The 72,089-nt window shown below is 44.1% G+C and overlaps 2 protein-coding genes and 1 non-coding gene across 4 annotated transcripts in view; 2 read left to right on the forward strand and 1 right to left on the reverse strand.

Moving 5' to 3' along the window:
* nelfa (negative elongation factor complex member A) overlaps positions 1–10,409 on the reverse strand; it is a 13,240-nt gene extending 2,831 nt beyond the window's left edge. The window contains exons 1-10 of the mRNA XM_015946764.3: positions 10,132–10,409; positions 8,838–9,009; positions 8,454–8,615; positions 8,279–8,368; positions 8,070–8,197; positions 7,924–7,993; positions 7,756–7,844; positions 7,571–7,679; positions 2,317–2,639; positions 2,137–2,236 (exon numbers count right to left, since the gene is read on the reverse strand). Of these exons, the coding sequence (XP_015802250.1) occupies positions 2,137–2,236; positions 2,317–2,639; positions 7,571–7,679; positions 7,756–7,844; positions 7,924–7,993; positions 8,070–8,197; positions 8,279–8,368; positions 8,454–8,615; positions 8,838–9,009; positions 10,132–10,341 (1,453 nt within the window). The 5' untranslated portion in view covers positions 10,342–10,409. The remainder of the gene's footprint in view (positions 1–2,136; positions 2,237–2,316; positions 2,640–7,570; positions 7,680–7,755; positions 7,845–7,923; positions 7,994–8,069; positions 8,198–8,278; positions 8,369–8,453; positions 8,616–8,837; positions 9,010–10,131) is intronic.
* Positions 10,410–25,031: 14,622 nt separating this feature from the next.
* trnam-cau (transfer RNA methionine (anticodon CAU)) lies at positions 25,032–25,104 on the forward strand. Its single transcript has one exon. It is a non-coding gene; the product is annotated as a tRNA-Met (tRNA).
* A 2,795-nt stretch (positions 25,105–27,899) lies between these two features.
* zgc:65895 (TSC22 domain family protein 1) lies at positions 27,900–53,139 on the forward strand. Of its 2 annotated transcripts, none has more exons than XM_015946762.3 (3): positions 27,900–29,927; positions 50,962–51,013; positions 52,194–52,569. In XM_015946762.3, the coding sequence occupies exons 1-3, from the start codon at positions 28,123–28,125 to the stop codon at positions 52,452–52,454; spliced, it is 2,118 nt and encodes a 705-aa protein (XP_015802248.1). In that variant the 5' UTR covers positions 27,900–28,122; the 3' UTR covers positions 52,455–52,569. The 2 variants fall into 2 exon arrangements, with proteins under 2 accessions (XP_015802248.1, XP_015802249.2); XM_015946763.3 differs by lacking the exon at positions 27,900–29,927 and adding an exon at positions 50,215–50,785 and having other exon boundaries at positions 52,194–53,139.
* Positions 53,140–72,089: the final 18,950 nt, after the last annotated feature.

The raw sequence follows: 72,089 nt of genomic DNA on the forward strand, positions 1-72,089 counted from the left end.
AACACGTGGCAGCGACTAGTCTATGACAGGCATAACAAGTCACTACAGAGCAGTGAGGTCGACTAGTTGACTACTAGTTGACACAACCACTAATTCAAAGCGTAAGTTTAGTAGAGCCGCGCAAAGCTACGATTCTGGGGCGTGTCCAAAATGCGATGCCTTGTGCCTGCTGGAAACACACCCATCCACGATAACGATGGCTAATTGCTGCGTACTACTTTCTGTTATGTCCATAAGAAACATCACCATCTCTGCATCAGTCTACAGGTGCTGGCCAGTAAATTAGAATATCATCAAAAGGTTGAAAATATTTCAGTAATTCCATTCAAAACGTGAAACTTGTACATTATATTCATGCAATGCACACAGACCAATGTATTTCCGATGTTTATTACGTTTAATTTTGATATTTATAGGTGACAACCAATGAAAACATCAAATCTGGTATCTCAGAAAATTAGAATATTCTAAAGGCCAATGAAAAAATGTTTGTTTCTCTAATGTTGGCCAACTGAAAAGAATGAACATGAAAAGAATGTGCATGTATAGCACTCAATACTTAGTCGGGGCTCCATTTGCCTCAATAACTGCAGTAATGCGGCGTGGCATGTACTCGATCAGTCTGTGGCACTGCTCAGGTGTTATGAGAGCCCAGGTTTCTCTGATAGTCGTCTTCAGCTCCTCTGCATTGTTGGGTCTAGCGTATTGCATCCTCCGCTTCACAATACCCCATAGATTTTCTATGGGGTTAAGGTCAGGCGAGTTTGCTGGCCAATCAAGGACAGGGATACCATGGTCCTTGAACCAGGTGCTGGTGGTTTTGGCACTGTGTGCAGGTGCCAAGTCCTGTTGAAAGGTGAAGTCTGCATCCCCATAAAGTTGGTCAGCAGCAGGAAGCATGAAGTGCTCTAAAACTTCCTGGTAGACGGCTGCATTGACCCTGGACCTCAGGAAACAGAGTGGGCCAACACCGGCAGATGACATGGCACCCCACACCATCACTGACGGTGGAAACTTTACACTGGACCTCATGCAACGTGGATTCTGTGCTTCTCCGCTCTTCCTCCAGACTCTGGGTCCTTGATTTCCAAAGGAAATGCAGAACTTGCTTTCATCAGAAAACATAACTTTGGACCACTCAGCATCAGTCCAGTCCTTTTTGTCCTTGGCCCAGGCGAGACGCTTCTTGCGCTGTTTCATGTTCAAGAGTGGCTTGACACACGGAATGCGACACCTGAATCCCATGTCTTTCATGAGTCTCCTCGTGGTGGTTCTTGAAGCGCTGACTCCAGCTGCAGTCCACTCTTTGTGGATCTCCCCCACATTTTTGAATGGGTTTGTCGTCACAATTCTCTGCAGGGTGCGGTTATCCCTAGAGCTTGTACACTTTTTTCTACCACATTTTTTCCGTCCCTTCGCCTGTCTGTTAATGTGCTTGGACACAGAGCTCTGCGAACAGCCAGCTTCTTTAGCAATCACCTTTTGTGTCTTGCCCTCCTTGTGCAAGGTGTCAATGATTGTCTTTTGGACAGCTGTTAAGTCAGAAGTCTTCCCCATGATTGTGGTGCCTTCAAAACAAGAGTGAGGGACCTTTTAAAGGCCTTTGCAGGTGTTTTGAGTAAATCAGCTGATTAGAGTGGCAGCAGGTGTCTTCTATATTCAGCCTTTTCAGAATATTCTAATTTTTTGAGATACCAAATTTGGAGTTTTCATTAGTTGTCACTTATGAATATCAAATTTAAATGTAATGAACATTGGAAATACATTGGTCTGTGTGCATTGCATGAATATAATGTACAAGTTTCACGTTTTGAATGGAATTACTGAAATATTTTCAACCTTTTGATGATATTCTAATTTACTGGCCAGCACCTGTAGGTACTTCTGCACACATACACGCCCGCTCATCTGTAGGTAAGTGGGCGTCTGGCACATTGACTAATGCTGAGCGGATCTCCATTCAAATTGCATTAGGCTCTATGGGACGGGGGACGAGGTTAGCAATAAATAAATAAAGATGTATTGGCTACATTATACCACAGTACAAGGTCAGACCATAACTTTTACAGATTTCTAAAAAAAACAAACAATCATACATCATTCCTGAAAGGGGGAAATCTTCAGATCTAACCTCACCTCTGGATCCAGCCATGAACCCCAGAATAAGGGCCTTCTCTGGTCTGGTGACCTTGTTGGCCGTTTTGAACATCTCCTGGGCGGCGTACATCTGGTCTCTCTGCAGAGCAGAAAACAGAAACGTCACTTCCACAAGTTTAAAAACCATCACCAACACGACTCTCTCTCCCTCCACTGTACCGTGAGTGAGAGGTTCTTTTTAGGCTGTGGCTGTGTGGGTGCTGGGGCGGGGGTGGCAGTCTGAGGGGTGCTGGGCGGCTGCGTGGGCGTCTCAGGCTGGCTGGCGGTTGCAGCTGCTGGGGGCCCATTGCTGGCTGGGGTGGAGGTCGGCGTACTGGGAGAAGTGGGGGTTGCAGGGTTTGCTGTGGTGCTGGCGTTGTACATGGGCGCCCTCTGTTTGTACTGGTTCGGTAAGGTGGTTCCAGCTCCAGGCCCCGTCGTGGGAGACTCCTCTGGCTGGCGAGCTGCCTGCAGCGCGTCCCGTCCCGAACCTCCAGCATTTGCTGAGAAGAAGAACAAAATGGTTCAGCGTAAGCAGGAAACAGATCTCTGTTCTCCTTTAAAAGGAACTCCAGCTATGAGGACGTGTGTGTCCTAATAAGCCACAAGTTTTCTGTTGTACCAAACTATGTTAGAAACATACAAAGTATTGCTGTTTATTTATAAATCTATAATATTTAGTACATTTTTTGACACGTAGGACGCCATGTTTTCCGCACACAATGCGCTCTGGGGGCGATGACGTATACTGGTTGCACTTGGAAGAATAGCTGTTGACGCTAGTGTTTGTTTAAACGCTCACCGTATTAATAATGAAGTAAAATGCTGCATTGTGCTGCTTTTGGATGTAATTTCCAGTCAGAGAGCAACAAGGGGAGTGATGGGAGTTTACAGCTTTCCCACTGGCAACAAGAGGAGACAGCAGTGGGAAGATGCCTGTGGACGGACACAACTTCCCAAAGATCTGCAGCTGTGTTCCCAACATTGTTCTCCTGATGAGTTTGAGGCTTATAGTCGACCACAACGACTTGAAGAGCTCACCAGAGCGGCTGGGTATAAGAGAAGGCTGAAACTAAATGCTTTCCCGACCATTTTCCCACACCAGGAGCCTAAACGCCCTCAGAGAGACGAGAGACGCTGGACTCTCCTGAGCCGACAACCCGCTCCTGCAGCTGCCGCTTCAGTCACGTTCAGCCAACCATCGGACACGCCACTCGTCACGGATGAAGCTGAACGTTCACCTCTCCCGTCAGTAAAACAAGCAGTAAGTGTAGCAACACGGTGTTCTCCACATATAGAACATCTGCAGAAATGATTAAAGTGGTTTCGCTGAATATCCTGATCATCTATGAAGCACACGACAGCTCTGGATGCTAAAACTCTCCTAAATCATTCATAACTGAATAAGTTTGATCACACGATAGCTTACCGTTAACTTCTGCTGACACAAGTGTGAGCTCTTAAACACTCTCCCCCTCGGTTACCATGGAGACGCATTTGCCGCACACGCACCACCGGTTTTGTCCTGCTCTCGCTTCACCCCGCCCTTCCTGCTCTTCATGATGACGCTCGTTTAGTGAAACGTGGTCAGTGATGTCATCATTAGTGTTTCACTCTGGTTCAAAGTGAAAGGGCTGAACAGATGACAAGTTGATGTCGCTGAACAGCAGGGGTGGATTTAGGACTGAAGATCCGGGGCTTAGCACATGCACACACACGTGACACACACTAGTCAACATCATATATGTCTTGTACCACATAATTTTTAATCTGAAGCTACATATTAAGCATATTCAGGGCAGAGTATTGTTCCTGTTAGTGTTTAGTGTGAGATGATAGTAAAACTGAAACTGCTCATGTTCGGGTGTTTAATGACATTTTTCTCGCTTTAGATTCAGGTTTCCATGTGGTTCTGCTACTTTTGGATCTATCAGCAGCATTTGACACGATCGATCATAACATCTTGATCACCAGACTTCAGACTTGGGCTGGCATTTCTGGTTCAGCCCTAGATTGGTTCAGGTCATACTTTTATAACAGGTCCGCTAGAGTCATGTTGGATGGCTGTTCATCCGAGTCACAACCACTCCGTTGGGGTGTCCCACAAGGTTCAATACTCGGCCCGTTACTATTTAACCTCTATATACTGCCCTTAGGAGCCATTTTCAGAAGGCACGCTGTCTCATACCATCTTTACGCTGATGACTGTCAGATCTACTTTTCATTCAAGCCAACTCAATCAATGCAAGTTCTGTCTGATTGTATCGATAATGTTAAGCTTTGGCTTGCTGATAACTTCCTCCATCTGAATGACTCCAAAACAGAAGTAATCGTTTTTAATCCTCACAGCATCCCGGCTACTCTTCAACCTGACCTCAACTATCTCTCACCTAATGTCTCCACTGTAATTTCCAACCTTGGAGTTAAAATAGACCAGGCTCTGAAGATGGATGCTCAGGTCAATAACACAGTTAAATCATGTTTTTACCACCTCAGGCGTATCTCTAAACTTAAGCACATCCTGAGTGTCCGTCTTCTCAAATCAGTAGTCCACACTTTCATCACTTCACGGCTGGATTACTCCAACTCCTGCTTATACGGCATCAGTAAAGCAGCTCAATCTAGACTTCAGCTAGTCCAGAATTCAGCAGCTAGGTTCCTGACTGGAGTTGACAGAAGACAGCACATTACACCAATTCTAAAATCTCTCCACTGGTTGCCCGTTCATCTCAGGATCAATTTCAAAATCATGCTGCTCACTTATAAATCCCTGAACAGTCAAGCTCCTCCATATCTGTGTCAACTCGTCCATTACTACAATCCGCCTCGTGCTCTCAGGTCTGAGGATAAGCTCCTCCTAGCTCTTCCAAACGCACGTCTGAAAAGCCGTGGAGAAAGGGCTTTCTCTGTCTGTGCTCCCAAGCTGTGGAATGCATTACCACTACTAGTGAGGCAAGCACCAACAATTAGCATTTTTAAATCTCGCATGAAAACTCACTACTTCAACCTTGCATATAATACATAATCATGGACCACTTTCGACATCTGCATTCTTTCTACAATAGAATGCACAATAATTAACATCTGTATTACTGTGGTTCTTTCATATGTTTTTATCTGTTGTTTCACATTCCTTTGCGTTTTTAGTGTTTTACGACTGTTAGTTCGAGTATTTTCTTGTTTTCATTTTTTCTTATAAACTATGCTTTAAATGTCATTCTGAACGTGTTAATTTAACTGTAATCTTTTAATGTACAGCGCCTTGTCTGGTTGTAATGCCATGTTGAATGCGCTTTATAAATAAAATGGTATGGTATGGTATGGTAAATATTCCCTTTCTTTCTCCAACAACTTTACCTGATAAGCAAACTTTAGGCAAACCAGCAGCATAACAAATATTTTCAAATAAGACTCACAAAACTGAGTCAACACCAGTATCATCAAAGCTGGGGTTCTGTCGTTGTACTTTTTGTCTAAAAAACACCCTTATGTCCATCTTCACACGTGTTTCAGGCAAACTGTAGAAGAAGCCAGGCACTGTAGAACAGCGGTTCCCAAACATATTTAGCCGTGCACCCCCTTCTATGTCCCGACCATGTCAACACCCCCCCCAGCCCCACATCAGGGATATATATATCAGACGTCAAGCTAGCCACTCGACAGACAGGGTTAAAAAATATGATCGACCTTTTTCCCCATCACTTTCATTTTTTAAATAGTAATTAATAAACATTCAGTACCATTACAATTTCCTTTGATTTAATTTTAAATAAATATTTAGAGTGCCCAGGTAGCACATAAACAATGCAATTTAACGGTTTTCTTAAAGCAGGAACGTTTAACCAGAGCTCTCTCCTTCCTTCTGCTCTGCGTAAACCTGAACTGATCACCTACTTGTGCGTAATCAAATGTCTGTAGGGGAAAAGATGGAAAAGCTATAGCCATGAGGTTCACTTTTGCCTCAGACAGACTTATTGCTATTTTATGGTGTGGCTGAATCTGCGATCCGCTGCCACGCGGACTGGAATAACAAATGCTGCAGTAACATGAGTTGTAGTCAGGTTCATGAGGAGTCACTGGCTGGAGCGGACTCGATTTTAATACGTCGTCCCAAAATGGAAGCTAATATGACCTTGAATGAAAAATGTTGTTATAAAACCTCTTAAAAGTTTTTATCACGGAGGCAGCGCTCATTTCTGCCTTCAGTCTGACGGCACAGCGCGTGTGCTTATTGAATCTGTATGTGTGTGTGTGTGTGTGTGCGGCACAGCTCCATGAGCCACTCAAGTCACCGCGTCTCGTTATTGGCGCTATTTAAACCAATGTTGTAAAATGACTTCTGCCAAGCCCAGATGTGCTCACTTGTGCACCCGTGGGCCGTGCTTCCGCTGGAACGCGTCTGACCTCTGACAGACGCACTCTGAACTTCAGCGCGCTGTTAATAGCCTGAATGGGAGTCATTTCTTGATTTATTTAGTTACATCCACAATGTTCTGTGTGTGAGGTTTACAATGTCAGAACACCTGCATGAGACAGGGTGTTAATTACAATCTGCCAGAATGACTCACCACCTTCAGATTTCTCCAACATTGTTAAAAATGATCAAATACGGAACAAATCGGCGTGCGCAGGCCAGAGTGCTGAAGCTCGGAGCGCATTATTATTATGAAGCTAGAGCACATGTGGAGGACATGCGCGCGCACACACACACACACACACACACACACACACACACACACACACACACACACACACACACACACACACACACACACACACACACACACACACACACAAGCAAAATATACTTGTTTTCAATTACATTTATTGGGCCCACTTACTTTTTCTTAGGCCCACCCACAAATGAGTTTCTGGCTACGCTAATGGTGACATATGACAGACTTCTCTGAGCTCAGCAGCCATTACACTTTTCACCTCGCGCACCCCCTAGTGGCAGCTCTCGCAACCCCAGGGGTGTGCGCACCACACTTAGAGAATCCCTGCTGTAGAAGAAGCCGGCTGCTGAAGGGCTTCTTCTTCAGTGGTGGAGGTTCAGGCAGGCTGTATACAAACTACTACCAGCTGCTCCCTCTCTGTTGGACTTTGGTAATGCATGTTACTTCCACATTTTAGATCCGGGGCTTTTCATAAAACATTCGGGGCTTGAGCCCAAGTAGCCGGGCCTAACCCCGGCCCTGCTCAACAGTCACTACAGGGTCCCAAAGCCGGCCGGTGCAACCATATGACGTCACTACCCAGAGTGCATTGCGACGCTAACAACAGCGGCGACCTACGAGTGAAACTATTTTTTACAAATGTTATTAAAATGAAGACGTTAAGGTTTTTTACACCACTTTAATATAACTGACACTAACATTTATCTTTAAGAACCACAAGGTTTTGTAACCTGGGTTCCTTTTAACACCCCACTAACCTGGCTGTGCCTCGGAGCTGGGAATGTAAGACGAGGAGGGAACCATGCTGGGTGTGGCTGGAAGGTAGCTGGTCGAAGGCAGAGGATTCTCGTTCAGAGCTCCCAGTTTCTGAAGCACAAAACCGAAAAGAAAAGGTCATTTTTAAGGCAATAAGAAAATCTAACAGGGTGCAGGTGTAGGGTACCTGTGCAGAGACGAGGCCTGCGGCGTAGTCTGGTGTGGTGTTCTCCACCACCGCCTCTTCCTTGGCTGCTTTCTCCACAGCTTCTGTTTCTACACCCATGAGGTGAAATGTAAGATTGTTTCTATCGTGCTCAACACGTAAAAAATAGAGATTTGTAACTAGATTTACCCAAAGTCTTTCTTCTCCTTTTGGCTTCCCTTCCAGCTCCGACCATGTCCAACTCTGAAATATCTAAAAGCTAAAAAAAAAAAAAAAAGCTTGAATAAAAACCTGCTCAAATTAATTACACAGGCAGAATATTACAGGAAACAAACCTTGACTCCTCTCTCCTTCCGTAGAGGGGTTCGCGGGGGAGCGATGGGTGTGCGGTTACTGGGAGGGCTGAACATACTGGGTGCTGTGGGGCTGCGGAACGGGGCCTTGGGAATCCCTTTGAGAGGAGCTGGGATGCAGATGGAGACGCACAAATGAACAACATCACGACTTTAGGAAAACCACGGAGCTAAATCCTGCTGTAACTCACTTGTCGTGTCGATCTTTTTCACCAGTCCCCTCCCTTTGGCGTGAAAAGGCACCCCGGCTGTCTTTTTGAGTTGCTGGGCCGTCTCCGTCGCTGCGGAGGACGCGACATCAGACCACTCGTTTGATGAATATAATTTCCGTTTTAATTATATCAGCAGAATTTCAAAATCACTCACATTTCTGGAGCAGTTCCGCTCTCAGCGTCGCACTCTTGGGCTTCCTCTTGAGCTGGAAATGCTTGACAGGGGGTGTGAGGGGTCCCACTAGAGTGGTGAGGGCACTCTTGTTCAGGTACTGACACTCCAGAGGAAGCATGGCCGATGCCTCGCACTCACTCACTGAGGAGAAGAGGTCAAAAACAGGACCGTAATTCACTAAAGTCAATTCATTTTAATAACATTTTAATAACTAGAGAACAAATGCCCGGGACATTTAGAGACCCAAATCACACAAAACTCATTTTATTTCTAGATTTTAAATCCACCATTATATAGTTGTATCATATGGGGTTGCTATTCACACTTTTCAAAGAGAGGGTCAACATAAAAAAACAGTCCGACCTTTCTCCCGGAGTTCTCCGAGAATATCCTGCACGTTTGGATTCTGCTCCTCCAAGTCCAGGTTAAGAGAGCCAGTCTCTGGGAAGGACTTGAGGATGTCTGCAACCATCAGCACCCAGGGCTCTGAATCCACCGTAGCCAGCTGGATGATCTCTGACAGGGCCTCCTTCATCTGGGAAAAGACAACATTTGCAGCATTCCAATTAATTTACAACTGGCAGGATTTTATTTAGGAGAGTCCCATTATGCATTTATTGAATTTTCTCTTGGACAACACTGACATTGCAGCAGACTTGATGCATTCATATCTTAAAATGGAAAAACTAATTTTCACAACTTGACCGGAGGGGTGTTTTTTGACTAATAGAAGGGGGAAGCAAGGCCATGGCAAAATTAGGAGGGGGAAAGTGGGGTCCGAGGTTGCGGTCAGGATGGCATTGGCTCACACTGGACCCCTTGTAGAACCACCCCTGCTGCACACCAACACATGGGCAGTTTGTTGATGAATCATGCGAGATGTTCTAATTTCAGACCTTACCACTAGATGCCAGCAACAGGTCCAAAATACCCAAATAAAGTTGTAATTTCCTTGAGTCTAAGCAAATGTAGACATATTGAAATTAAATTAGCATTGATTTGCATACAAGTGCTATAAACAAAATACAGTGAAATAAATACTCAAATATAAAAATATATATGTTTACTACTGTGTTATGTACCGTGCAGTTGTTGGAAACTAAATAAAACATGAGGGCAGAACATTTAATAGTTCAAACTGGGGGATAATAGCTTTCAGTTAAGACACTATTGAGTTTATTACATTTTGCAGTAAGATCATGAGGCGCGCTGTAGTTTGGCAGCTGATATGTCGGATTGAGAATGTTGGCACCGCCCTCCAGCCCTGCTAACTGCTGCGTCCTTTCCCTCATCGACCACAATGTCCGTGAGGAAGCCGTCAGGCTAACGTTACTCGCGCTAGCTGGTTAACCTCTGGTGGAAAATGGACTAACAAGTTAGCCATAAATCGGTTCTTTGTTTATGTGAATTCCCCACAGAATCCAGGCTGAGGTACAAACTTGGGAGAAAATACTGCAGAAAGTATATCAGGTTAGCTCGAGGTGTTAGCCGTCGTCGGTCACAGTTTCACACAGGACTTTTACTGTTGGACGCTCCAAGTGCTTTAATGCAGCGCAACTTAAACTATGGGGTATGTGCATTTCTTTGTCGCGAAGGAAATTTGCGAGCGCCTCTAACCTGTCGGTGTACAGAAAAAAAATAGGTATAACGAACCCACCTCGTCCACCGTCCGCCTGGGAAGATGCAGCATCCCGAGCAGCAGTTTCAGCTTCACCGGCGGCGACAAGCTGGAAAAACACAACCGTATGTTGTCGATTACCGACACGGTGAGGAGAGAGGCTATGCTCGGAGGCGTCCACAGCTCGTCCGTGGATCCCAGTTTGTTGTGAAGCCACAGGCCGGTGTCGCTGTCCTTCATCGACGCCATCTTGGAAAAAGAAGTGTTTTGAGTTCGGGCATTTTAACAGGCTACCTAAGAAAACATCAGTTAGGACCCCGCCCACACGGGGGGGGGGGGGGGGGGGGAGCGTAGCTATAAACCAAACACAAGATTAACGTAAGACACGTTTAAACTGTTTGTACAAAAATAAGCAATTTTAACACCGCATCTATTTATAACACTGCAGAAGTAATAGCTTTTTTTTTTTTGCTGCGGTCTGGTTTCAAAATACTTTTGATCTTAAATTGTTTATTATAAGTTATCAGAAAGTCCAACGTTTTTTTTAAGTTTATTTTCATTTATTCACAAATAAAAACAAAACACAAAACAGGTTTGCAAAAATGAAAAAGGAACAGAAAGAAGCAAAACTTATGTTATCTGTTCCTTTAACCAAAATAAATGCAAATGACAACAAAGTTATTATAGCTAAAAAAAAATGTCTGGACATGTTACTGTTTTAACTTTGGCAAAAAATGGAGCGGAAACAAATACACACACACAAAAAATGTCTTAATGAAAGGAGAAAACAATGCAAATCAAAACACACAATAAAATAGCTATAAAAAATACAAAGTAGAACATACAATGTGTGTTTTCCTTTTCATTCTCTCCGCCTCATAAATACGTTTATCTCATAGCATCATATAAGCTAAGCAATTCATTTTTGATGAGTTTATTAAGGGTATATATTGTTTTGGTATTCTTGATTTTGTTACTTTTGAAATTGGTTATATGTAGTTTCCAAGATAAATCCTCATCAGGGATAAATCATGGCCTTAACTTTGGCTGTAGTAAATCTAAAATTGTAACATCTGAGAATAGATGTATTGCCTCTCTAGAAAAAAAATCAATTAAATGCAACATGATTTAACTAATTATGACATAAATGTGAGTAAGCAGTGTGTGGTTGTTTTGCTATATGTGCTCCAAAAAAGGTATCTTGCCTCTGGTGCAATGGGTTAGTGCATTCAACTGTTAACTGAAAGGTAGGTGGTTTGAGCCCACCCAGGGATGTGTCTTTTTCCTCGTGAAGAAGCAATAATCTTATGAATTTTTATACAAACACAACTTAAAGGGGCCATATCAAGGAAAGTCCACATTTTGGAGCTTTTTACCAAGAAATATTGTTATTTCCTCATAAGAAATATACCCAAACCTGTTTTGGGATGCATTCATGCATTTTCCTGTCTCAGCTGCTAATTTAGAGTTTTACTTTGAAAATCTTGAAACGCATCGATTGAAGCTACTTGCATAATCAGGCATTTCTCATCTCCCTGAATCTATTCTGATCTGAAACCTGCCTCCCCCCAAAGGTACCGAAGTCCGTAGGCGAAACCGCAGTACGACCAGACCGGTCTCGAGATGTCTCCAGGTCACCACAGTTGTTTGCGTCTTAGGAATAACTCTTAAGGAGTTGAAGTTGGTTCAGCTTTATTCTGAAGAAACCGTTTATGGTCAGCTGTAGCATGCAACAGTTTTGACAGCTTGCCAAAAGATGCAATGGGAGCAGAGTTTCCCTCCGATGGCCAGTCAGAGTCACTGCACTACTCAGGAAGTGATGCAGTTTAAAAAATGGCCATATTTCGGTTTACTGATAAATCTGTAAAAGGGTTTTGCCAACAATCTCAGATACACACCTCCCTCATATATGAAGATGCTGATTTTGTGGATAAGAAAATATCTATGTGCAGTGACGTTAATTCTAACTTCCGTCATGGAGATATGGTGAGTGTGTCTTGTCCAGTCAGTGCGCTGATTAAATATATGGGTCATATATTTGATTTCATCCTTATTAATCTTTCAATGTAATAATAATATTCATTTCAACATCAGTAATTTAAGCACAGATTAATCAACATTTAATTTAACCATATGATTAGTTACTCAAATTGTTCATCCATCTTGTTCTGTGAATAAAAACCAGTCTTAGATAAGAGTGAGCTTGTGAAGGACCTTGGCCAAGCAACAGTATCTTTCTTGCAGATTAATAGCACCAGTTAAGACTTGTGTCTCCAAATGGCCAGATACTGAAGAGGTCAGAATGTAGATGGAAAACTGACCATTCCAGGAGGCTACAGTCTTCACAGTCAACCTTGATTGCACTTTATTTTGAAATGCCACATCACAGCTTTATGAACTTTGGGGAGGATGTAGTACTCGATGTGTACTTTAAGACTGAGGTGGAATGATGTTGCAGAATCAGACAGTTTTTGAAAAATTGACCATTGAATATAGTCAAAATTGTTTTTATAGCCAAATTTGATTGCACTTTATTTTGAAATGCCACATCAGATCTTTTTGAAAATTGGGGAGGCTTTAGTACTCAATGTGTACTTTAAGATTAAGTGGAATGATGTTGCAGAGTCAGGCAGTTTTTGAAAAAGAAACCATTCAATATGATAAAAATTGTCTTCATAGTCAACACACACACACACACACACATTATACAAAAAGGAAATAGGGGTTGAACCAATAACGGGGTAAACATTCTGATTGTAAACAACTACCTCTGCACTGAAATTGCACACACCTGCTGCTATATGTTTTGTATATTATTAGCGATATTTACCTGTTTAATATTATCTTATTGTTAGGGATGTTTTTTGTTTTGTTATTGTTGTGCATCTGCACTTTATGTAAATGTCTACGCATGGGACAGTGTGAAACGTAATTTCAATTCCTTGTATGGCAAGCACATTCGAAGAATTGACAAATAAAGTATTCTATTCTATTCTAAACTCCTGCCTCGTATCATCCTGGGTTCTGCATTTTGGGTTCCAACATCCCTCCAAAACGTGACAGAATGGAACGACCAACCCAGGACCCAGCAGCAACCCCAGGTAAACGGGATCTGAGCCATGGGATATACAATTTTTATGGTGACCCGGACACCTGTCGGACTTTTGCCTTGGACTTTGCAAGATTTTATGGCCTGGACGCTTTGGACAAGGACTTGATTATTAATATGGTGCTCCACCTAAGGGGACGAGCCCTGCAATGGGCTAGCAGTTACCTTGAGCGACATCCTATAGATGAGCTGGACTTTTGGGATTTCACAGGCGATCTGCGAGACGCTTGCTGCAGCCCACAAGCTCCCCCTTCAGCTCCTACACTCCTGTCCCATCCTGAGTCGTTTCAGACTATCCGAACCAGTTTCATCTCCTTCTCCCCTGTTCCTGCCGACGTCCTCCTCGCACCTCCGAGGAGACGCACTCGCCACAGACGTTGCAATCACCAGCAGTCTCCAGAGGCCAGAGCTGAGTCACCAATATTAGAGGTCCCGAAGGTCGCTTCGCATCCTGCTCCGGCGGTGGTCCCGAAGGACGCATCGCGTCCTGCTCCGGCGGTGGTCCCGGAGGACGCATCGCATCCTGTCTCAGCGGTGGTCCTGGAGGACGCATCGCATCCTGTCTCGGCGGTGGTCCCGGAGGACGCATCGCATCCTGTCTCGGTGGTGGTCCCGGAGTACGCATCGCATCCAGACCAGCTCTTCCACGAGGCTCCGGCCCAGCCTGTCCAAGAGGCTCCGCCCAGTCCGGCCCAGCCTGTCCAAGGGGCTCCGCCCAGTCTGGCCCAGCCTGTCCAAAAGGCTCCGCCCAGTCCTGTGCCTCGACGCCCCCAGGCCAGAAGTCGACGCCTCCTGTCTCAAGTCTCGACGTCCCCATCTCAGGTCTTGACGTCTCAAGTGTTCCAGTCCCCTCAAGTGTTCCGGTCTCCAGAGACTCGTCCGCTGAAGACCCTTCCTCGCCCTCCTCCTCCAAAGCCCCCGATCCCGAGACTTGCCCGGCCCCACCTCCTGGTTCCCCGTCGCCGGCCCCCCTGGTCCCTGGTCCCTCCTCGCCCGCCCTTGTGGGTTATTTTTTGTTTGGTCCCTCCTCTCCCGCCCTGTGGTCTCTCATGTCCTGTTTTGTCTTTGTCTTTTGTTTGTGATTTTGTCTTGTTCTGGTTTTGTGTGTCTGGTATCCGCCCTTGTGGGGGGTAGTGTCATGTTCTGTGTCCCTTTGTTCCCCAGATCCTCCAGTATTTTTATTTTATTTTATTTTTTACCGTGTCCTGTCTGGCTTTGAAGCAAACAGAATTGATGTCTGAATGCTGGTAACAAGCCTTACAGATTTACTCTCAGGTGGAGCATCAAAGCATCTGCTTTTAATGTCACTCCTGATACTTAAAACTTTACTGTTATTGTTTTTGAATGCTTTGTAATTCCGACCACACATGGAGACAGAGGTGAAAGAGAAAGGAAAAGACAAAAGGTGGGGAGGGGGGTGGGGGGGTGGGGGGTCCACAAAAATAAACAATAATGAACAAGAGTCTGCTTCTAGACCTGCAGAAAAAGACAAAAAAAAAAAAGCAAAAGTCCCAGAGATCCAGGCGCTGCCCCAGCACACAGGAACCCCAAGGAGACTGCAACCAGAAAGGCCCCCGCCCCCCTCGAGAGGCACAGAGGATCGCCCCGGGGGGCTACAACCAGCAGCCGGCAGAGTCCCGGGAGATATTAGAGGGGAGCCCACAGGCCCGCCCGCAGCCTCCCAACCCCTAGCCGGCCGAGCCCAGGACCCAGGGGTGACCACCCCCGCCGGGGACCCAGCAAAGCCCAGGGACCCAGACCCCACCAGGCAGCCAACGGGATTGATCAGGCAGATGCCAAAAATCTTAAACCCTCAGACCCGGTTGCCACAAACACTCAGGCAGACCAAGGCATAACCCCCCACACCAGGTGTGGCAGGGGGAGGGGGGACAAAGATCTATATAATCAAAAGAAGTTCCAGGAGAGGGGAGGAGTCAAAGCCCCCACCTGACATATACAGTCATACACAAACACAGTCACACACTCCCTCCCTCATGCGTCGGACACCCACTCATGCTCCCCATACACACCCTATTCATTCTGGTCCCGGTACTGCTGCACATTGGGTACAACCATCACCGGTAACCAGAGTTTGACCCTTTCTGCTGGGGTGCTGATGAGCAGGCTCACCCGCCCAACGCTGAGCACAGCAACCCACCACCCCGACCCCAACCAGATGGCCAGATCTCCCTCCTAGCCTCCAGCCCCAGGAAGCCAAGCGACAACAGAGGTGTGCTAAGACCCCTAGTCTCCCTCCGCCTGCTCCAATATAGAGTTGTGTGATCATGAGGTGTATTCCATGGCTGTGGTGAGTGGGCAGTGCGGGCATCATCCGGCCTATGCCAGCTGATGCCACCGCACCACCCCACTTACACCCTCAGCCCTCAGTGTCTAAGTGCGGTTTAAAATTGGAAGTGGGCACCGGCACCCGGGAGGAGGCTGAGATATCCCCCTGCCAAATGCCGTTGAATGTGCTCACTCCCAAGGCCCTAAGTGTGTGTTTGTGTGGAATGTTGTCAGTGGAAGTGTATAAGGTGCAAATAAAATTGGGGGGCAGGTTGCCACAGGAATGCGGAAATGGGGTCCATACCCGCACTCCCTGACTTGCCCACCCCCCAAGGTCCTATGTGTATGTTTGTGTGATGATTTGAGGGAGCAGGAGGAGAGAAATATGCGGGGATGGGGAGGAATGGCAGGTTGGGCTTAGCCCTCCAGGGAGCCAGCTCCCCTACTGGCCCCAATAGGCACCTCTGCTGTCAAACTGCCACCCAGGGCATGGAGACCCCAGCCCATCTTGCCAGGGCCCAAAGCAGCAGCATTACAGAGCCTCACGGAGTCCGAGGGCACCAACCCAGCCCCACCCCAGCAGAATATCTATGCCCATCCCTGTATTTGCACAACTTCCAGAATATATAAGACATGGGACATCCAGGTAAGGTTGGGTCCTCCCCCTCCTGGACCTCCCCCTCCCCTGTGATGGAACGGCAGAGGAGCCAAGGTCTACCTGAGGCCCCCGAACCCGGGTCAGGCACTGCTGCATGTTCCTGCCTTCTTCCCGGCAGCATACATGTCATGACATGTTCCAACATTCCTCCAAAACGTGACACAAACGAACCTTTGGCATTGTTTATTAGCAGAGTGAACAGTTATTCTACTTCACACTTGTATGTGTGAGGTATTAGACAAACCAAAATATTATTTTAAAAAAACATAAACAACACAAACACGTTTCAAATGTGATTACAGGAACGCCGTACGATAATTAAATAAAACGAGTAACTGAGTGAAGTGTTTGAGCAGGCCACCTTATTAAGCATCAATTAACCTTAAAACAAGCCTAATGCAACGGTTATACTGATGTAATAGCATTAAACCAGAACTTATTTTGATTTTACGCACACAATTCCAAGTGGGATACAGGAAAAACGAACTGCTACTTAAACTTGCAACCTAAACTTCATCTGTCTCTCGGCAGCTTCTCTCTTTTTTTATTTCTCCTTTTCTCCAGCACAGGCCGCTGCTAGCCATGCCCTCTTCTTAAAGGCCCAGCACCACAGTCCGAAACAACTTTTCTGACATCACCCCCGAATTCACCTGTGAAAATCTCGTGAACATAGGTGAGGTTTGGAAGGTAGATGAACTGGTAAATTGAGATCTTCACCTTCTCAAGAACAAGACCCCGAGATACTTAAATTCCTCCACTTGGGGCAGGACCTCATCCCTGACCTGGAGAACATATATTCTACCCTTTTCCAATTCATGACCATGGTCCCACATTTAGAGGAGCTGATTCCCATCCTAGCTGCTTCACACTTGCTGCAACTGCTCCAGTGAGAGCTGGAGATTGCATTCTGATGAAGCCAACAGGACCAAATCATCTGCACAAAAGAGACCTGAAGCTTAGGAACATACCCTGTGGTCAAACATTTTAAATAAGGGAACCACCACCCCAGTCAACCAATCCAGCAAAAAAGCCCCCAATGTCCATGAGATATTGCAGAGCTTCATCAAGCCAACACAGCCTTAAGGAACTTCGAGTGGATCTCATTCTCCCCTGGGTCCTTGACACCAAGGACCTTTTGACCACCTGTCATGTTAGGGTGGAGGTGGTTGACACAGGACATGAAGAATCAGTCTCGACTCTGCAAATGAAAACAAACAGGGGTCTATTTGAAGGACAACTAAGCCTGATTCATGCTTCTCCGTCTGCGTCAGTGCGGAGACACGCAACGTCCTTGCGGGCCTGCTGGAGAGCTCCGCAAGGACGGACGGAGTCAAGCTCTCTTTTCTAAACATCCGTCAGTCGAGACGGACGACGCAAGCTTGTGATTGGTCAGGACGCCGCTGTTGTCTACACCGCCGCCATTGCGCCCTCAAAAACATAAAGAGAGCTGAGGATAACAAGCGGCAGACACGGAGAAGCTTGAAGAATACCTCGCGAAAAAACTCTAAAAACATGGTCAGAGGTGGTGAGCGCATGGAGAGGTGGAGGAGAATGAGAGACAAATTTGTCTGTGTTAAAAAGTCTCTTATATACAAAAAACACACAATCTAAACACACTATCTTGGACCGGATACATGACAGGATACCACAGAACAGCGCTACGCCCTCTGTTGCCCTGCCGGGCAATTGCTTTACAACACTCTCCAGGAGACGGAGAAGTATGAGAGCAAAATGTCTCTGTCAATCCGTGCGTGTCTGTCCCTTGCGGAGCTGACGGAGAAGCATGAACCAGGCTGGTGCACCACAACGTGTGGTGATCGGTCTTAGGCTCGAGAGGTTCAGGAAAACCAAGAGGAGTCAACAGGCTGCCAGACGGGTTGAAGATGGGAGGCAGGAGCTGAGGCTTACTGTTTGTGGGTAACTGGGAGATCGAGGGGGAGACGAAAGCAAATCTGAGGAAGTGGTGAACTCAAAGGCAAGAAATGGGCTTGATGACTCGAAAGGGGTGCTGCCAGGGGTGGACTGGGACCAAAATTCACCCCTGGCATTTTTACGAATCGTCGGCCCTCCCCAATGGGACAGCGGTGGGGGTGGGGGGTGTTGCCGCCCGCTGACTCGTCTCTAGTCCGAATGTGAGATCTAATATGGACTGGGACTGTTAAATTACAAGCAGGGCCAGACCGCTGTGACCAGGAGGCCTGGCCTTCCAGATCAGCTCATTCTTCACGGGTGGAGATCAGCGGGACATTAGCTACATGCTAACGCGGTAAAACAACTCCTACATCATCGCTCTACCGTGTTTTTCTTGCTAAAAATGCCTGGAAAAACTGTTAGCTTCAGGTTACCATGTAGCTAATGTTCTGCAGATCACCAACTGTGGAGTAGTGTCGGCCCAAGCTGGGCAAGCAGCCCACTTGGCTAAGCGGCCCACCAGGACAGTGCCAGAATGCCAGATAGGCCAGTCCACCCCTGGGTGCTGTCAACAGTTCCAGGAGGGGTGACCGGTGAGTAATATAATCAGGGGTGACAGTCAGTAACCAGTACACCTGCTCCCTTCCTCTTCACTCACCTCCTCAGCAGTATTTAAATCCAGTCGTATTCATAGCTCCTGGTCGACAGGAGGTGTAGGGTGGTCGAAATGTAGAGCCGAGGTCGACGTTGTGTCTGGCAATGACTGTTCGGTAGACTTTCAGTTGGCTTTCGGTGGTTGGCCAACAGCCTGTACAGACCCGGTAAGACAGCGGTCCGGCTTCGCTTCGGCTCAGCCTCGCTTGTTGTGGAGAATGGGGATGAAGGGGGCGAGTAGGGCTGGAGTGACTGTTCAGTCGGTGGGGGCTGCAAAGAGGGATTGTAGGAGCGGCAGTGATGCGTTGGATTGTGACTAGAATGCTCAGCTAAAGCAACAGAGGCTGGAGGAGGGTGGCTTTGTGGTTCATGTCAGGGCGGTAGGTGGTGGGTGTTTTGCTACCTCTAACCCAGTGGCGGTGTCCAGGGAATTGATTGCTGTGTTAGGGGATGTGTCAAACTCTACCGTGGTGTTCAGTGGGCTGTTCGTGGTGGTGTGCTGGACTTAGACCCAATGCCTCAAAGCACTGCGGCTTGAGAAGTTTCTGGGGTGGATGTGGCGGTTTCCAAGTCGAGGTCTGGTTGTAAGGTTGAGGGTGTTGTTACGTCCCCGACAGGTGTTGTAAAAATGTGAAGGATGGGGGTAACATAAGAACTGGCGGAGGAGTTTAAAATGGCTTTATTTGTAACAAAAAGGTATTAAAAACACAAGCATACAGATCTCTCTAAAAGGTTAACATTACACAGCAAATTAACTATAAAACTCCTGGTTAAAACTTATATTAAAAGCTTAACCGAACAGAAGGTGTTTTAAAATCCCCAACGTTGATAATTGTTCCCAAAACAATACACTGACTAAAACACCTAGTAAAACTTATTTTAAAAAGCTTTACCACATGAAGGTGTTTAAAAACCAAGGTCAGTAAAATTGCACAAACAACTTTTTCTAAAAAAAAAAAAAAAAAAAAACTCTGGGGGATGAGGGAACACAGGACTCTCAAAGGGCTGGAGGGGGACGAAGACTCTCGAAGGGCGAAGGGGACGAAGACTCTCGAAGGGCGAAGGGGATGAAGACTGTCGAAGGGCGAAGGGGACGAAGACTCTCGAAGGACGAAGGGGATGAAGACTCTCGAAGGGCGAAGACACTGGAGGATTAAAACAAGAGAGCCCCAGATGACAACAAAACAGGCCAGTTAAAATCTCTAATCTTCATGCACGTCGCGGGTGGGCAGATTAAGCACGTGCTGATGCACATACAAACCAGCGAAGGGAGGGGGGTTAGCCACTGCCCTTCCTGGGGTGCTCCCGAGATGGTGAACTGAATCACCAACACTAACCCACAAGGTGCAACATCTGAGCCTGCCTGTGGGGTCATCTCTGGGTCCACTTCTTTCATACTTGGCTGGATCCTCCTGCGGGGGCGGGGCCTCCAGATACACCCGCCAGTGATCCACAAATCCCGGACGAGCCCCCATTTGTTACGTCCCCGACAGGTGTTGTAAAAATGTGAAGGATGGGGGTAACATAAGAACTGGCGGAGGAGTTTAAAATGGCTTTATTTGTAAGAAAAAGGTATTAAAAACACAAGCAAACAGATCTCTCTAAAAGGGTAACATTACACAGCAAATTATCAACTATAGAACACCTGGTTCAAACTTATATTAAAAGCTTAACCGAACAGAAGGTGTTTTAAAATCCCCAAAGTTGGTAACTGTTCCCAAAACAATACACTGACTAAAACACCTAGTAAAACTTATTTTAAAAAGCTTTACCACACGAAGGTGTTTCAAAACCAAGGTCAGTAAAATTGCACAAACAAAGTTAACCTTAAAACCGAACACAAACATCAAAGGATCCCACTGGATCATCCCAAACTTATCACTTAGAGTTAAAAACTACTACAGTTTAAAACTCAAACAAATCCAAACAAATCTAAACGAAAGGGGTTGAAAACAAACAAAAACCGGGAGGACAGCTGAACCCCTGCACTGCTGCCTCCCAGACTAGTGATGTGTCGGTCGCGAACGAACCGGCTCTAAGAGTGAACGACGGGAGCCGGCTCATCATTGGGAGCCGTCCCCTCTTCTCCCCCCTACCCCCCTGCCTTGGTGAAAGCTACAGGCGATTGGTCAACATGTGTAACTGTGTGTCCAGACTGTCCACACACACAGAGCAGTAGGGGCAGGGAAGAGGGAGGATCAGACTCAGACAGACACACAGCAGAGCACATATGGGTGGAGGGAGACAAGAGGGAATGAAGAGGAGGAAAAAGGCGAGCGAGAGGGAGGAGAGTGTGACGAAGACGGTGAGAAAATGAGCGCCAGCAGTCAGAAAGTGGAGATTTGTTAAATTGTTCAGTTATTAAATCCATAGAAATGATAAACATTTGATATATAACATTTTTTTTACATTAGTAAATTATTTAACATATAGTTTAGCATTATTTTGGTTATAAATGCACTCTACGCAACAGAAAATGTGAGGAGCCACTTGGGAGCCGAAAGAGCCGGCTCTTTTTGGTGAGCTGAGCCAAAAGAATCTGCTCTCTAAAAAGAGCCGGAATTCCCATCACTATCCCAGACTGCTGAAGGCACAGCCCTTTTATACAGGTGTTGGCAATCAAGGAAGATTCAGCTCAGCTATGCTCCTCAGCAGCCCGGGAGAGAGGAGGAGGAGGGGCGGTGTCAGGCTGTTTCACCAGAGCTGGGTGATCCTGGCTCCTGCTCTTCCCTGGCCAGACTGGCAACCGTAACAGGTGTGGTGTACGGCATTTCAAACAAGGTTTCTGAGTCGGAGGTGTTTGAATCCCTGAGTGGGGCGGCAGTGGTGGCTATTCCGTGTCTGGGGTTTAACGCATATGGGTCCACTCCACTGCTGATTACTTTCAATGCGGTGGAGCTCCCTGCTCGTGTCCAGTTTGGTTTCCTTAGTTACACGGTCAGGGCGTACGAGGAACGTTCTTTGCGGTGTTTTAACTCTCCCACTGTCCTAATGGGTGAGGAATGAGCACCACCTCACCTCTGCCACGTGGACCTCAAGGGATAAACCATCAATCCTGCTCAGTGGTCAACTTTCCTTGCGGGGTCACCCATAAAGACAGTGGAAGGGTTAAGTGTCAGTCCTATGGTCATGTGGCCGGTGCCTATGTGGTGGGGGTGCGTTGTCGGAGGTCCAGGGGTGACCATGAGGGCAGGAGTTGTGATCTACCGCTCTGCTGTTGTAACTGTGGTGGGAACCATCAAGTGGCTTATAGGGGTTGTTTGGAATATAGGGTGGCGGTGGTGGTGGGAAAGGTTCAGGCTGAGCATAAGGTGTCTTATTCTGAGGCGGTGTGTTGTGTGGGGGTTCAGAATGGTGGTGCATCCGGGTCTTATTCTGTGCCTCTATCAACTGGTGGTGAGGATGAGGGGACGGGTGTGGTGGTTGTGAGGGATAAGAGGACGCCTTTGGTGTTTATGGTTGAGGCCTTGTGGAGGATGAAGAATGGAGCGTCCAACAAGTCAGATGTGTCTTGTGAGGTGACAGCAGTGGCGGGGGCTTTTTTGGGGTTTTTCTGACGTGTCCTCTGAGGAGGTTTGGGGGGCAGCGTGTTTGCTGGGGGTTGGGGGTTCTGGGTCTGCTGCAGATTGTGGGACACCCTTGGTAGAGGGTGTTGATGGTGGGGGTGGGAGTGTGAGCGTGGGGTGAGCCTCCTTGTGGGGTTCGTGTATTCACTGGGGTGTGTACTGGTGGAGGATTTTGTTGACGGTGGTTCTGTGGTTACATGGGGTGGGATGGGTTGTGAGCCTGTTGTGTGCGGTGGGTTGTGCTGGCTCAGTGTGTTGGCAGATGTGGCAGCAACGCACCTTTTGGGCGTTCAGCCTGCCTAAATTATTGAAGAAGAAGAAGCTCCTGGTCGGTTCCTTGTATGTGTTTAGTATCCTTGTATTTTTGTATGCTCCTGCTCCTGCTCCACAGATGTAAAACTTCTCCTGGATTTGCCTGCATTTTGGGTCCTTCTACCATAAAACTTCACGACATCAATCATCTGACGTCTGCAGATGACTAAAGTGGTTTCTAAGTCTGAGCACCAATGGCGCCCCCAAGGGGTGGTCAGTCAAACCATAAATCCATCTTTTTTTATCCAAGACATAATTGTAAAACAAAATAAAAATAATACAATTAAGGAGTAAAGAAATAATCAGAATTAAAAAACGCATATGTTTCTGCCGCACACCATTTAAAAAAAGTTTTTATCTCCATAGTTTTTGTGAACACAGCAACAGGTGAATGAAACAAATAATAATAAGAAGAAGAATGCATTGAACTTATATAGCGCTTTTCTAGACACCCAAAGGTGCTTTCACACACTCTCACATTCACACACTGCTAGTGATGGTAAGCTACTTGTAGCCACAGCCGCCCTGGGGAGGTCTGACAGAGGTGAGGCTGCCATGTGGCGTCGTCGGCCCCTCTGACCACCACTAACACAGGCAAGTTGGGTGAAGTGTCTTGCCCAAAGACACATCAGCAGGATACCCCTGGTGGGAGCTGGAATCAAACCCATGACCCTCCGATCATGAGGCAACCCGCTCTACCTCCTGAGCTACTGCTGCCCCAACTTGGTAGCAGATTAATAAAATAAATACATTTTAAATAACAGAAATGTGTTTTTCTAAAATGTTTGTGTTTTTTAAATGTAACTTAAATGTTTTGGATATACTGTTTTTTTGTTTTGTTTTTTGTTTAAATAATAAATAAAAAAATAAAGGAGCAATGCAATACATTGTCACAGGCTAAACCCTCCAGATTTACCACAAGGACCTATATGGTGTGCCACCCAAAATTTTCTTTGACCTCGTCTCGCCACCCCTATCAAAACTCTCTGGAGGTGCCACTGCTGAGCACAGCTGGTCTACGGCAGTTAGATATCTGCTCTGACTATGCTGTAGAACACAACATCGTGTATATTGAAGCTAAAAATGTGGTTATGCTTTGCAGGGCTAAGGAGCACAAGCAAATGAAGTTTCCAGAATTTTATCTGTCAGACTGTGATTAGTGTAACTAAGAAAGTCAAATATCTTGGTCATACTTTCACAGAGAACATGAGAGATGATGATGTCATGTGTAGGCACAGTCGTATGTTGTATGCTCAGGGAAATACACTCACTCGTAAGTTTGGGCCTTGTTCTGATAAAGAAAAGAGAACTTTGTTTAAGGCGTCTTGTACACCGCTGTACACAGCCCACCTGCAGACTAACTATAAGAAATGTAATATGTAGGCGGCAGGTTACCTATAATGATGCCTTGCTAAACCAAGATGGACGAGTGCAAGTTAGACTTTTGTAAATGTGAGGGTGAGCACCCTACAAGCTGTCTGAAGACCAGAACCTCCTGCCATAAGAACAGCTTCTTTCCATCTGCCATTAGACTTGTGAATAGCTTATAAACACACAACCATGCTGGTCTTCTGTACTCGACACAGCGTCACGTCATCGCCCATGTTACCATTACTTGCCAGCTGAAAGTTTTATTCTATTTTATTCTATTTTTAATCTTATTATTATTCATGTTATATGTAGCACATTAGTACCAAAGCAAGTTCCTAGTTTGTGAATTGTTTGTTCACTGACAATGGCAATAAACCTTTTCTGATTCTGATTTATACATTTGTTTGTAGGCAGAACAATTCTAAAAATGTGATTGTTTTTAATCTAACCACCTGTGTCAGTGCAATGTTACCAGTCAAAGATGTGGAAACACTTGTATATTTATTTTCATTTTTTTAGATTATGGAGTTACTATAATTTATACTTTCTTTTCACACTACAGTTATTATTGTCTCTTGTTTTTGTTTTTCATGATTTATCTCTTGTGCCTTAGTGTGTCATGTGCTCACTTCATTTCATGTTTTCTGTGCAACGTTTTTCTACTACTGAACACTAGGTGACAGAAGAGCACCACTAATACAGTGGTGCAGTTCAGGAGCCTGCAAGCACCAGTAAGAGAAACCTCCGTGCTCGTCGTGATTGGCCGTTGCTTCAAATTCTTAGAAAGAATCTTGGTAGTAGGAGGCCTCGTGATTGGTTCACGCTACCAAGATTGAGGTCGTATTGTTACTAAAAACCGCTGATGGATATCAAACATGTACTTAAAGACAAATGAAACCCTGACTTATGGCAGTGGCCGTACTGCTTCAAATTCTTGTTAGAAAGAATCTTGGTAGCAGGAGGTCTCGTGATAGGTTCACGCTACCAAGATTAAGTTCATAATGTCACAAAAAAAACGCGGATGGATATTGATCATGCACTTAACGACCAATGAAACCACGACTGTCAGGCGGCCTCGTTGGCGCAGTAGGCAGCGCGTCAGTCTCATAATCTGAAGGTCGTGAGTTCGAGCCTCACACGGGGCACATATTTTGTTTGTTGTTTCTAAGCTAAATCTGAAGGTCGTGAGTTCGAGCCTCACACGCGGCATGTGTTTTTATTTATTGTTTTTAAGCTAAAAAGCCATGCAATATGACAAATAGGCCATATTTGATATAGCGTTCTCTATAGTCCTAGAACCCCCCCAAGATGCTTTACAACAGTCATTCACCCATGCACACATACGTTCACTACCTAGTGGTGGTGATGAGCTTCAAACCGGTTTCCAAAAAAGTTGGGACACTATACAAATCGTGATTACAAACTTAATGCAATGATGTGGAGGTGCCATCTTCTAATATTTTATTCAGAATAGAACATAAATCACGGAACAAACGCTTAAACTGAGAAAATGTATCATTTTAAGGGGAAAATATGTTAATTCAAAATTTCATGGTGTGATCAAATTCCAAAAAAGTTGGGACAAGTAGCAATAAGAGGCTGGAAAAAGAACATTTGAGCATAAGGAGGAGCTGGAAGACCAATTAACACTAATTAGGTCAATTGATAACATGATTGGGTATAAAAAGAGATTTTCAGAGTGGCAGTGTCTCTCAGAAGCCAAGATGGGTAGAGGATCACCAATTCCCACAGTGTTGCACAGAAAGATAGTGGAGCAATATCAGAAAGGTGTTACCCGGCAAAAAAAACAAAGACTTTGCAGTTCTCATCACCAACTGTTTATAACATCATCCGAAGATTCAGAGAATCTGGAACAATCTCTGCATAAGGGTCAAGGGCAAGAATGGGAGAGCATTCCTATTTCTAAACTTGAAAAACTGGTCTCCTCAGTCCCCAGATGTCTGTTGAGTGTTGTAAGAAGGGGAGACGCCACACAGTGGTGAAAATGGCCTTGTCCCAACTTTTTTGGGATTTGTTGACACCATGAAATTTTGAATCAACATATTTTTCCCTTAAAATGATACATTTTCTCAGTTTAAAATTTTGTTCCGTGATTTATGTTCTATTCTGAATAAAATATTAGAAGTTGGCACCTCTACATCATTGCATTCAGTTTTCATTCACGATTTGTATAGTGTCCCAACTTTTTGGAATCTGGTTTGTACAATGTAAGTTACATTATGTAACCGCAGCTGCTCTGGGACATAGAGGCCCACTGAGCAGCTTTGGCTCCGGTCCCTACGACCCAAGGGCACAACAACAGCATGGGGAGCTGGAATTGACCCTTCTGACTACTGGACAACCCGTTCTCCCTTCTGCCTATCATCTTAAAATTTAAGTGTAAAATTATGTGTCTTGATTTTAAGTGTGTACATTTCAGCAGGCTTCATAAGTTTATTTACAGCTTTTATTTGTCCAAACCAGTGACTGTAGAAAGAGGCCAGCGATTTAAACCAGTCTTTCCCGTTTGGATTCAACCAATGATGCTTGGAATGATGGGATTTTCTACTTTCACCCCACCAGGGGGAATGATCACTTTTGAAAGTGTCTTCCTGCTTTTCATTGCAAAAGGAAAGGGACATTTTGTGGCTCATGCCACAAGCACAGCTTACATGTGGAATATTATTTAATGTGCTTTTAGACAGGCTCCACACTCCAAGTTTCTTTTAATAGAAAATGAAGCTGCTAAACTTTGATTAAAACCATGAAATGTATTTCTTTGTACATTTTTTGTATTTCCAACCTCATGCAACCTTTGTATACACACTTGTCAGTGGGAGTTTCCCAGAATCCACCTTCTTCTGCAGGTGTATCTGACGTTTTTAATGAATAGTGTCAAACCCTTTGACAGGCATGTCTCAACTTAAAATAATAATAATAATAATAATAATAAATAAATAAATAAATAAATAAATACACCTTTCTTTCACTGGCTCCAATTAGAGCAGCATCAGTTACAACCACTGCTCAACTTTTAGATGCATAATATGAGAAAAGAAATTGCCAGAAGGCATACAAAAAAGGGTATTTGGAGGCAAGTATAGGATATTTAATTTTAATTAAATTGTTTTGCAAAAACTGTATTTTCTATAAATAAAGAATAAAAGGTCAGGGAGATCTTAGAACTGTTTCCTTAATAAAGAAAGTCAGGCTTGGTCGCAGTTAAGGTAAAAACATCAATCATTGCTGTTTGTAAAGACCGTTTATAATAGCACTCCAGCCCAGTAGGTTCCCGAAGAAAAAAATAAACACAACCCAGAGTTTCAAGCTGCATTCGCGTGCCTAATGAAAAATCTACTTTTTTACACAATTAGTACAGTTATTTTGTACTTTAAACATACAATTTGAAGTAAATAATTAAGAAATGTGTGTGTTTTTCAAATATTTACTTCAGTCCAATTTAAAATCTACGTAAGATGCACGCTTTGGAATGATGAATCTGTAAAATCCGCTTCCACTTGGGTACCTGAACGCTGCCTGTTTCTTGCGAAGGGGGCCTGAACAGAAAAGGCGCAGGTTTGCGCATGCGCCGGGTAAGTGTTTGCGTTGCTCCCTGTGAGACTGACAGACGTTACGGTTTCACCGGTAATGATACAGCAAACACGGTAAGACACACCGGAGACGGACTTGCCGAGCAATTTTTATCACTACTAAGACGGACATTATTCAGCCGACATCGCTTGTCAGCGGTCGAGACCGTTTGTGTGTCGGTTGGTGTATCGGTGAGCAAGGAAGACTCCCGGAGAGGAATAATAATGGATGCGACGGCTGATTTCCTGCGACACACTCCTGCCAGCTAAAAGAGAAAGACTTCCTAACACTCAGTTTGGATTTATTTTCAGATTAATTAACATTTGGGTGCTTCATAGTCCGAAACATGTCAGCTGGTGTATATAATTATGAGTAAACGGGACGTATGTGTCCTAACAAGCATGGCTAACCGCAGCTGTGCAGCATTGGCTAGCTGAGTCTCAGTCAATTTTTTTTTATCTGCTGCTTTTATCACGTTGTTAACGTCTGACATGTTGGACCGAAACAAGCATTAGGACGAGTATTTTTCTAAAAGGACACAAATCACGTGACTTGTCGGCCTTAAGGTAAACATGCACCACCAGGACGTCTCCGGAGACCCTCCAGGCACGGGAAGCCGCAAACCGGCTTTCCACTTCAGGAGAGGCAGCAGCGGCACCTCCTCCTCCTCCTCCGCAACCGGTGGCAGCGGAGGGAACCCGGCTGAGGAGAACCTAAACCAGGCTGGCTCTTCGTCACCTGCCCTGCATCATCAGGCTCAAAGCGTCGGAGCCCAGGTGAAGAAGAAGAGCGGCTTCCAGATCACCAGCGTCACTTCCGCTCAGATCAGCGGCAACAACAGTTTAGCGGATGACACGGAGAGCTATGACGACATGGATGAGTCACACACCGAGGACCTGTCGTCCTCGGACATGCTGGACGTCTCCACCTCCAAGGCCACCGACACAAGTGTGCCGGAGAGGAGCTCCTCCGATGAGACATTGAACAGTCTCCATGGGGTGGACACACCTGGAATTGTGTCCCCAAATGAGCCTCTACAGCCTCATGGCGTCCTTCAGGCCTCCCATCACCACCCTTCTTTAGTGAATGGGTCCATGCATCACCAGTATTACCCTCAAAACCATAGCCAGCCTCATCATCACCACTCCGACAGCCTTGGTGGAGGTGAACCAGCAACTCTTCCAGTTGCATCCGTTGCCACGTCAAGCCCAGCTATGTCGACCAAAGCTGGCTCCAGTCATAGGACAGCAGTGTTGGACAACCCCAAACCTGTAGTAGCAGCAGGTCCACAAGTAGCTCCTAGTGATGGACACAGTAGTGCAAAGATGGCCACTGTCCCTTCAGGGTGTGATGGTGCATCTGCTGGAGGAGGGAGCACCCAAACACAGCACACACACTCTCAGACCGCCACTGGCTCTCGCTTCAGGGTGGTTAAACTGGACACCAGCTCTGAGCCGTTCCGTAAAGGAAGATGGACGTGCACAGAGTATTATGAAAAGGAGGTTCCTCATCCGGCCCCCTCCGAGGCACCCAGAGCTCCAGATGTAATTGCAGAGGCTGAGGTGGGAAATGCTGGTTTTAGTCCGGGTGTTCCTGCTGTGCAGCCACCTCACTCTCTGCAGCCGTACCAGCCTCCAAGCCAGGACCTCACCAGCCCACAGACCATGCCAAGCCCCCCGCAGGCGCTCACTGCTCCTCTCAGCTATGTCTCGCCCCAGGAGGTGGCTGGGATGGCTCACATACAGAAACCAGTGGCTGTAGGTCAGCCTCCTCCTGTTGTACCCCAGGGAGGTTACCCCGCTCCGAAGCTTCACACAGGAGGCATCCTAGCTCCAGGAAGTGTGAGACAGCCAGACTTTATCCAACCTACGGCTCCCTTTCAGACCCAAGTCCCACCCCCACTTCCTCTTGTTGCTACAGGAATCTCATCAGCAGTACCCGGGGTCCCAGCATCTCAGTCCATCAGCATCACACAGCAGGTACCGTCTCATCAGGGTCCGCTAATCCCGCCTCCGACCCTCCCAGTTCAACCCCAGCTTCACACCCAGCATCCCACAGCTCCGGTCCCAGTAGCCACCATTCCTGGAATTCCCTACAAGCCTCTCACTACCCTGCAAGCTGACCTCCAGCCTCTCCTCACATTGGGAACTAACTTCACCCACGCTCCTGGAGGGGGGAGTTCCATCAAAAGTTCCCAGCTGGAGGATGCTCAGAAGCTTCTGATCCAGCACCAAGGCCTGCTGGGACTTCCTCGTCTGGGGGCGTCTGCAGCAGTGGGTGGAGAGGGCGCTATCGGCCACATGGGGATGTCAGCCGAGGCCAGCGCCTTCATGGTCGCCGCGGGCCTCAGGAGTCAGCACGCTGAAGGAGAAGACAGGTGAACTTCTTTAACCTCATTTTAATATCTTTGATTCTTTCTGGACACATTTTAAAGATGGTTAAATCACCTCAGATGTCTGAGTCACCATCTACCTCTCAGTGACTCAGCAGACCCTCCGCTCTAGTTGAGCCCCAAACATCACACACTTTGTTTCTTTTTCTGCCTCATGATGCTGTTTCTGTCTCCCTCCAGGGTTTTAGTCATTAGTTTATCTCTGGGGAAAAGGTGCAACTGTGAGCTTATTTACATGTAGACAAATGAAACACTGTAGCTGTGTTGGTTTCCCCGCTCCAAACTGGTTATGTGAGGTGCGAGTAATCTGTTTTTAGGAAGAGAGGGTTGTTCTAACTGGGTCGGCGCCCTGGATAAAGTTTCTGCTTTCTATGTGGTTGTGTCTCGTTGAGCTGGAGATTCGTGTTGTCACAACCATCTGAGCAAGGTGTAGAGGGAAGTGTCCATAACTGCTGGCCTCACCCTAGAAACCGCAACGTGCACACAACACACGTTTTAGAAAATGTGGGCTTTTATTTCGCCGCTTCAAGCTAGCACAGGAGTGTGCATTTGTTTAAATGCACATAGAGATTCCCATCAGCTTTTTATTTATACGATCTTTGCTGCAAATAATGTGTGACAGGTTCGACTTTTCCTCTAAAAAGTCTGGTTGAGTTTACCCTAATGTAGCTCCGACTCAGGTTTGGTTATCTCAGAAGATGCTGATCATGCTCTATATCCACCAGTTTCAATCACCAGCTGATGTTTTTGTGCATCTCGTGAATAATGACATCCAATCATTTATCAGCATTTATTAAAGAGAAATCTTCATTATTTCCCCGTCTACAGTTAGTTAGCAGGCATTAGCATTTCATGCTACATAATGTTTACCTTAAATTTCATACTTAGTTTTTCTTCCAGAATTTTATATCTTGATACTTTATAATCTTAAAGTGTTTATTCTCATGAGATGAAACAATAAGCAAAACGTTTAAGGGAAAACCGACTTTGAAAACCAATAAAAATGATCTTTTGGGCTCAAAGTCAAACGTAACTCTGGGGGAAATGAGACGACTCACTGATGGACGCCTTTTAAGAACACTTATTGGCTCAAGGAAGATGTGTCTGATGTGAGACCTCTATTCTGGACAACTAGCCTGCTCAGGACTATGTAACGCTTCCTGCATCCGTTGCCATAGTAACAGAATCAGAAAACAGAGATACATCTAACGTAATTTGGTGATCAGAGTAGACCTTTATTCAGCCAGTCTGAAGTTAAAAATTTTGATTTAAAATCAGGGAGGAGGGTTGAACGCACTAATTAAATAAAACCCAGCAGTCTCCCTGGTCAGTGAAGGCACCATATCAGGAGGTAGAGCAGGTTGCCCAGTAATCTGAAGGTTGCAGGTTCGATCCTGGCTCCCACTAGAGAATTCTGCTGGTTCCAGATTTCTGAAAACTACGCTATGCTAGCAACAACACACCTGTCATGGGGAAGTTTTTACTTCTGCGATCATAAGTTCAAGTTGAACAGAACTATAAAAATTGTGATGTTCCTTGTAGTCATATGAAATCAACAGAAATTAGAGCTATGCAAGAATGTGTGTGTGTTAGTTAGCCTGCTTTAGCCAAACACACCCACATCACCCCGCTTCTCCTCCAGCTTCAATGGCTGCCAGTCAACTTCAGGGTTCATTTCAAGATCCTGGTTCTGGTCTATAGGGCCTTACATGGACAAGCACCATCTTACATTGGTGATCTTCTTAGTCCCTACACCCCCAGCAGGTCCCTGAGGTCCAGTGATCAAAGCCTACTGGTTGTTCAGCACCAGGCTAAAGGTCAATGGTGACAGATCATCTGCTGCTGTAGCCCCCAGACTCTGGACCTCTCTCCCTTAGCCTGAGATCAGTGGACTAAAGCTTGGTTTATTCTTGACGCATTTACTTTCCGCTTGGTGATGCGGCTCGCGGATGGAACGCGGTTCACAACTTGCAGAGTTTATGGTTCATGCAGCTTGTCTTTGCGGTGAGCCAATATTCTCCCAAACTGTAGGGGGCAGCATGGAGCTCTACAGCATGCATCCAACACTACACCATAGTAGAAGTAAAAATTACTGTTGTCTACAACATGGCATTCCAGCATTTTTTAACAGCGTCCTCGTCTTTTCCGACAGTGCGAACTATTTCTCTCCAAGAATTATTAACTTTGAGAGCTGAATCATACAAATGTCTGCATTTACAAATGCTGCCATAACTAGTTCTTGCCAGTCCGCCATGTTTTTCTGCGTCCGTCCTTTCGCGTGGTTAGAAAATTTCCTAGGTGAGCGGTGCGGAAATTTAGGGCCGTGCGGAGGAGAGGTGGAGGGGCGTGGTTGTTAAAAATGACACAATTTTGCCGCACGGAGCCGTGCGGACCTCGCGGACGCGTCAAGCGTAAACCAACCTTCAGTGGTCTCTTTTAAAAAGCAGCTAAGACTCACCTGTTCAGGCTGGTTTTTGTATGACCTTCTTCACCACTCGCTTTATTCTGCTCTCCCCACCTATTCCACCTTCCTCAGGATCCACAGATTTTCCTCTTTCCTATTCACTTTCTCTTTCTTTACATTTTTAATCACAATTGTATATTTTTTAAATATATTTTTAATCATTTTCTAAATTCTTTTTTATATTTTTACATTTTTTTGTTTTTGTGAAGCGCCTTGTGATTTTTATCTTGAGAGGCGCTATAGAAATATTTTCTTCTTCTTCGTTAACATGAATCAGTGTCCTGTGAGCGTTTATTCACTTTTCTACCACCTGTGTTCACCTTCCAGCCTCTTTTCTGTCCCTGTTTTTCTAGAACCAAACATGTCAGCTGTTCAGATTGTCCTTCACATTTAAGCCTTTGCCTAGTTTTTTATGTGAAACGACAGGTAGAGTCTGTGCTTGGATGAGTGATTTTCTAACATAGAGATCAGATCCAGACGGGTTTTTAAAGCTTCATGTTTAAACCACCTGGCCAAGCACCGCCCTATGTCAGGGGTTGGAGGGTGTGTCGGATTTACAGGATCTTGCTCGTTTTGTTTCACCTGAACTGCCTCTAGTTGATTTATGAAGGTGTTTATGAGGACAGTGAAATTAATCAACTATTTCAATCTCGTGCTTACTGAAGCAGAATTGCAGCCTGCAGGGTGAGGCTGGCGCTAACGCACACCTCCAGTAAACATCCGCACCTGCAATTCTCTCACCTTTGATCCTTTTTGAAAATAACTGCTAAAAACGTGTTCACACGCTTCCTGTAGCGCTGAATAAAAAAACTCTAGAGCACTGTAGAAAATAATCCAAAACCCTGCTTGTTTAATAGGATCATTTAAGTAATCCTGATTTTGGCAGCTGCGGCCACGTTTGCTTCTTTTGTAACAAAGACAAAACCTTTTCAAAGATTTCCTGATTATTTTCCTGCGCTAAGTAAGGAGAAAACACCCACATTTCTCAGGGTTTTATCCTTAATAACCTCGCAAATACCCGGACCTTTATGCTGCCTCTGTGGTCATGTACATGGATTATTTATGCCTATGATTTCAACCTCTGGCGCTGGTAATGTTTGCTTGTTCTTTTCCTAGAATTTACAGCCCGTTTAACAAATCACAAATGTTTGGCAGCACTTGAGAGAGTTTACAGCTCAGAAAATAAAATAAAATTGATTTGTTATTTGGAAAAAAGCCTTAATCTGGTAAATGATGCACTTGGATGTGAGTTTGTAACATCTGACTAAAGTTAAGTGTGCTGTTTCTGAGTTGGCCCACCTTTTTTTTCTTCCCAAGCCTCGCTGATGTCAGACTCTTTTAATGTGACGTCGACGTCTCCTGTGATTTATTGATGAAACAGCACTTTTGGTGATTTATCTTTTAGAGCTGTGTGATTAATAAGCCTTGCTTTGATTTAGGCTCCAAACGATAATAAAATGATAAGAAAAAAAACTTTAAAATAGTTTGATCATATTCTGTTTTGCAAACATGTTCCTAACCTGATGCACGTCAGCTCCTGTCCATTGCTAAACTCCCTTGCGTCATACGGGGGTTGTAAAAGGTCAGCTCTATATGGAAAAACGGGTAGAATGAAGGCAAAACACACTGGAGATGAATAACATCTCAAACATAAGGCTGCAATATTGCCAGCTAGGACTCTCACAGACTCTGTAATGCGAGTTCCTGCAATGTTTTTCTGTTTGGTTCCTTTTCCAGCGTTGATCTTCTGTTTACCTGCAGTGATTATCCATTTGAACCTCCAGAGTTCCATAGAAGCTATTTTCTTTGATAGCGGCGCTACTTGCACATGCCTTCTTTATATGACCGATTCTAGTGTGAGGAAGTTAGTCTCTTAAATTTTAAACATTCACGTTTTCAAGGTGTGGTTCACCGAAATTTTTTTTTTATTGATTATTTCTGATTATAATCAGTCACACTAAGTTTTTCATACAGGCTGAAATGAAAATAGTCTCCTACACCTATCTCCTGCATCAGCTTCTGATAGGAAACAGATGGTGAAACTCTAGGATTTGAAAATCCTGAAAGATCTACATCACGCTGTCACTTAACATTCATGGATTCACCCATCTTGACCCATGACGGGGAAGTCTATTGTTGGTTTAGCGTCCAGGAAACCGCAGAGAACACCTCTACTTGTAGAAACTGTTAGCGTTAGCGACGCCACCACACGGTAGAACTCCTCCAGGCTTGTGTTCTTTGTAGAGATGTAACATCAACATTGTAGAGCAAATGGAGTCTGTTACTGTTTAACCTCGCAGTGGCGCAGGCTGAAGGCTGCACCTTGGTTCACATACTTGCTGCTGCACAGCACTGTACTGCACGTGGTACTGGGGTGTTCCACTAGGGGGCGCACTAGACTACTCTGGCCGGACAGAGAGCAAACAAACATGGCGTCAATAGAAGAGATCAGTAACTGGTTAATTTTGAGTTCACAACAGAAAAAGAGAAAGCAGCAGTATAAAAGATGGAATGAAACCAGAGACGTGTCACCATGGTGAGTGTGTCTTGCTCGTTTTGTCGACTCCACCTACTGGCGTTTGGACGCGTCGCATTAATTTCAGGGGGGTGCGCACAAACGACTGTTCAAATCAAAACAATAATGCGTGGCAGCCATTTTAAACACGTGTTTGTGTTGTCAAACAGCAAGTATATCAAGACCCTTAGGGTTCTACAACCCTGCGCTTCACAACACAATCAGTCATTCACCCTTTCACACATGGGTGATGATGAGTCACATTGTAGCCACAGCTGCCCTGGGGTGCACTGACGGAGGTGAGGCCTGCCATACACTGACACCACCCTCCGACCACCACCACCAAGGCGGGTAAGTGTCTTGCCCAAGGACACAGCAGCATTCTCTGGTGAGAGCCGGGATCGAACCTGTAACCTTCTGATTACTGCACAACCCGCTCTTCCTCCTGAGCGACTGCTGTTCATTCCTACCAGAGAGAGACCACTGCAAATGTATTGACTGTGAGTTAACCATACCTTTAATCATCACTAAACAGGCCAACTCTGCAACCTCCAGATGTAAGTTGGTGCCTGCAGTCGCCTTCAAATGGGAACCCAATATTTTAAATTTTTTAGACTTTAATCGTGGTTTTAAAATAGTTGTAATGATTTATTTTCCATAACTGAGCTGGCCCTGTTGTTTTAGAAAAATAAAAGTTTCTCAAGATTTTGATGAAAATAAATTTCCCTACAAAAACTCTAGAAGTATGACACCTTTGTGGCCTACTGAGTTGATGGTATGAACCTGGACGTTTAAGTTGTTCATTTAAACCAAAGCTAACACTCAGTAGAATACTGGGTGTATTTGCTTCTCATGACTCAGCCGCATGACAAAGGCCTAACAAACCTTCAGAATATCAGCGAGTTCAGTGACTCAGCAGCTTTTGTGAAACTAATTAGTTTTCATTCCCTTTCATGTGTCGGGCCTGTCAACAATGATAAATCCCTCCTAAAGGCTGTTCAGTAATCAAATAATTACATTGGACATCCAGTTTAATACTAGCTCAAACTGTGAGCTAGTAGTGTATTCGTCCACTAGGTGGCAGTGTAGGCTCATAAGTCCTCCTAGTTTGGAAAGCTGCTTTTTTATGTGGCTGAAATGTGCTTTTAGAGTCACTGACCTGAAACACATCCTCTATCTGACACAGTAAAGGAAAATATTTGAGTGAAGGGAAGAAATAATTATGCATTAGTGTTGGATACTTTCAAAGAGTTTTTTTCATAGATGCAAGGTGGTCGGAGTTTCATCATTTATTGCTGTGACATCCTTGTAAACCATCTGATTAAGACTAGGAGATCCCAGGCTGTGATTCCTGAATGCTTACAGCCACGGCCACTCTAACTTGATCAGGTCTTGGCAGCACAGGAAGGAGTTTTGGGGCCTTGCGCCACGTTTGCTCGCCTTGTGCTGCTGAGCTGCGTGCTCTTGGCCAGGAGGGGATAAAATGCATCCGTGCATTCTGTAAATTCAGCGGTCGGGGTGTTTTATGGCATGTGTGCACAGGTTTTTGACTCTGAAGAGCTGCAACCCATCTCAAATACCGGTGTATATATCTAAATAGTATATAGATATACAGTACAGGCCAAAAGTTTGGACACACCTTCATTCTATGTCAATATTCTAGGTCAATAGCACAGTCAGGTCCTGCTTTTACCACCTCAGGCACATTTCTAAATTAAAGCCCATCCTGAGTGTCCGTCTTCTACAATCTGTGATTCACGCCTTCATCACTTCTCGGCTTGATTATTCCAACTCCTGCTTGTACGGCATCAGTAAAGCTGCTCTGTCCAGAATTCAGCAGCAAGGTTCCTGACTGGAGCGGACAGAAGACAGCACATTACACCCACTCTTAAATCACTCCACTGGTTGCCCGTTCAGTTCAGGATCAATTAAAAAATTCTGATTCTTGCATTCAAATCTTTGAACAGTCAGGCACCTCGCTATCTGTGCGAACTCCTCCATCACTACCACCCTCCTCGTGCTCTTAGGTCTCAAGATCAGCTCCTCCCAACTGTCCCTAAGGCACGTTTGAAGACCTGCGGGGAAAGGGCTTTTTCTGTCTGTGCCCCAAAATTGTGGAACTCATTACCTCTTCAGGATAGGCAAGCACCCTCTATTGCCATCACGCCTGAAAACCCAATACTTCTCCCTGGCTTTCAACTCCCAAACCATAAAGCATGAACTCATCCTTAGTTTTTCCACCTTGTTTGTTCGATTTTAAATTTGCGTTTTTATATTCTGGTTTTACTTGTTCAATTGGTTTTAGTCTGTTGTTCTATTTCGTCTAGTCTTAGCCCTTAAGCTAGCTGCTATTGGAAGGGTTATCTCAGCATCAGCTAATCATGAAGAGCTGAAATGTACGCCCACCAAATGTGGGCACCCCTGTGGGTATATAAGTGGAGCGACTCCACTGTTCGCCTCCGCTATCTCTTCAAGCAAACCTTAAGAGCTATCTTTAAAGAGCAATTATCCAAGAGTATTATCCTACTCACCGGCCATGTCCAGCGACGTCAGGACCTGCCCAGCCTGCCAGACGCGCCGCATCTCCAGCAGCGACCTGCACGCCAAATATGGGGTCTGTCTCGGGGCTCATCACGCTAGCCTGGGCTTGACCCCCCAGGCCTCACGCCCGTTTTGTGCCGCTCTGCCCATGGCTGAAAAGATCCGCCGGGTTGAGTATTTTACCCCGCCGCCGACGAATTTCCGGTGGCTGACACATACTCGCTGGACAAGGCCTTACAGTTCTTCAACATTGGCCAGGAGCCGGCCTGGCTCCAACTGACTGGACGAAGACATCGACCGTGAGGAATACGACGAGGCTGGCTGCCATAGCACTTCTTCCCTCCTGGACAACTTGGAGGTCAACGAGCCTCCCTCAGCCGGTTCCTCTGCTCCAGTGCCTTCTCACTCCTCCCTGCCAGCAGTGCACTGCTCCAGGAGCTACCTACCATCATCTCCACGGCTGCGGTCCGCAAGGGGCTAGACGTGCCAGAACCAGCTCCGCCTGAAGCAGATGGTTTGGCGGGAAATTTCGGGGCTACACATACCCCAGACCCCATCTGGCCGTGCTTTCCCACGTTTGTTTTTATGTGCAGCGCTTTGGTCAGTTGTAATGCTGTGTTAAAAGCACTCTACAAATAAAGTGTGTGTGTTTTCTTTATTTTCATAACCGTTTACAAAGGGGCCAACAAGTGCTTAACACCTCTGGGAACTTTTTAAAGTAGTGTAGTGTGTTTTCCCGCTTAAATGTTGAGTGTGACTCCAAATGCAGACCTCCATGGGTTGAAACATTGGTCATTTTTGTGTGAATTTGTTGTCAGCACATTCAATCAAGTATTAAATAAGAATATTTGATTCATTCGTGTTCCCTTTATTTTTTTAGCAGTATATTTTCATAAAGCCTTGTCTGACTCAGCTTTACTGTCCATCTGCAGGGAAATTCCCATACTTTTTTTCCTACCCTGGGGAACAACACCTGATGTTAGCTAACACTCTACTTTGGTTAAACCTCTGTGTCTGAAGTTTTCTTTTATAAATAAACTCTGATTTTCTCCAGTGTGCAGCAGCTGAACATTTGGCCTCACTCCAATAAAAAACAAAAATGAGCCTCTTCCAGCTGCAGGATATTCGTTAAGCAGCCAGGATCTCAAACATGTGCGTTTAGCGCTCCTTTTCCCGGTAAATCACAAAGTTTACTTAATTTTTTTTTCAAAGTAATTGTTTTCTATGAAAACATTGGCCTTTCCCAGCGTTGAAACACAATCAGATCACCACATGAGGCGGCACGCCGCTGAGAACCTAGAGCAAAGTTTCTGGACCGCTGCTGTGATGATGTTTGGACGGTGGACGTTCTGGCTGTGTTTATATTGACAGAGAGCCTTCAAAGGTTCATGTGACTAAGGGAGAACCTTGTGTAATATTTGATTGTATAACTTTTATTTAGAGGCATGATTTTATGCCTCATCTTGAAGAAGCACACTTAATCTGAAGCTGAAAACTCTGATTTGTATGATATCAGGTTGTTCCTTTTGCTCTGTTGTCTCCATGTCGTGGCACATATGATCCAGAATCAGGTTATGTAAGGCCTTGCGTGCACCACAGACCGCCTCGCTTACGCTCCAAAGCGCTTCAGCCCTGGAGGTTCTGTGATAATACAAGACCCGTTTGAGGCGTTCTCCCTCTCTGTTTTGTCTTCGTCTGGACAAAGATTAGCAGAGATTATCCTCAGATGTGAACAAGATGATTTTTGAACTCCGCGAGAATTATTCCATGAAGATTGCTAAATGATTGCACCTTCCACATTCTGATTATCCAAATTTGGAAAGTAAAAGCACTCATCTGTGTGCAGTCTGCATTATTTCTCTGCTGTCTAGAGGCCAAAGTCAAATGCCTCCAAAACTGGATTTTACCGGCTTGAAGACGCACATACAGACACACGCAAACGGGATGCAGACACGCGCTGGCATGCCAACTGCTAAATGAGAAGTGATGTGGAAGGAAACTAGTGAATCACCACTATGCATGCGATCTGATGGAGGAATAAACCATTTAGGGAAGGGAAAGCTAATAGAAACACGACAGGTTTCACTTCAAACTGGGCTTTTAGTTGAGCCTTGATTTGGGATGATTAGGGTTTTGTGTCTCAAACCATTGCATAAGCTAATACTGATGCTTATTCCTGAACCACACACCTCCATGTTGTTTTTTTAAAAGAAATGATATTCACCTATTTTATGTAACAATCTGCAATTTTCTGATTACTGGGTGAGCACTAAACTCCTCGTTTAAAAATACTAAATAATGGGAAGTGAGCGGGCTTCCCTAAAAAGTCTGGGTTTTGGAATCACAAGACTTATTTCGTACCTCAAGGAAAGCTCAGAGGAAGATGTGCTCGACTCAAGTTATCTTTAGTTGCTAAGCTAACGATGGTCATTGTTTGTGTATGTTGGGGTTGTACAAACTCCTGTTTGCCTGGAGATCGTGTTCATCAATTTCCACCCAAAAAAATGAATATAAGAAGTACAAAGATCAGATCATGTAAACGCAGAGGCGACATGGGCTGGGGTTTTCTATCAGCGCTCCTGTAACTGCGGGCCGACATGTTGGATGGGTCACTAGTCATAAAAATAGTACATTTGTACTGATTTCAAAAGTAAACTTTCTTCGTCTAAAGGAGACCCGCTTTTTATTCTGATCCTTGTTTGAAAACAATGAGAAAGTAGTAAAGCGGCTCTCACGTGATCGTTTTAGACCAATGCCGTGCTCGCATTATGTAACTAGGAAGCCAACATAGCGGTGCATTCGGAGTCAGGAAATGGCAGACATTATGGTTTAACTACCTTAGAAATTTGTAAATTAGAGAACAAAAATAATTTTTGTGGAAACATGTTTAATGTAATAAGTCAGGGGACAAGTTTCTGTCGAAATATATTTAAATGAAACAAATGCTTTTACCAGTTAGCATTTCCAAGCCTGTGTGCATTTTGAAGTTCCCTCGCTTCAGCAGCTCTTCTTTCACCATTTACATTAATTACCTCTGTTTTGTCTGTTCCCATCAACTCTCGCTGCTGGCTCAAAGCTGTGCACCTTCAGTATTTAACATAAATGTATGTTCGTATTCAGAATCTGGAGCTCTGTGCTGCTGCTGCAAATCCTTATTTGTTCTGAGCAGAGTCTAGAACGTTTTCCTTGAGCGACATCACTTCCAGTTTCCAGCAAGAGGCGCTGTTTTTAGACGGATGAGCTAGGAGAGCCTAGTTGGAACAGTAATAACATCTTTTATTTTCAAGTATCTTCCTTTTTTCAAATGAAAATATTAAGTTTAGACCTGTTACAATATGAGGGCTTCAACATGTGTTTAACGTGGAAGAAGCACTTTGAGGAGACAATGTGTAGTTTTTACTGTTAATCTAGAAATATCCATTGAAATGTTGTAGAAAATGAATTTAATGATGCCCAGTTGTTGAAAAATATTCGTAATATATAACCATAAAAGTTGGGTCCAAAATACATGGTCCAATACTCGCACTGCGCCCTATGGTCTTCTTTTAGGTGTACTTGGAGGAAGTGCACAGCTTTGAGTGCTTCGTACGCAAGTGTGCAATTATTTGCCGAATTGGGACAGGAAGCATTGCATCATCAACCACAATGCATGCTAGGATGCTGGTTGCTGTGCTACATTTAAAACAAACTTTATTAACTTTCAAATGAACAACCAAACAATTATTTGAAATTAACGCATTAATTTCGGCTTTGTCTAAAACATTCCCTAAAATGAACTACTTCATTTGAAAATACAAGTGCCTTTTCTCCCGCAGCAGTGGATTGTGGGTAATACACTTTGCCCAAGTCGGCAATGATGCAGGCTTGGGCTTTTTAACATGGACAAATTTGTCCCTCATTCTCCTCCACCTCTTCATGCACTCGCCACCTCTAAACCCACGTTTTCCATCATTTCCATCCACCAATAAAGCACTTGCCTTGTATCTTTTTATTCCTTCAGTTTTTCCGCAAGGTATTCTTCAAGCCGCTTCATATCTGCCGGTAGATATCTTCGGCTTTCTTTATGTTTTTGAGGGTGCAATGGCGGTGCTGTTGACAAAAGCAGTGTCCTGACCATAATAATGGTGTTGCGTGTCTCTGTACTGACGCAGAAGCATAATCTAAGCTTAAAGCTTCTTTCTGGAGTATGTCTCTTATTTGATGGCACCATCTAGTCGCTGACAAACATATCACACAAAAACTCTGTTGCTCTTGTTTTAAGATGGCGACTTCATGTTTCTGTTTATTTATGTGATTCTGTAGCTGACAAACAGAGCTAAAACACGTTTTATGAGTAGTATTCTCATGTCATGTTGTGTTTTCATATATTTATATTTTAGAGACTTGTCCGTGAAAAGTTCATCAACTCTGCATCAGCCGAGGTATTCCTTAAATTTGAAGCAAGAAGCGGTAGTCTAACGCTATTGGTTAGTTCAGGTCGGCGCTCAGTTTCCTATTGCACGGAGCTCTGTGGGGTGTGCTTAGCATAAAAATAAAGACTTATTGCTTACAATAGATCACAGTACATGATGATCACTTTAACGGAGTTCAGATCAATCATACATAATTTCTGAACGGGGAAAACTCCAGAAAGCAGCTTCAAGTCTCTGGATGATGCCATGTTTCCTTCTATGGGAGCCCATGAGGACAAAATGCATTTATTGATTTGTAAGAAATGGTTAAAAAACTTTCGCCATTCATAAACATTTTCCTTTCACACATTTACCTCTTCACTTATTGCCAGTGATGAAAGGGAGTCTGATGTGCTTGGCATAAACAGTGGTTAGTCTGACCTGCAGTTTGGTGCATACGCACAAACAACAGTCAGGTCACCGTCCCCTCATACGTAAAATATCAGCAGGGTAAACTCTACGTGCAGACACCAAGATAGAAAGCAATGACTATGACCACCTCTGCTAGGTGCCTCTCAGTGGAGGAAACACAAGAATGGTAGCGTGTCCAACCCCTCTCAAGGAAACTTATTCCAGAGCCAGAGCCATGCCTCAAGGTGAGTCTGACTATATCTAGCTGGAAACTCTCAACCTCACACACACCAACTCTGGCTCTTTTCCCACCAGATAGGTGACATTCCACGTACCAGGAGCCAGCTTCTGTAGCCAAGGCTCAGACCGCCAAGCTCCTCACCTTTGGCTACCACCCGTCTCACGCTGCACCAGACCCCTTTAGACGGGCTCACCACTTGTGGGGGGGGGCAAGTCTCGCAGTCGAGCTGTGCCCGGCTGGGCTTCATGAATGAAAGCCCGGCCACCAAGCACTTGCCAATGTGCCCCACTTCCAGGCCTGGCTCCAGAGGGGGCCCCTGGTGACCCTTGTCCAGGCAAGGGAACACTGCTTCTATTTATATTAATTATCATAAAGGGCCTTTTGGGCAGCATTTTGTCTGATCCCTCACCTAGGACCTGCTTACCATGGGTGACCCTACTAGAGGCATAAAGCCTCAGACAACTTGGCTCTCAGGATCATTTGGACACTCAAACCCCTCCACCACATTAATTCAATTCAATTCAAGTTTATTTATATAGCGCCAAATCACGACAAGAGTCGTCTCAAGGCACTTCACATAATAAACATTCCAATTCAAGTCAGTTCATTAAGCCAATCAGAAATAATGTTTCCTATATAAGGAACCCAGCAAATTGCATCAAGTCACTGACTAGTGTTAGTGACTTTACAGCAATCCCATACTAAGCAAGCATATATCGACAGTGGAGAGGAAAACTCCCTTTTAACAGGAAGAAACCTCCAGAGGATCCTGGCTCAGTATAAGCAGCCATCCTCCACGACTCACTGGGGATCGAGAAGACAGAGCAGACACACACACACACACACACACACACGACAAAGTAATGTGTCTATAGTTATATTGTGATTTCTTAGTAAATATTCTATTTGGTGAGAGATAAACTTTAATTATAGATCCACTAGGATAAATACAATAAACGGATAAACTAGTAGTAGCACATCCAACGTCAAGGAAAGCAAAAAGTTATTATCAGGAGAGGGAGAATGTTTAAGTGGTTAGCAGCAGTGTGCTAGACGATGGCCCCCTCCATGAGGCCACCACAGCTCAGCAGAACATCGTTGTATCATCTTTTGGGGAGAAAAACACTTAGAGAAAAAATAAAGTTAACAGCTGAAATTTCAGAAAATAATACAGTTAAAGAGCAGATTGTAGAAGAAAGTAGTAGAGTGTGAAAAGTGGTCAGTGTATCCTCCAGCAATCTAAGCCTATAGCAGCATAACTACAGAAATAACTCTGGCTAATCTATCCCATTTAGATGGAGGCATGTTGGAGGCAGGGCAAGGGAGAGCAGTCTCTACCGACTGTACACTCCACCTCCCTCTACTCCCCCACTTGTCCAGATTTAGGCTAACATCAGATTTTAACCATAGGCCCTATCAAATAAAAATGTTTTAAGCCTAGTCTTAAAAGTAGTCAAGGTGTCTGCCTCACGCACTAAAGCTGGGAGCTGGTTCCACAAGAGAGGAGCCTGATAACTAAAAGATCTGCCTCCCATCCTAATTTTAGATATTCTGGGAACCACCAGTAAACCTGCAGTCTGAGAGCGAAGTGCTCGGTTAGGAACGTATGGAACAATCAGATCACTGATGTATGATGGAGCTTGATTATTAAGAGCTTTATATGTGAGAAGAAGGATCTTAAAATCTATTCTGAATTTAACAGGTAGCCAATGTAGGGAAGCTAAGACAGGAGAGATATGATCTCTCTTTTTAATTCTCATCAGAACTCTAGCTGCAGCATTTTGGACAAGCTGAAGACTTTTAACTACATTCTGTGGACTTCCTGAGAGTAATGAATTACAGTAATCCAGTCTTGATGTAATAAATGCATGGACTATTTTTTCAGCATCACTCCTGGAACGGATGCTTCTAATCTTAGCAATATTCCGAAGGTGGAAAAAGGAAATCCTACAAACCTGTTTAACCTGGGATTTGAATGACATGTCCTGGTCAAAGATAACACCAAGGTTCCTTACTTTGTTCTCAGAGATTAATGTAATGCCATTCAGGTCAGGTGATTGACTAAGCATTTTCCTTTTCTGGATTTCTGGTCCAAAGATGAGAACTTCCATCTTGCCTTGATTTAAAAGCAAAAAGTTTAGTCATCCAATTTTTTATGTCCTCAAGACAAGCCTGTAATCTACCCAACCGATTAGGTTCATCAGGGTTAATGGATAAATATAACTGAGTATCGTCAGCATAACAGTGGAAGTTTATCCCATGCTGTCTAATGATTTTACCAATTGGGAGCATATACATAGTAAAATGAATTGGTCCAAGCACTGAACCCTGTGGTACTCCACAAGTAACCCTGGAGTATGAAGAAGATTTGTCATGTACATTTACAAATTGAAATCTATCAGACAGGTAGGATTTAAACCAGCCTAGCGCTGTTCCTTTGATCCCTACAACATGTTCAAGTCTTTCTAAAAGAACATTGTGATCAACTGTGTCAAAGGCAGCACTGAGATCTAACAAGACTAGAACAGACACAAGATTCTTATCTGAGGCCATGAGAATATCATTTGTAACTCTCACTAACGCAGTTTCAGTGCTGTGATACTCTAAAACCAGACTGAAATTCCTCAAAAGGATCATTAGTGTTTAAATGCTCACATACTTGGATGGCCACTGTTTTCTCCAGGACTTTGGATTAAAATGGAATGTTAGATATTGGTCTATAATTCATTGTGTCATCTGGATCCAGAGAAGGCTTCTTAAGTGAAGGTTTGATTACAGCAACCTTAAAATCCTGTGGTACATACCCATTTACTAAGGATAGATTGATTATATCTAGAATGGGGGCAGTAACCAAAGGAAAAGCTTCTTTAAATAATTTGGTTGGGATTGGATCCAAAATGCAAGTTGAAGGTTTAGATGAAGCTAATATTTTTGATAACTCTGAAAGCTCAACTGGATCAAAATAGTTCAAGCACAGATGAGGCTCTACAGTCACCTCTGATGCTGCCTCACTTACTGAGGAAGAAGAAATCGCATTAGGGAGGATGCTAAAGATTTTGTTTCTAATGGAATTAATTTTACTTGTAAAAAATCCCATGAAGTCATTGCTGCTGAGGGCTAATGGAATAGATCGTTCAGAGCTATGATTCTGTGTAAGTTTAGCAACTGTACTGAAAAGAAATTTAGGATTATGCTTATTCTCCTCAATTAATGCTGAGAAATAAGCAGTTCTAGTTTGTCGAAGCTTATTTTTATAAAGCACAAGACTATTTTTCCAGGGTAGGTAGGCCTCCTCATGGTGCGTAGAGCGCCACGTTCTCTCCAATTTCCTAGAGTTTTGTTTTAAAGCTCGTAAATGAGAATTATACCAGGGAGCCAACTTCCTGTCCCTAATTATCTTCTTTTTTAAAGGGGCAACATCATCTAATGCCACACGTAAAGAGGAATTAACATGATGAACTAAGGCATCAATTTGTGATGGGCTAGAACTGAAAATATTGCCCTCTGCTACGTTCCTCTGAGATGCTGAGGACAGTAAAGATGGAACAGTTGATTTAAAAGATGCAACTGCGTTGTCAGATAGAGACCAACTATAGTGAAATTTACTTTCATGTCTCGAGAACTCAGTTATAAAAAACTCAAAGGTTATCAGAAAGTGGTCTGAGAGGACTGGATTATGTGGAAAGATCGTTATTTCCTCACACTCTATGCCATAAGTCAGCACAAGGTCCAATGTATGATGGCAGGAGTGGGTGGAGCTATGTATTCTTTGAGTAAAACCAATTGAGTCTAAGATATTACTAAAGGCTACATTGAGGCTATCATTTTCAGTGTCCACATGAATATTAAAATCCTCCACTGCAATGACCTTATCAGTATTTAGTACCAAATCAGATAAAAAAAATCAGAGATCTGATCCAAAAACTCAGAGTAAGGGCCTGGTGGACGATATAAAACTACAAACAAGAGTGGTTTTACAGTTTTGCAATCTGGATTAGGAAAACTAAGAGTAAGATGTTCGAACAAACTGTAAGGGATTGATTAATAAGTCCGAATGAAAAATGGTTGCTGCTCCTCCTCCTCGCCCTGTACTTCGAGCAATATGATGATTTGAATAATTTGAAGGAGTCGACTCGTTTAAACTAACATAGTCCTCTTGTGGCAGGCCAGAGAGGGAAATCTGTCTTTATTTAGAAAATGTTTCAACGTTTTCTTGACACTTTGACTATTTTCTTGAAACAATATTTTGACTATAGCTGAAAACATTTTCTCAACATTTTGACTTTGAAAGTAATTCTAAGTTTTTCTAGACATTTGGATTTTGTTTTGGAATTATTTCCAGTTTTGGCTCTACATTTTTGACATAATTCTCTAAATGATGCTTAATTTTCTCAACTTTTTGAATTTATTCAGATTAATCTTTTTCTCAACATTTCAACTTCAGTCAAGGGGTTGGATTGGGGGTTAAACCACCAAATAGTTCCCGAGCGCGGCCGTGTCTTGCAGCTCACCGCTCACCCAGGGGTTGGGTCAAATGCGGAGAACAAATGTCGCAAACACATCACTGTGTGTGACAACTAATGGGACTTTAACTTAAATAACTCTTTGATCTCACATTTTCCTCTCTTCCTGTACAACAATAATCTGTGGTTTTAAGTGTATTTTTGAAAAAGATATAATAAAACCCAACAGAAAAGCAAAATGTGCAACAAGATGGTGAGTTTTTAAATGTGGCCCGATTAAGTAGTTCCCCCTCTAAGCAGCATTTATTTTTTATGTTTTATATTCTTTGGTCCTTTTAAGTCCAGTCTGAAGCTTTGTTGTTTAATGTGGGCCAGTCTTAAACGTCCCATATGTGATGTCACGAGGTGGATGCATGTCATCATTGGTTAAACCAGGTCTATACAGCCATTACCTTTTGTTCTCTCAGAGCATGTGCAGACTGACCCCAGACCTGCTGGTACACAATGTGCAGACACGTGGGATTAATCATTGTTTACAAATATGCTGAACAGAAAGTTCACATTGACTGCATTTGCTTTAAGTTAGATTAAGTGTTGAATATTTTCCAGAATGTGGCACCTCTGGGCTCTTGTTTCTGATCCAGTGAAGAAAAGAATATGGGACCTTCATGTAACGAGGTTAACCATCATGCTGCATGTGAGGATTTTACTGGGCCCCCTTTAGCTGCCATTTTGTTCATTGGGTCAGCTGCTCGCCATGTTCCAGCATGTTTCCTTTGTTCTCTGGTAGTCAGGGTTTTTTCCACTTTGTGTGGTCTTTGATTTATAATTGCCTCCTTGTTTCGATGTTTTTTTCCTGGTATTTCTGCTCAGATCTCAAAGGCAGCGAAGATGCAGGAGGCTGTAGACTGTAGGGAGTGGCGTTTAAGGCGATCGTGAGTGAGCATGCGGGGTGTGTGGTCAAAAGTAGCTCATCCTATTGGAAGAATCCTTTCTGATCTCTGCTGACGGTTTACGTAACGGCAGAAAGGAAGCTGGCGTGACATCACCTCCCACTCTCCTATGTCTCCTCTCCACACACCCAATCATCTCAGTCTGTATATGATCCAGGCTTAGTAAGAAGGGAAGACTTGAAACACAAACACACACACACACATTCAGTCTCCCATCCTGGCCTCTATTGTTGCTCCCCACCATGTGAAGCTCCCTCAGATTAGAGGGGCCAAAGGGCGTAGCGGTGGTCGTAGTGGGGTTTGTTTGGAGTGGTTTTAGCCTGAGAACATCAATGAGAGAGAGAGGGCTGAACGAGGCAGGAGAAGTGGCGCGGGGCCGGGACGCCATGGCCCTGGAGCTGCTCTTCTGGGAGCTGGAGGAGCATCTGAAGAGGTAACGATGGCTGGCCTGTTGTCTGGTTGGTGGGGCTTGTTTTTGTGGTGTTCCAGTCTTCTCTGTGCAGTGAGGTGTGATGATCCATCACCTCAGCTGCTGCCTTCAGGGACACCTTGTTCTTGTTTTTGTAAGTTATGATTACATTCAACAAGTTTTACTTTTAAACTGATGTCCCCAAAACCCAATAAATCAAGACCTGTCCAACGGCAAGCATGTTTGTCCTGCTTCATCTAAGTTGTGTTGTTCCAACATTTAATTCTAGTTCATCAAAAGCTCTCAGAGCTCCCTCAACATGGAGGGAATTTCAGTCGGTTATTAAACAGTGTCTGTATGTCATGAGCGTTAGAATAAGATGGAAAGAGACACAAATTTGAGTTTCAGAGCAATTTGAATAAAACCTAATGTTGTGGAAAACAAGCTAACTGCTGCACCTATTAGGCTAAAAACAACAAATATGGAGTGTGGCTTGTCAAAGGAAAAGCATCATGTGAGCCCCAAATGAACATTAGGCATAACTCTGATCTTTTTGTTACATTTAGACATTAAAACAAGTGCTAGATCTTTTTTCACTTGGTCACATGAGGGGAAACATGGACAGACAGCTGCTATAAAAGCAGAGAAGAGCTGCCAAGCAAGTTCAAATGTATGTCATTTGTTCTTTTTTTCATGCTGAATTCTATTTCATAGTGTGTGTGAGGAGGTGTTTATTGAAAGTAACTGGCTTTTTTGGACAGGTGTCACTCTGCTAGTGTGTTTTGCCCTCATTCTACCGCAGTGACACCTGTATGTGGGTGTAGCCTTCAGTAAGGGGAGGACGTTCATATTGTTGGAAAGCATTTCAGTAATTGTAAGAATTTTAATCTTACACGGTTTTTATGATCCTTTTGGGGCTAAAATGTAAATAAACTTTGTTTTCATAGCTCTGGTTTCATCTCAGATTAACTGGAATAGATTAGAAGAGTCTCTAGCATTAGATTGATCCTCAGACTGCTCAATCTAAACATTGTACCGCCAGTGTTTGTCGTGAGCGAGTAAGAGGCTAGATCTAACGCTAAACAATGTCCAGTAAGAAATCGCAGAGATGCTAAATGTGGTGTTCTCTCAGCAGCTGCTTGTTTTTGACTTATTTGGATTTCAAGACAAGAAAACATGTTTGCTAACACACCTAGCAGGTGTTTGTCCGCTACTGGAGTCTGCTTTACAAACGAACACACAGGCTGCTCTCTGAACAGCAGAGCGGGACAGGGACAAATATAACTCTGCTAAGGTGCTTAAAGCAGGGCCAGGTGGCAGGAGTTGGCTCATTTTGCTCGTGTGTAATCTTAGTGTTTTTCAACGTGGATGAATGAGTGTCGGAGCCTTCATCTCAAACCCAACCATGTACACAGATTGTGCTTCCTTTTCATTGTTTGTTGTTTATCCCGTTGCTAACAACAACACACACCTTTTTGTGGTCAAACCGAACCTTTGTTTTTTAACTCATGGTAAATATTTTTCTGAGGCTGATTGTGGAGCCTTTGGGGTTTTAGCTTTTTTGTGAGTTAATGAGGTTTAACATAGAAATGGTAATAAAAAGCGATTATTATAGTTTTTGTATTTAAAAGAGAAGGCTGTATTTGTTGGTTGCTGATATCAGATTTTCTTACATGATTTGACCGCAAATTATATTAGTTCTCAATCTGTTTGTTTCATCCTTGCGTTGAGGGTGTTACCACTCATTGCCTATAGGTGGCGACCTTGCTTTGCCTCACATCTTGTGTTTTCCAAAACAAGTTTTCTATTATCCTTTGGCCACATTTACTGACAAAAACTAAACATTTTGATGAGATTGACATTGAAATGTGCCAAGATAACCGTTCGGGGAAAATATATGTAGTGTAATTAAAGTTTCAGGCGTTTTAAAGTCGATTTAGTCCCTCGTTTGGTTGTGAAGCAACAAACAGCAGGTAGAAAGATGCTACTGTACATAGATTTTATAATGAGCTAGCTCCCGTCCAATCAGAGGCGTCCTTGTGTCAGCGCTCTGCATGTTTTATGCTAATGAGCGCCTCTCTCCGCCAATCAGACGGCGGCAGGTGCTGTTTTTCCTGCATGAATTACCCGCAGAGGGAACCGAGGTGCGCGGAGCAGCAGCCCGCCGCTTCAGTCTTTTGTGTGCTCTGTCCCGGCCGCGAGCTGCTCCGACGCCCCGGGGGGAAGCCGAGCCGCCGCGCGGGGCTCCAGAATGCGCTGTTTTTCTACTTTTCTACCGCTGGACCTGCCAGTTCTCCAGCCGACCAGAGAGGCTTTTTAATGGGCTGGATAGCATGAGTTCCCAGTGTTACACGGTGGCGATGGACCTTGGTGTTTGCCAGCTGAGGAATTTCTCCATATCGTTTCTGTCCTCTGTGCTCGGGAAGGAGAGCGCGTCAGTCACGGTTAATAACAGGTACAGGCTGCGGGTTTAGCTTCTCTGCGCCAGATGTCCATGGTCTTATACGTGTTTTTGCTGTTTTTCCTCCCATGAAATAATGTTGATTATTATTGTGATTAGGACCCAGTCTCGGCTGCGGCGGAAGTCATCCGCAGTGTTGCATCATCCTGAGTTTTCTTTTTGTTTTGCAGCTCATCGGGCGCGAGTGTTGTGGCCATTGACAACAAGATAGAACAAGCGATGGTGAGTGGCTGTTTCTGGTTTCAACCTGCTGTGTGTTACGTAACGCCCTAGCAAGGATGCGCTCTGCTGTGGCGCACACCTCCCAGTGTTCAGGAGCAGTTAATGATTAATAAACCGCTGAAAGCAGAAACGGTGTTCCTGCCCGTCAGAGCCAGAGGGCTTCCGGTTCGTTTTGAAGCTCGATCTGGACCCAAACGAGGTTCACACGCTACCCCCCACCCTACCCGTGTCACGCACCGACCCTGCTCTTTCTCCCCTGAGTCTAGTGTTGCTAGGCAAGCTGCAGCCTCTCCTCCACTCAGTATAAATAACTCGTCCGCTGATTGGCTCCTCCCACTTCTGCGCAGGAACATTTTGTTCCAAAGACTTAAGAGGGGCGGGGCCACGGAGGAGGAGATGCAGAATTGAACATCCTCCAGCAGCCTGGCTCTGCCCAGGAGTCATCAGGAGGAAAATACAGAAAAATGAAGCTGATCTATGAATGCATATGCATAACATATGATTTCTATTTTTGTTCACTCCTTTGTTTGACATCTTTTATCTTGCCTAACCTAACAAATACCATTATTAACATTCCCATTGGAGGATGGCTCCACTTTAAAACAATGAGTCACATTTAGACGAGCATTCTTACTTAACCAACCAAACAAGGACTGCAGCTTGTTTACGGCCTATCCCATACACAGTTATGTGAAAAGAGGCAAATATCAGCTGATTTGTTGTTGGGGCCAAAATGTTGGTCGACAGCTATTATATGTTTACTCACAAATGTTTAAAAGCCTTTAAAATAACAAATCTGACATCTAAACTTCCAAGACGTCATTACCTTGTTTTGAGCTTTTAAATATTTAGATTCAGCCATTTAAAATCAGTGGTGTAGATGTTGTGTCATTCCTTCATCAACTACACACGGATTTAAAATGTCCACGTTATTAATCATGTGTTTTATGCTAATATTACAAATTAAAACATGATTCCAGGTGTTTCTGGTTTTGGGAATCCTCTAAGATCTTTTCCTGTCATCTGTAATTAATTACTAGTAATAATATAATAGTAATCATGTGCTAGAATATGAGGGGATATGATTTATTTTAGTGTTAGTTTGGTCTGATTGTATGGTGTATTGACCTGCCGTAGACTGGAGTTTGCTGCATCGTTAAACTGTGTCCTCCGTTTTCAGGATCTTGTGAAAAGCCATCTGATGTACGCCGTGCGTGAGGAGGTGGAGGTTCTGAAGGAGCAGATCAAAGAGCTGATGGAGCGCAACACCCAGCTGGAGCAGGAGAACAACCTGCTGAAAACCTTAGCCAGCCCTGAGCAGATGGCTCAGTTCCAGGCCCAGGTCCAGACCGGCTCTCCCACCAGCACTGCTCTGCCACCGCTCTCATCCGGAACCACGCAAGTCCTCGCCTCCACACAGAACTCGAGCACATCAGCGTAACGCAGTGTGGACACCGGAGAGAGTCCACCAGGATGAGAGACAGGGGGGATGGAAGGCAGAAGATGAGGAGGAGGAAGGACACACCGTGAATGGACATCACTAATACGGATCGTGCCATCATTTTTAGGAGCTCACACTTCAAACCAACCGGAACCAACTTTTTATTTTTGTTGCAGAGGCAGGCCGGAGTTCATCTCGCGTCCCCGCTACATCTTTTAACCACGTGCTTCAGACAATCGTCATCCTGGTTTAGGAAAAAAAAAAAAACGAGAACCCCTCGCTATGTGACTCGTTAACCTCCTCTACCACTCCACCTGCACACATCGCCACTCTTCTTGTTCCAGTTTTGTCCATTTGCACGTTTTCCAGACTTTAAATGGAAAACGGTTCATAAAACCCGTCTGGAAACAAAAAGCTGGTGCAGCATCAGGAGTCTGAAAGAGGGAGCTTCTTTGTTTGTGTTGAGGACTTGGTGTTCTTTCTGAGATCCCCTTCTCCGTACACTAACACACACACACACACACACACACTCCCCCCCCTTTCTCTGATGGAGCATTAAAAATTAATGTAGAGAATCAGTGTTTGTATTTTAATTTCAACAGGGTAGGAGATGTCTTTGTTTCTATTTTTGCTCTCGATGATGTAAAATAAAAAGTGACATGAGAATAAATAGGACAAGACTGTTTATAGGTAGTGATCTTTGTACAAATTCAAAGTTTCCAGTTAAACTCTGCCAAGTGCCTGGTTTCTAACCATAGATACATATATAAATCTTTTTTAGGTTCTTATCTCTGTAAATGTGTATATCTATGGTTTCACCAGGTTTTGAACTACCTGTGATGTCAGAACTCAGGGTGGGAACAGAAGATGATGTTTTACCTCGACACTAAAGATGCTGTCTCTCCTGCAGTGACACACGGCTTTGAACTGGGCGTGGACTCTACTCTGCTGTCTCTTCTACCATTCAGGCTGCACCATTTGGGAACATGTGTAATTGTTTTGTTTATAAATGTAAATGGCAGTCATGGTTTTTATTTTTGTCATTTTGTACAGCCAAGTGTGTAAGTTGCTCATAGTGCGACTGGAGCGCTGAACACAAATGCGACACATGTCACGAGGAAAGGAAAAGGCCGAGCGGAAGTGTGTTGATGTTTTTGTGCATGCTCCTCCAGCCCATCACAAATGTGACGTATCAATTGCACTAGACAGTTGCACCTCAAATAAAAAAACATAAAAACGAAAAGTTTTTTTTTTGAACTTTTATTGTTGAAAAATTATCTTTAAAAGTTAAAAACAGTTTTTTAATGAATAAATATTCATTTACTTGTGTAGCTTTAAGAAAAACCATTGGCTAAACAAAAGTTGGTTTAAATCTATAAAAAACGCTCAACGAGAGCTGCAGTTCAATGTGAGAGGCCCCAGACCTTGTAGGGCATGCGCAGAAGCCCGTGTAACATGTAAACATGTCTGTTTGAGCGCTTTTCATTGGTTGAGCCACGTCGAGCCTTTTTATGCTAGCTCCGCCTACGCCTCTAGTCACGCGGACCTGCACGCGGAGCGAAAATCCGGAAGTAAGGGGGGAGAGGGATACCGTCATTCACGGAGCTGCAGATTTTACACAAAACGTTCGAATTAACTATTTAAAAACGTTTTATTGATGGTTAAGTGGTGCGTTTAGCATTTTATTTTAACCAGGCTCAGTACGATTTTATTTAAGGAGACTGATGCCCTCTTCAAAACAAATTCCTAAAATGTTACAGATTCAAAACAGTATGTACTCTTACATTGCTCTTTATATGGAGGTTTGACACAAAATAGACTATTTAAGAGACTTTCTCATGCACCGTCAAAACAATAACATTTTTTGTTAACATCTATAAACATCTGATCCATTCCTGTTGCTCACAGTCAGGTGCCAGTGTGGTATGAGCATGCAGAAATTGTAATATTTTTAAGTCAGTACCAATTTGGAAGCAATTTTTTCCAACTAATTCAAACATAATTTAGAAAGCAGTTTTCATACAGTTTGGTGTAACATCCACATGCTTTAGAGCAAACAAAATAAAAACAAAAGAAACAAGGATAGCCCTCTCCAAAATACATTGACAAAAATATAAGAACAGAAATAAATGATAAATTCATTAGAAATAATAATAAAAAGTAGGATAGTAGAAACACAAAAGCTGTTCAAAACTCTTTTAAAAGGCTTAAAACGTGTAATGATTGAATGTCTATTTTTGTTTACAAAACTTTGAACTTTTAAAATGAATTTTATTATGAAAACAAACACTTCTTGTGATGTTTTTCCATTTTGGTTTGAGCAGAAATGATATCTGAGGATGTGTGGACCTGGAGCTGGCCTGGCCCCTCAGGTCAGACCAGATCCTGGGTCCTGACCTGGAGTGTCTGACTGGGTGTCTCCAGTCCAGATGGCACTTTCGCAAAGTGTAGACGGGATGTGTCGAGAGGCGGACCGATCACACCTGGATTATCCATCCGGCGTTTGGGATCACGAAGATCTCCGATAGTTGCAGTGAACTCTTTTATACTTGAAAACAAATAACTGTTTGTGTATTGTTTTTGGTTCTTTGTTTCCAGACACCTAAAGACCACCCTGCCCTAAAATCGACCCCCAAAATCCTCTTGAGTGGACTTCCTGCTGAGTTGTTGATGTGTCTTTTATTGCTGAGAAAGCAGACAACCTGCTGGTTAAACCCCGAATGTCCAGACTGTCAGTAAGTAGGCCTCCACCTCCCGTCGGCCTCCCAAGACTCCTCACTGGGATTAGATCGTCCAGTTTCCCAAATGTTTGGAAACAAGAGCGGTGACAAAATCCCAAATAATCAACCAGCAACGTTACTTTAATAAAAGCCTGCAAACAAGTTTCTACCCACACATAGTGAGTCATCCGATGCTGCATGTGGGCCCAGTAGGAGTGTGTGTGAGTGTGTGTACATTCCTGTGTAATGAGCAGGTCCAGTGTCATGGTTACGGTAGTTGTTGCTGTATGTGGGTCATGTTGTGTGTGTTTGTTTTGGGAAACAGCTGAGGGGAGGTGTGAACATGAGGTCGGGCGCCAGAGGAGTGTCGCATACAAGAAGCTAACATACTGAATTCAGTCATTTTATTTTGAAGGCAGGATTTGTTTTGACATTAGCAGTCTCCGAGAGAGATGGGTGAGGTAGATTAGCTACGTCACCCTTCCTGTGAGGTATAACCTATAAGGATCATCCGTTTCTTGGTTGTTTTTCTTGTGCTCATAGAAGCTTCTGTTTCTCGTGCACCAAAATAAACTCCCTGACATGACTTCCTGGGGATGGATCAGGATAAAATGTTGTTTTTGTTTAGTTCAGACAGTCAAACGTGGCAGCCTTTTCCGAGTTGCCTGCTATCAGTCAACTGAAGTTCCTGTTTCCACTGAAGAGGTTTTCCTTTCTCTGGAAACAGGCCGGCCGAACAGGGATCGTCTATCCAGGACAGGTATTTTAGGTCATGAGACAGGAAATTGACACATTGTGCTAATTTAGGAACACTTAAGCCCCGACCTACTGAAACGCAGCTCTCTTTGAGTCCGTGTTTACACACTCCGATGTCTTCCTTTAAGTCCTGGCTCAAGAAGACCAGCTATGATGTCATAAATGCATATCTCTGTCCTACTTTGTCAAAGTCACATTACTCGGAGACACGTGTACCAGCACTGGGTGACGGCATTCTGAAATATCAAAACAAAAGGGGCATGTAGCTTGCTCTCCACCATGCAGAGAGAGAAGAGGGGGGATTATGAGAATGTAATCCCTCCGTTATCCTCTACTTTTCCTCCCCTCATCACCCTCTCTTTGCTCCCTGAAAGCTGTCAAAATGGTGTCACAATGCTCACTCTCCCCTCCTGAATCTGTTCATCTCTCCTCTCCATCCATTTTCACTTACAAAGGTCCGGTCTGCTGTCTGTAAAATAAAGCCTTTGCCATCCTGTTGGTGTTTTAAGTACAAGAGGGTGTGAAACAGATCAAAAGACAGGTGTGTTTCTGAAAATAAAGCATCAAACTGCAGAGATTTACTGTCGTTTTGGGCCTTTGAGTTGGATGAAAGCTTCCCACTGGTGACAAATTAAATGCTCTTTCTGGAACTCCAACTGAATCTCAGATTTTTTCTTAATCAAAACATCCCTTTAATTATTTATTTGTTTTGACTGAAACTCTGAATGTCTTGTCTGACATTTCAAGTTCACCAGGTTTCCTCTAAAGACACTCTCCCCTTCTTAGATGTCAGCTTAATGAGAACAGCAAACCTGTGATGGGTTAGTGCAAGTGAAAAAGAAAAAAGTAGCCAAACCCAAATGTTGAAAATAATCAAATATATTGAGTAGGTGACACTCATAAATAAATACAAAGTTTTTAGAACTCAAATGTGTTGAGTTAGTTCAATCTTCTCCTTGTTTTAAGTACGTAGAACTCAAACGTTTTAATTAATCTGAAAAAATATGTATTTTTAGTGAGCATAACTGACATAAATCAATAAGATCAACTTAACTTGAATGAGTAATGAACTAAAATAATAAATTATAATTTTATGTTTCTATATTGAAATGGAATGAAATGACTGTTTTCCACCTAAAAGCCATTTCCTTCCTCTCCTCAGCAAGAACTAATCTGCTTGAGATATTGCTCAAGGTCTCATGCTCTGCTTCTAAACTGTTTGTCCTTTCCAGCCCAAGAGAAGAATGAAGAAGACGAACTCTTTCTATTTTTGATAAAGCTAATCAAACAAAGTCGTCGTCGTCTTCCTCCGCTTATCCGGGTCCGGGTCGCGGGGGCAGCATCCCAATTAGGGAGCTCCAGGCCGTCCTCTCCCCGGCCTTGTCCACCAGCTCCTCCGGCAGGACCCCAAGGCGTTCCCGGACCAGATTGGAGATGTAACCTCTCCAACGTGTCCTGGGTCGACCCGGGGGCCTTCTGCCGGCAGGACATGCCCGAAACACCTCCCCGGGGAGGCGTCCAGGAGGCATCCTGACCAGATGCCCAAACCACCTCAACTGGCTCCTTTCGATCCGGAGGAGCAGCGGTTCTACTCCGAGTCCCTCCCGAATGTCCGAGCTCCTCACCCTATCTCTAAGGCTGAGCCCGGCCACCCTACGGAGGAAACTCATTTCGGCCGCTTGTATCCGCGATCTCGTTCTTTCGGTCATTACCCAAAGCTCATGCCCATAGGTGAGGATTGGGACGTAGATCGACCGGTAAATCGAGAGCCTGGCTTTCTGGCTCAGCTCCCTCTTCCCCACGACAGATCGGCTCAGCGTCCGCATCACTGCAGACGCCGAACCAATCCGCCTGTCGATCTCCCGATCCCTCCTACCCTCACTCGTGAACAAGACCCCGAGATACTTAAACTCCTCCACTTGAGGTAGGACCTCTCCCCCGACCCGGAGGTGGCAAGCCACCCTTTTCCGGTCGAGAACCATGGTCTCAGATTTGGAGGTGCTGATCCTCATCCCAGCCGCTTCACATTCGGCCGCGAACCTACCCAGCAAGAGCTGAAGGTCAGAGCTGGATGAAGCTAGGAGAACCACATCATCCGCAAAAAGCAGAGACGAGATTCTCCTGCCACCAAACTCGACACACTCCACACCACGGCTGCGTCTAGAAATTCTGTCCATAAAAGTGATGAACAGAACCGGTGACAAAGGGCAGCCCTGGCGGAGTCCAACCCTCACTGGGAATAGGTCCGACTTACTACCGGCTATGCGGACCAAACTCACGCTCCTCTGGTAAAGGGACTGAATGGCCCTTAACAGAAAGCCACCCACCCCATACTCCTGGAGCGTCCCCCACAGGGTGCCCCTGGGGACACGGTCATAAGCCTTCTCCAAATCCACAAAGCACATGTGGATTGGTTGGGCAAACTCCCATGCCCCCTCCATCACCCTTGCAAGGGTATAGAGCTGGTCCACAGTTCCACGGCCAGGACGAAAACCACATTGCTCCTCCTCTATCTGAGATTCAACTATCGATCGGACCCTCCTCTCCAGTACCTTGGAGTAGACCTTTCCAGGGAGGCTGAGGAGTGTGATCCCCCTATAGTTGGAACACACCCTCAGGTCACCCTTCTTAAAGATGGGGACCACCACCCCGGTCTGCCACTCCCTAGGAACTGCCCCCGATGACCACGCAATGTTGTAGAGACGTGTCAACCATGACAGCCCTACAACATCCATAGCCTTGAGATACCCAGGACGAACCTCATCCGCCCCCGGGGCTCCGCCGCTGTGTAGTTGTTTGACTACCTCAGCAACTTCTGCCCCCGAGATCGGACAGTCCATCCCCAGGCCTCCCAGCTCTGGTTCCTCCTCGGAATGCGCATTGGTGGGATTGAGGAGCTCCTCAAAGTATTCCTTCCACCGTCCGACTATAGCCTCAGTTGACGTCAGCAGCTCCCCATCCCCACTGTAAACAGTGTGAGCGAGTTGCTGCCTTCCTCTCCTGAGGCGCTGGACAGTTTGCCAGAACCTCTTTGGAGCCGATCGATAGTCTTTCTCCATGGCCTCACCAAACTCCTCCCACGCCCGAGATTTTGCCTCGGCAACTGCCACTGCTGCACCCCGCTTGGCTATCCGGTACCTGTCTGCTGCCTCCGGAGACCCACAGACCAGCCACGCCCTGTAGGCCTCCTTCTTCAGCCTGACGGCTCCCCGAACCTCTGGTGTCCACCAGCGGGTACGGGGGTTGCCACCACGACTGGCACCGGCCACCTTACGACCACAGCTAACAACAGCCGCCTCGACAATCGCAGAGTGGAACAAGGCCCACTCGGACTCAATGTCCCCCACTGCTCTCGGGACGTGGTCAAAGCTCTGCCGGAGGTGGGAGTTGAAGACCGTCTTGACAGGTTCTTCTGCCAGGCGTTCCCAGCAGACCCTCACTATGCGTTTGGTTCTGCCAGGTCTACGCGGCATGCTCCCTTGCCATCTGATCCAACTCACCACCAGGTGGTGATCAGTTGACAGCTCCGCCCCTCTCTTCACTCGGGTGTCCAAAACATACGGCCGCAGGTCAGATGATACGACTACAAAATCTATCATCGACCTGTGACCTAGGCTGCCCTGGTACCAAGTGTACCGGTGGGCATCCTTATGTTCGAACATGGTGTTCGTTATGGCCAAACTGCGACTTGCACAGAAGTCCAATAACAAAACACCGCTCGAGTTCTGATCAGGTGGGCCGTTCCTCCCAATCACACCCCTCCAGGTCAAGCTGTCATTGCCCACGTGAGCATTGAAGTCCCCCAGCAGGACAATGGAGTCCCCTGATGGAGCACTATCTAGCACTCGTCCCAGGGACTCCAAAAAGGGTGGGTACTCTGAACTGATATTTGGCCCATAAGCACAAACAACAGTCAGGACCCGTTCCCCGACCCGAAGGCGCAAGGAAGCTACCCTTTTGTCCCCCGGGGTAAACCCCAACACACAGGCAGAGAGTCTCGGGGCTAACAAAAAGCCAACCCCAGCCCTCCGCCTCTCACCCGGAGCAACTCCAGCAAAGTAGAGTGTCCAACCCCTCTCCAGGTCTCGGGTTCCAGAGCCAATGCTATGTGTCGAGGTGAGTCCGACTATATCTAGCCGGTACCGCTCAACCTCTGCCACAAGCTCCGGCTCCTTCCCCGCCAGCGAGGTGACGTTCCATGTCCCAAAAACTAGTTTTCTTGTCCGGGGATTGGACCGCCAAGGCTCCCGCCTTGGTCTGCCACCCGATTCACATTGCACCGGACCCTTCATGTTCCTCCTGCGGGTGGTGGGTCCACAGTTGGACGAGCCCATGTATCCGGTTCGGGCTGGGCCCGGCCGGGCCCCATGGGCGAAAGCCCGGCCACCAGGCGCTCGCTCACGGGCCCCAACCCCAGGCCTGGCTCCAGGGTGGGACCCCGGTAACCCTCCGGGCCGGGTACTCCGACTCTTCGTTTTAACCGCCATGAAAGATCCTTCGAACCGTTCTTTGTCTCACCCTTCACCTAAGACCAATTTGTCATGGGAGACCCTACCAGGGGCACTAAGTGCCCCAGACAACATAGCTCCTAGGATCATTAGGGCACTCAAACTCCTCCACCACGATAAGGTGACGGTTCAAGGAGGAGTCAAACAAAGTGTTAGTCCAATAATAAGATGTGAACCAATCTGTGAAATGACAATGTTATGATTAGTAAGTTTTAATAAGTAATATGACTTTAATCTAGCTGCACTAAACATACTGATGCACATAATGTGAAGTCACATGACACATTTTATATTTCTCATCCAATCGTAACCTTCCTTTCTGAAGCATGGCATAGTCTCTGTGGTGTTTATAAATCTGTCAAACTTTAATTCGACTGTAAATCAAAACATTAATAAAAGATTAAGATTAATAAAACCAGTCCCCACGCCATCTTAGTTCAGTTCACCGCATTCTAAGAGAAGTAATGGACCGGCCACCCGGACTTCCTTTTTAAGCAAAGAACCAAAAAGCTGGAAAAATCTGTTGCACTTTACCAACCAAGCAACGGTTCCTTTCAGAATAAAAGCTGAACTCACTGACCCTCAGGGCCCATCTGACGCTGTCAACCAACTGTTGCTTTTTACCTGGAGACAAGCCAAAGACTAGTCTGTCGTACTGCTGACGCTGTTTCATCGGTTCCGGTACCGAAAGGGGGGTTCGAGGACCTGGCAGTCTGGATCTGTACGGAGGTCTCATCCTAAAGGGTATGTGTAGAGCGACAATATGGCGTCTCATGTGTTTATGAAACTCTGATCATAACTTAAAAGCAAAACATCACAACTTCATTCAGACTTGCTTCTCCAGATATGAGAGTTCTGATGACAAACATCACTCACAAGGCCGGATTAACCATATGGGCAACTGGGCAATTGCCCAGGGCCCACAAACTCTAAAGGAACCAGGGCAGCAAGGGCACGAGCAAATTACTGTATCTGTAATCTCCCACTTTATATTAAACTATTGTGACCGTACGTCCTGTTTTCCCCGGACCTGTCCGCTTTTCACTCTGTCCGGGATGTCCGGGTTCTTGTATTGATGAAAATGTCCGGCTTTTCATCCAGGAGCAGGGATGGGGGAACTGTATATCCTACACATCCAGGGGAGCCGGAAAAAAGTTTTCTACCTATATTACTATATTATCATTCATGGACTCTTTTCAGCAGAGAGCGGCAGAGCGATGATCGGTGTGCAGCGCTCCAGGCTGCTGCTTCCAGCGCACGGTCCATTCTCAAAGTGGCGCAACCAAAAAACTATAATTAGCACACGATCGTTCATGTCCGCACATGTTCTCTATTTTCTGTCTTATTTGTGCCTGAAACGCTCTGCTACTGCGGAGCTCCTCACCTGTGCTGCGGTGACTCCACCTCACTGACGCAGCATCGAAACGCGCTCTCCGCTTTGTGGTCAGGAGATCCTTTGATCTGCTCAGAAGTAACTGATGAGGTGAAAAAGTAAGAATCCAGGCAGCAGATTTTCTGGAGTTTAGAGGAGATGCAGGAAGATGAGAGACAGACAGGACAGGAAAATATAGTTAAATAAAAACAAGAAAACAAAGTAAAAAGTAGGTAGATTTATCTCCACTACACGTTTTTACCTGTATAAAACAATAAGTTATACACATGTAATAATTATACATCTGATACAGTTCAGATCACCTTCAACACTCAGTCACACACTCAGGGCCGTTTCAAGACTTTTTGGGGGTCAAGGCAAAATGACCCCCCCCCCCCCCCCCCACACACACACACACACACACACCACCCCACCCCCATAGCTGGGCTCCCCAGAAGCCTCTGTGTAATTCATACCCTCTCCAGGAGTATTAGTTATACAGTGTTTATAAAAGCCCCTCAGACATTACTGACATGTTCTAATATTATCAGATGAAAAACTAAATTATCAGACATGCTCTCTCATCTGCTTCTTTTCTAAACTTGCAAAAAGTAACAAAACCATCTGAAAGCCACTATTTGTGGATTCTCTGAAAGTTTCCATGGAGTGTGGGGCAACTTATTTTTTCATTGATCCTATCGTCTAATCTCACAGCTGAAACAAGCATCCTTGATAATCTGTGCACAGGAAGCTTACCGATGCTGTAGTAAAACAAAAGTTATAATAATTTATTATTAATAAAACCTTGTTGCAGCACTAAACCAGAAAAATGAGATTTTGCAGTAAGTATGCTAAGTATTTATTGTTTTAGAGCCCTTTTATTGGCAGAATCTGATATTAATTTAGTTCTTACAAAAAATGGGTCCCAGCATTGTGTGGCGTTGCCATAGTGTGACGTCATAGGCACAGATCCCCTGTCCTCTTGTTTGGAAATGGAAATATGATCACCCTATATTCAACAAACTGTCCACTCGGGCTTTTGCGCTGCACAGAGACGCTTCGCTGCCTATGACTTTGAACGTCAGTTGAGAGTCAGTCTCATGCAGACTGACCAATGAAGAGAGGGCCTCAAGTTAAGACCCTCTCCTTATTGGTCAACCCACACAAGGTGGGTCAAAGGTTACCCTGAGCGGGTTAAGGTGAAGTCAGGCATTCAAGTATTGAGTATATTTACTGCATATTACAGTTAAATATTCTGTATGTGACCATATTATGGTGATCCTTGGGTCGTGATGATGGGGCTCTTTAATATTGTTGCCCAGGGTACAACAAAGTGTTAATCTGGCCCTGCTCACACATACACCATTCATCTCACGTCTCATTCACACCAAGATCCATTCATCACCCAGAGTTTGGAGTTAGTCTTGTTTAAAATTGTTTAGAACTAAATCTTCTTAAACGGTTTCAAGGTGACTCTCTCTTCTCTTGTCTCTCAGTTAATATGAAGTGTTACATAATCCCTGCAATAAAAAGTTCCAATCTTCTGGTTAAAATTACCCAAAGATCCACAACATTGATTTCACATTTTCTATGGAATCTCATATCTTATGGTTCATTAAATAGATGTAAATGTAATCGTTACAATATTATTCTATTCATCTTTATGTCAACTCAAAGTGTGTCTGATAAACAGACTTATACATTTCTTAAAATATTTGTGGATCTATAGGAAAAAACAAGCCCAAACAAGCAATTTTGGTAAATTTCAGGCACAGCAAAGAACTGGTGGGTGAGGTGCATTGTGGGTAGTTATGTTTATGGTTATTTTTTTCTATTTTGGGGTGTTTATGCGTGTTTATTGTGGGGCATTGTTGTTCTTAGTTATTACTTCATTCAGTGCTGAAAATGTGGTGTTACTTTTTGTATCATGTTGGCACCATAAGTGAGGACGTTGGTCAAAGGAATGACCACCCTGTGCCATTCCACTTTAACTTAATACTGTAGTGGTTCACACGGGAAGTTCTTGACTTGGCTTTGGTTGCTTCACTCACTGGCTGAGTGTTTGAGTCATGTGCTGATAGCAACTTACCTTGGTTAGTGTAGTAAAACATGTTTATATAGTTGTAACGGAATCAAAGTGATGTAACTAACCAAAGTTGTATTTTAATACACTGTTAGTAGTTCACTTTTATAAACAGAAGAATAGGCTGTTTCTATCATCAGGGAGTTTAATTAAACACTCTGTATTGACTTTGAGACAATAAAAGAGAGAGAGATGGGATCGTTTGAGAATCTTTAATTTCTGAATTATAAATTCTAAACAATCTACCAGGACTACTCTGTGATGGATGAGAATGGATTCGGATGTTGTGTTGGTGCGTGTGTGTGTGTGTGTGGGTCTGGTTCAGATTCTCTAGGATGACGTAATCGAATCTGGTCGTCTTTGTTATGACTAGATATCACGAGGCTTATAAAGTGATGACATGAGCCGCTATTTTGCCGTGTACGTACCCAGTGGGGTCTCCCAAGTAGATCAGGAATTGCCAGGTCTGGAAACCTCGGATGTACGATGGAGCTGTCGGTGCAGCGGTCACAACGTTTCAAAACCCGTCTGGAGGGTCGGCCCGGTACGATTCAGCAGCGTCAGCAGTTGCTCTTATTTTGAAAGGACGTCGTCTGGTTGTTAAACGACGAAAATCTCCCGTTTCACAGTTCTTAGTTTAAAGAAAACGCATCCGGCCAGGCTGCGCTTGTCTTTAGGATGATGGTGAATAGAACTGAAGTCAAAATGGAACTGACTTAAAATGGCGTTGCCTTGTTTTATATCTCTGGATTGTTGATAAGTTTCAGTAAAGTAGATTGGACACTTGAAGTCAACACCAGATTCTCCTGCGGCAGCCGAAAGCTCTGATTGGTTGGAACAATGTGTCATGCGTTTCTATGGAGATGAGGATCAGTATGTCTGCACCGTAGTCCTGGTTTCATTAAACATAATTCATGACATATTTATTTCACAGATCATTCACTTGATTATTGTTGATCAACATCTGTTTTGCTTAATAATTTTAATAACAAATAAAGTACTTTGATTAAGTAAAGCTTCTTCTTCTCCTTCGGACTCTTCTCCTGGAATGTAAACAGTCTGAGGAACAACCCGACCTTGGTTTTTCTACACGGTGTTATTGTGCCCAGGGGCCAGCTGTATGGAGTTGAAAACCATGAACTTCATAACCTTACATATTTATGTCAACTTATCAAGTATGAGTAAAAAAAAAGAACATTTTGAGTATATTTTCCAAATAATGAGTTGAAAAATGTTGAAAATCTTGAGTGAATTACACCCTAATTATAAGTTGAGGAACATCAATATTTTAAGATAACATTGAGATAATTTAGGGCAAATGTAATTTATATTTTCTGTAAACTAAAAACATTTAAAAACATCACTTAAATATTTTTGTGTAATCTGTTACAAAATAATTTTTGAGTTCTGTGAACTTATTAAGGTTTACAGTGCATCTGTAGGGCTCATTAAGCCAGAAAGACTAGGAACTGCCTGTTTAAGGACCATTTCCATCCAGACCACTTTAGATGTAACACACTTTAACCCTAATCAAATGAAATGTAATTATTTATAGTTTTGTTCTGTTAACATTTGTATAAGTTGATTCATAATAGCTGTTAGCATACGGCAGCTATAGGGAGCCTAAGTCACACCCATCTACTTCCGGACCTTTGGTCCCCAAATGCCAAAAAATGAATGAGAGTCTAAGAGTCGATAAAAGTTATTTTCTAATCCAGTTTGATTTGTACCATGATTTCACATTCAATGTCTGTAGATTTTAAAGACACATTCTGACTCTAAGAAAGTGCTTATTTTAAACAGGCGGAAAACGTTATTTTGGGTTTTGTGTGAAAAGACGTATAGGACTGCAAATGCTTGTCTCACCAAATTGATATCATTGAACCAGACACAAAGAAGAGGAGAACATTAGTTTAGCAAGCTTCGAATACTTCTTCCGGAAGGTAGTAGTATCTACGCTCAGAGAGAAGAGATTCTGCGGTGATGTCTTATATTTAGTCATTTAGGAATTTGTCCAAGCTAATAAATCTCAAATTACATGACAGACATAGTTGAAAGTCACATAATTGCTTTTCATTTAAGTTGAAGTACAACAAATATATGTGAGTCAGGGGAAAAGGCAAAGCAGCATAGAAAATAACTTTCATATTCCGTTAAGTTAAATGAATTTTTCCTTAGTTCTGGGGACCCATGAGCCGACCAGAAGGTGAGGAGACTTAAGCTTCCTATGCCGTTTTCTTGTGTTACTATACGCCCATACACATGCATACCTCAGGGCTGTGGTCTTGAGTCTCTGAATTTTTCATAAACTCTTTTGATAAAGCATGAGATAATTTCCAAAATGTGTATCAAACCAGTTTGTGACCAACTGGAGACCAAAACGAGATTTAGATTTTCCTAAATATTGTGATTAAATTCAGTAAATTGTGGATATAGGAACATTTGCACACATTTAGCACTAATTTATAAATAGTTTTGACTCATGCCAACATGTCATGATTGCCAGTGTAAAGTGATTACAATAGAAAAATGTAGTTGTTTTGTTTAGTCAATTTCTGGCTTAGATATATTTACTTGAAACAATTGCCGTTGCTATTTTAATGGCCAATTTTACAAGCTCCCCATTTGGTATCACAATAAAGCAAAACTGTAATTTAAAAAATGTTATTTAAAATATGCTTTTATTCTGAAAAAGATCACCAAACATATACTACATGAACTTGAAGTTTTTGCAGTCATCTGACCGCCACATACCCTCACAGGCTCGTGACACATGTCTGATTAATTCAATTAGTTTGTGGTCTTACTTTCTGTTTTTATTTCCCGGCAGGTGGAACCATCTGCTCCGAGCCCTCACAGGTTACAGCAACATTACGGCAGCTCTGCCTTGATCTTTATTGGATTTGTGTGTTTATGCTCCAGACTGTCCGGTCTCAGTGTCATCCTGAGATAAAAATACATCTGTGGGTCGCACCAGCTAGTGCTGGTCCTCTGCAATCCTAAAACAGCACTGATCACTTATCAGAGGTTCTAAAACCAAACGCTACTAACTATGGAGATGGCTCAAAGTAGGTTTATTCATAAAAGAAATGGTGGTTTTTGTGATAAAATCATCAATAAAATATAACTTTAAAAAAACTAAATATGCATCAGAATAGTGGTAGCATTAATAAGTGCGAAATTACCCTTTAGGTACTTTGGTGAAACAGGTGAGAAAGCCCCTGCCCCCTTTGGGCCGGGTACTTCACAATAAACATCAAAGTTGGACATAACATGATTGAGCTTCTAATAGAAATGCTAGGATTAGAAAATCCTGACAGATCTACATCATACTGTCACTTCACCTTCATGCACTCATCCATCTTGACTCACGACAAAAAAGGCTGGTGCTGTTTTAGTGACCAGGAAACTTCAGAGCACATCCTGACTAGCAGGAGCTAACGGTTAGCATTAGCAACACCACCACACAGCAGACGCTCCTCCAGGCTTGTGTTATTTGTGGAGATAAAAGATCAGCGTGGCAAGTCAGTTGCGTTGCTGTTATCCAATCCGGGACGAGGTGTCCAAATATCAGGAAATAATAGGGCTGGGGGTAAACGATTATTTTTAAAACGATTATTCTGACGATTATTTTATCGAATAGTCGACTATTCTAATGACTATTTAGAAAATTAATCTAATGATTATTTTTCTATTGCACAATTAACAAAAACCAGAAAATCTCAAATAAATTCCTCAAAAAAATTGATAAATTCTTACTGTAAGAGAATAAACACTACAGGCCTTCCATTTTGTATAACACTGCGTTTATTGTGTTGGTTGGTTATGTTCTGGTGACGTGTAGAACTTGGGAGTGCAGGCTGCTGCCTGAGAGGTGGTAGAAGATGGAGTGTCTCCATGCTGCTTTGTTTTGGTCACTTATGTGCGTGAGGCGAGTGGTCTTACGGGTTAAACCAAACTCAGGTGATATTTTACACTAAACCGAAAACCCACAACACTCTAAATGTAATAAAAGGGAGATCTACACCACAAAAAAGATGAACTCTAAACCAAAACGTAACAGCTTATCCCAACGCAAGAAGCTGTTAGCGAAGATGCTAACAGTAGCTTTACCAACATTAAGTTCAAGTTACCAAGTTTAGATAAACCAAAAACACCCGGCAGCAAACAGACCAGCATGGAGAAGAGACTGCTACCACCAAAACAGCTCTCCTCATGTCTGAAAGAAGCTCCTTTATTAAGGGAGAAGCGCTCCCGGTGATTTTCTACATCTGCGATAGACACGAAGCAGCGCATCTGACCCCGGAAGTTGTTGTCCGTTGCCGGGAGACGAAGGGGCAAAACAGGAAAATAATCTAGTAGTGGACGGACGTTGTTCCGGGTCTTCGGTATTTGGCGGAGATGTTAGTGAAGGCGGAGAAGAGGGCGAACTAGAGGAAAAACAGGCAGATCCCTCCTCTATTTACAAACTCCTGGGGATGCAACAAGTGGGCGCGGTGCGTCGACTTCCGGATCTGACGTCGACAAATTTTTAGAATCGAGCCGTCGACTTCGTCGAGGCTTCGCTACAGCCCTAGGAAATAAGGCTCCAAATCCTGCCGTGTGCCGCCACCCTCTGCAGCAGCAGACTTGTCTGTGCTGATCCATGCACTTCTGGGCATTTTTTGCCCCGAGTACAGTTTTCAAGGCATTCATTACTACCAGAAACTACTGCAAATGTATTTATTAAACAAGTGTCCGGTATTACATAAAATACTGTGGAAACTACTGGTCACAATCCTATGGTCACAATTCAAGATATGTTTCATTGTGACTTCTAGCTTAGCTCACTTATAAGTGAGTTTGTCTGCCTCTCAGTTTATACATTTAGCCTCTGCTTAGATTATTAGAATGTCAACGTTGGAGTTTGAAGAAGCAGCTGCATGAGGACAAGTCGGAGGCCTTCCAGATGAGTTTGAGATGTCTGCAGTCTAACTTTATTAAACTGCAGTGTTGAAAGTCTCTCCTCACTGAGTGCTGAGCAGCAGGAGTCAAAGGACACGCATGACTGTTACTGCGTCCGTCTGAAATATGTTCTCCAAAAGAACACTCAGCTCTCAGACTCCAGACAGCAGGAAGGGAGGTATGGACCTCGTGTGACAGCAACGTGACCCAAGACCAAAACAAAAATAGACTCAGCTGAGACGGACGCCTCCTCCGACCAGAACTAATGGGCCAAGAAGAACGGGAAACCTGAAAACTTCTTGTGCATGAGAAGTCTGTGCGCCCAGCTGATGCCAATCAAAGCCAATCAAAGCGTGCATGAAATCAAACATCAACTGATCTCTTTACAACAATCAGCTGATGGGAGAATCCACCTTTATAAAGGTCTGAAGATTCAGATATCTCCATTTTATTAAAAAAAAAGTTTTTTCTCACTTTGAAAAAGCGTTCTGGATAATTCTACTCATTTCTTAGTTTTCATTAGTTGCTTTGCTGGAAATCAAAATTCAGATCTGCGTGTTTTATGCTGAATCTGCAGAAAATAGCTGGGATTTCATTTATTCAGTGAAAGGCACTGTTGTCTTGAGTGGACAGCGTTGTTTCTGACACACTGTACATGGTTTCACGCCGGCCCAACTTCTCATTATTCACTTTTATAAACCCAGTCTCTGACAGCATCCAGCTGCTCTGCCTGGTACTGAGGAGGAAAGTTGAATATGCTGCTGTGAAAGGTCCAGCTGCAGCATCTCTTCTGCAAAAAATCTTGTCAGTGAGTGTTATTCAGGAAGGACACTTAAACACCACGACACAGGAAGTCTTTAAAAATAAACACATCACAGCCTCAATAGCAACAATCTCTGAGAGATGATACAGTTTGTCAGAAGACATCTAGATGTGTTTTTCCCATTGTTGACTCCTGACCTCTATCCTTACCCTTAAGTGAGGCCCTGGTGAGGCCTGCAGTGCTTTAGACGTTGGTGGGTTCGTGAGTCTCTATAGAACAGGGCATGATGTGTTGCTTTTTAAGAAAGTAAAGTGTTATTATCAGGAGAGGGAGAATGTTTAAATGGTTAGCAACAGTGTTCAAGATGATGCCCCCCTCCATGAGGGCACCACAGCTCGGCAGAACATCATTGTAGCTTCTTCTGGGGAGAAAAACACTTAGAGAAAAAAATAAAGCTAACAGCTGAAATAGCAGGAAATAATACAGTTAAAGAGCAGATTATAGAAGAAAGTAGTAGAGTGAAAAGTGGTCATTGTATCCTCCAGCTGTCTAAGCCTATAGCAGCATAACTACAGAGATAACTCTGGATAACCTAGCCTTTTTAGATGGAGGCATGTTGGAGGCAGGGCAAGGGAGAGTCGTCTTTGCCGACTGTATACTCCACCTCACTCTACTCCCCCACTTGTCCAGATCTAGGCAAACATCAGATTTTAACCATAGATCCTATCAAATTAAAATGTTTTAAGCCTAGTCTTAAAAGTAGACAAGGTGTCTGCCTCACAAACTAAAGCTGGGAGCTGGTTCCACAAAAGAGGAGCCTGATGACTAAAAGATCTGCCTCCCATCCTAATTTTAGATATTCTGGGAACCACCAGTAAACCTGCAGTCTGAGAGCGAAGTGCTCAGTTAGGAACGTATGGAACAATCAGATCACTGATGTATGAAGGAGCTTGATTATTAAGAGCTTTATATGTGAGAAGGAGGATCTTAAAATCTATTCTAAATTTAACATGTAGCCAATGTAGGGAAGCTAAGACAGGAGAGATATGATCTCTCTTTTTAATTCTCATCAGAACTCTAGCTGCAGCTTTTGGACAAACTGAAGACTTGTAACTACATTCTGTGGACTTCCTGAGAGTAATGATCTCGCAAGGTCACAAAATCACGGGAGACCTGCAACACCACGCGTGATTTCAGAAGTCCACGCAATTAAAAAGCAAGAAAAAAGACAGCTGTATCCATCCAAAGAGGTCTGTTTATTTTCTGTTCTGCTTACATCGGCTACGGGGGTGAGGGTTCACAGGAAATGACGTACTGCACGTGACTTTTTTTTAACGTTTCCAGATGTTTTACACGGATTTCGTGTTTTACTTCCTGTCTGGCCTGATCTAAACTGCAGAGTTTGATGTGTTTTGGAAGCCTAGACTCGAAACGTAATGATAGCGTGCCTTTGCCTCTGGGATGCATCCAAAACGTTAATCTTTGCTGCCAGTGAAAAGGAACTTGTCCACTGTAGTGGCGACCAATTGCAGCAAAGTACATTTCGCAGCCATTTCATGACGCTTTCATGTTCGGCGAAAGGAAAGGGTCAATGATAAAACTTAGCTTAAGGGGTTGGATTGGGGGGTAAAACCACCAAATGGATCCCGGGCACAGCCACAGCTGCAGCTCATCGGTCCCGACAGAGATGGGTCAAATGTGAAGATGTAATTTCACCAGTGAGTGATAACTAATGGGACTTTAAATTTTAGACCAAACAAAACCCAAGATTTTAAAATTGCCTGTATTTTTAAAGAAGTTTGGTTTCTGAAAATATTTGGACATTTCAAGCTTTTAATAAAAGTTACAGTCATTTAGGATTTCTTTGAATGAGATTTATCTCTAATATTCAAGCCTTTTAGTCTCATGAAATAACGAGCACACACAGAATAACATTATCAATGTTTTTACATGAAATTACATGAGTTGATCACATAAAACCCAACCCTGCAGCATGATGCGACCACCGCCGTGCTTACAATGCAGATGATGTTCTTCTGTTTTAAAGCTCCATCACCATCAGATTAAATGGATTTTACACCTTTTTAAAATGCTTACATAATAAAATTTTACTTTTAAACTATCAAGCACTTTCTTGGCTGCCTTTTCAAACAATTAATACACATTAGAAATTTATATAGACTTCCAAAGTCAAAAATAAGGATTTTATTTTGTTAAAACTTACATGAAAAATCATCATCATCATCATCATCATCATCATCAATCTTTATTTATGAAGCATGCTTAAACGGCGCCAACGCCAACCAAAGTGCTGGAAACGTAGAAGAATAAAAAGTAGAAAGAGTCCATGGACGGATAGACGGCCTGCCGAACACGCTGGCGCCATCTTCACCAACATATTCCCAACAAAATCTTAAAGTTCAGAAAAGAAAATGAAAAGTATTCATTCTAAACTCTAGATTATATGGAGAGAAAACACACCACCATGC

Source organism: Nothobranchius furzeri, chromosome 2, assembly GCF_043380555.1.
Source record: "Nothobranchius furzeri strain GRZ-AD chromosome 2, NfurGRZ-RIMD1, whole genome shotgun sequence".
NCBI lineage: Eukaryota > Metazoa > Chordata > Actinopteri > Cyprinodontiformes > Nothobranchiidae > Nothobranchius > Nothobranchius furzeri.

Excerpts from the sequence above, each read along its gene's own strand:
- zgc:65895 (XM_015946762.3), top strand. The coding sequence starts at position 28,123 with ATGCACCACCAGGACGTCTCCGGAGACCCTCCAGGCACGGGAAGCCGC. Across the intron at positions 29,928-50,961 it reads CACGCTGAAGGAGAAGACAG|CTCATCGGGCGCGAGTGTTG; the intron begins GTGAACTTCTTT and ends TTTGTTTTGCAG. Across the intron at positions 51,014-52,193 it reads ACAAGATAGAACAAGCGATG|GATCTTGTGAAAAGCCATCT; the intron begins GTGAGTGGCTGT and ends CTCCGTTTTCAG.